The sequence below is a fragment of the Vigna unguiculata genome, chromosome 1 (assembly GCF_037176805.1).
Source record: "Vigna unguiculata cultivar grain cowpea cultivar isolate G323 ecotype 2 chromosome 1, ASM3717680v1, whole genome shotgun sequence".
Lineage (NCBI taxonomy): Eukaryota > Viridiplantae > Streptophyta > Magnoliopsida > Fabales > Fabaceae > Vigna > Vigna unguiculata.
The window spans coordinates 33683061-33755149 of NC_140792.1; the positions used below are offsets into that span (position 1 = coordinate 33683061).

The 72089-nt window shown below is 30.5% G+C and overlaps 6 protein-coding genes and 1 pseudogene across 8 annotated transcripts; 3 read left to right on the top strand and 4 right to left on the bottom strand.

The window, feature by feature from the left end:
* The first annotated feature begins 10337 nt into the window (after positions 1–10337).
* On the top strand, positions 10338–14477 carry LOC114191745 (leucine-rich repeat receptor-like tyrosine-protein kinase PXC3). The gene is made up of 3 exons (XM_028081118.2): positions 10338–10599; positions 10862–13465; positions 13714–14477. Exons 2-3 carry the CDS (start codon positions 11128–11130, stop codon positions 14037–14039), a joined length of 2664 nt encoding a protein of 887 aa, XP_027936919.2. The 5' UTR covers positions 10338–10599; positions 10862–11127; the 3' UTR covers positions 14040–14477.
* Positions 14478–17432: 2955 nt separating this feature from the next.
* LOC114176631 (uncharacterized) lies at positions 17433–19161 on the bottom strand. Of its 2 annotated transcripts, none has more exons than XM_028061739.2 (3): positions 19047–19161; positions 17843–17950; positions 17433–17760 (listed from the first exon to the last, which is right to left on the bottom strand). In XM_028061739.2, exons 2-3 carry the CDS (start codon positions 17934–17936, stop codon positions 17615–17617), a joined length of 240 nt encoding a protein of 79 aa, XP_027917540.2. In that variant the 5' UTR covers positions 17937–17950; positions 19047–19161; the 3' UTR covers positions 17433–17614. The 2 variants fall into 2 exon arrangements, with proteins under 2 accessions (XP_027917540.2, XP_027917548.2); XM_028061747.2 differs by having other exon boundaries at positions 17843–17945; positions 19047–19116.
* A 2179-nt stretch (positions 19162–21340) lies between these two features.
* On the bottom strand, positions 21341–30072 carry LOC114177223 (protein SEMI-ROLLED LEAF 2-like). 2 transcript variants are annotated; one of them, XM_028062493.2, is made up of 20 exons: positions 29791–30072; positions 29338–29719; positions 28775–28849; positions 28549–28664; positions 28114–28228; positions 27838–27966; positions 27212–27259; positions 26134–26336; positions 25848–26044; positions 25448–25740; positions 25090–25239; positions 24572–24991; positions 24217–24366; positions 23499–23571; positions 22896–23023; positions 22605–22799; positions 22420–22518; positions 22207–22335; positions 21883–22101; positions 21341–21669 (listed from the first exon to the last, which is right to left on the bottom strand). In XM_028062493.2, the coding sequence occupies exons 2-20, from the start codon at positions 29497–29499 to the stop codon at positions 21505–21507; spliced, it is 3066 nt and encodes a 1021-aa protein (XP_027918294.2). In that variant the 5' UTR covers positions 29500–29719; positions 29791–30072; the 3' UTR covers positions 21341–21504. The 2 variants fall into 2 exon arrangements, with proteins under 2 accessions (XP_027918294.2, XP_085527914.1); XM_085671788.1 differs by having other exon boundaries at positions 29338–30072.
* Positions 30073–37506: 7434 nt separating this feature from the next.
* LOC114195279 (zinc finger AN1 and C2H2 domain-containing stress-associated protein 13-like) lies at positions 37507–39596 on the bottom strand. Its single transcript, XM_085665123.1, has 2 exons — positions 39319–39596; positions 37507–38496 (listed from the first exon to the last, which is right to left on the bottom strand). Exons 1-2 carry the CDS (start codon positions 39415–39417, stop codon positions 37726–37728), a joined length of 870 nt encoding a protein of 289 aa, XP_085521249.1. The 5' UTR covers positions 39418–39596; the 3' UTR covers positions 37507–37725.
* An 8183-nt stretch (positions 39597–47779) lies between these two features.
* Positions 47780–50584, bottom strand: LOC114181713 (polygalacturonase-like). Its single transcript, XM_028068245.2, has 9 exons — positions 50211–50584; positions 49989–50114; positions 49699–49866; positions 49567–49587; positions 49244–49451; positions 48877–48958; positions 48678–48786; positions 48481–48600; positions 47780–48403 (listed from the first exon to the last, which is right to left on the bottom strand). The coding sequence occupies exons 1-9, from the start codon at positions 50478–50480 to the stop codon at positions 48113–48115; spliced, it is 1395 nt and encodes a 464-aa protein (XP_027924046.2). The 5' UTR covers positions 50481–50584; the 3' UTR covers positions 47780–48112.
* Positions 50585–58713: 8129 nt separating this feature from the next.
* On the top strand, positions 58714–59619 carry LOC114162564 (disease resistance protein RGA2-like; annotated as a pseudogene).
* On the top strand, positions 59502–61385 carry LOC146888883 (putative disease resistance protein RGA1). The gene has a single exon (XM_085666625.1). It carries the CDS (start codon positions 59502–59504, stop codon positions 61383–61385), a length of 1884 nt encoding a protein of 627 aa, XP_085522751.1.
* The last annotated feature ends 10704 nt before the right edge of the window (positions 61386–72089 follow it).

The following is a 72089-nucleotide window of genomic DNA, read 5'->3' on the forward strand; positions in this document are numbered from 1 at the left end:
TTTTAAATTATACAATTTAAAATAAAATATCTAAATTTTTTTTAACGTTAAGATTGTACAATTTAAAAAAAAAAAAATCTTATCTTTCTATCCGAAATCCTTCCAAAAACATATATGATAAAATAATATGTTTTATATTTGATGTAGAGGTGTAGAAAGAAAACATGCATTTACAGGTGCAATCGTCTTCTATGAGTGTGTATTACGGCTGGGCCAAGATTTGGAGGTTGCTTGGGCTAGGCTCTTTCTTCCTGCACCTCCAAAATTTCTTCTACACCTCCAAAAAACTTTTAAATCTCAAAAATACCCTTTGACCGTTTAATTAAAGTCACGCACATCACATTTCCAAAATTACTTCCGGATGTCGACTTCTGGTAAATAATACTTTCGGAAGTCAAAAAATATCACCGGAAGTTGACTTCCAGAAGTCAAAATATATCACCGAAAGTTGACTTTCGGAAGTCAAAATATATAACTGGAAGTTGAATTCCGGAAATCAAAATATATAATCAGAAGTCAACTTTCGGAAGTCAAAATATATTACCGGAAGTCGACTTCCGGAAGTCAAAATATATAACCGGAAGTCAACTTCCAGAAGTCAAAATATATTACCACAAGTCGACTTCCAGAAGTCAAAATAAAGTCGACTTCCGAAAGTCAAAATAAATTTAACTCTGAAAGTCAAAAAAATTTGACTTCCAAAAGTCAAAATAAATTCGACTTCCGGAAGTCAAAATTTATGTTTTTTTGTTCGTTTAAATTTTTTTTAATTTAAAGTTTTGTTTTTAAATTTTATTTTTTAGTTTAAATTTTTTAATACATTATATAAAAAAATTATATATACATATATATAATTTTATTTTTAAATTATATATATTAAAATACTTAAGAAATAAATTAAATTAAAAATACTTAAACTTTATATTAAAAAATATTAATTATGTTTTAACTATTTTTAATTTTAATTAAAGTTTATGTTTTCTAAGTTTTAAATGTTTTTTACTTTATTATTTTTTATTTTATTTATTTTTTATGTTTTCATATTTCTTAGTATAATATTTTCAAATAAATTAAATTAAAAAATATTAATTTTTTAACAAAATACTTTAAAAAATTAATAAAAATGGAGAAATATTTTTTAAAATATTCTTTAAGAAAATAAAAAATTAGAATATTAATATATTATCGGAAGTCGGTTTTCGGAAGTCAAAATATATTACTGAAAATCTAAATATATAACCGAAAGTCAAAATATGTTACCCATTCCCGAAAATCAAAATATATTACTGAAAGTCGATTTCCAGTAATGTTATTTTTGGGGTGTAGATGATCAAAGTTAAAAGGATATTTTAGTAGTTTGGTAAAATTTGGGAATGCTAAAGAAATTGTTGGAGGTGCAGGGAGAAACAGCCGTTGGGCTAAGTCCAGGTTAACCGCATAGAAGCTATTTTTGACAAAAATGAATGTGCGTTTGGATAAGATTTAAACTAACGTCACGTTATGCAGAATTTGTGAAAACATATTTTCTCCTTTCTCTACTCGGCACAGTGATGGGACAAAACGAAAACAGACACATAATTAGTTTACTTCCAGTTGTAAATTATTGATCTAACCTTATCCTATGTAAGAATAGGTGTGTGTAGGATATAGGTTGTATGAGGTAACATTTTAACTTCATTTTCTTGACCTATTCATATTATTAGATTCCAAAAATATTACTTTTAAATTATCAGTTTATTTAATCTGCTTTAAAATATAAATATTAATTAAAACAAATGAATACTTCCTTTCAAAAGCATATTAATATTTTCGTTGCAAGAGTATATTAAGGTAAACATAAAACAAATATTAAATCATTGTAATAATTAGTTTTTTGAATTTCTGCATGTAAAGTAGTCCTACATATCCTCTTACAAGGTTTAAGTACTCTTTATAATGTATCCTCTTAACTTTCGTTTCACACCAAACGAGTCATGATTTTTTATTGAATTTTCTGGAATTTTAGTCAACACTAAAAATATATTATATTGATACTTTAAAAATATTTTTAATATATTTTAAAATTAATAATTATTTGTGATATATATATATATATATATATATATATATATATATATATATATATATATATATATATATATATAATACGACACGTTAATATTGAATGCGATACGTCTTTTATATGTGAAAAGTATAAGTATTCCGTTGTCACCTTTATAGAATTCTAAGAATGAACTTCATAATCCAGAAGGTACATTTGATTTTTAAATTATGTCTTTTAATATACATTTTTAACTTTCGAACTGCACAATTAAAAAAAAACGAAATGTAAAGTGTAAATTTTAATATTTATGAAGTGTAGAAAAGAAGTATGAAAGTGAAAAAAGAAATATTTTTTAATTAAAATATTGTGGGTGGGAGTTACCGCATTTGGAGCTCTAATTCTAGGTGTAACGACAAAACTCTTCACATGTCATCTTGGTAAAAAAAAAATCGTTTAACATATTTAATAAAATTATTAGGTCAAACATATCCAAATTAACAAACTATATATAAATTTCATATTATATGTTTATGTCATATATATTAGTGCTAATTAGGAATTGTCATGGTTCGCGAATCGGTCACCCATTCATTCCATCAGAACGGTTAAGTCGAAAATTTCAACTTGTTTTGTTCCAGCTAGTTTATCTTTACCAGATAGAAGACTAAATAAAAAATAATTTAAATGATTAATTTTTTATGTTATATTATTTTAAGTATAAATTATTAACAATTATAAATTAAATATCAATGATAAGTTATAATAGAATAATTTAATATATAAATATAATAATTATTTTAATTTAATAATTAATTAATTAACTAAAAATTTAAAAAATATTTATATGATTAAATATATTTTTAATATTTATTTATATAAACAAATTTTAAAAGTAAAAATTTTAGAAAATAATAAAAGAATAACGAGTTAGTTCGACATATCAGTTCACCAACACGTCTCTTTATAAAATGAGTTACAAATTTTGATACATGTTATTACAGTGAGCTAATTTGGTCTAGTTTATTTTTAACTGACCAACATCGAGTCAAAATGAATCGGACTGTTTTATTATGTCAATTTAATGACACAACATTTGTTTTTAAATGTTTATATGAGATTTTTGAAAAATTGGATGAATGAGATAGGGAAAGGTAATAGGTGGGGGAAGTAGCTAAGAAAAATCCAAATGGGAAAGCTTAGGTGAGAGAGAGAGAGAGAAAAGAAAAAAGTGGTTTTGATGCGGTAGGGAGGTGAGACAAGAAATGATAGAAGGTTCATGATGCATGTCTACTAAAGGGAGAGCCTGGTCTCAATCACTACAATATGCTTTTTCATTGCTTTTGGATCTTAATCTCCCAATTCACTTTCTCTCACACCCATCATCCATGCACATGCAATTGCTACAATCATGTCTTTCCAAAACATTTTCTTCTTCTACTTATGATCAATGCATCATATCATACCATTTCAATGCCCCTTTTCCGATTTCTTTTATAACCCTCTCATTATTGCTGCATCACACCCGTTTTACTCATAATCATACCATTAATTTGCTTTCCGCATCACTTTTCTTCGTAAACCTACTCTTTTCAACTATTAAATAACTCTCAACTACTCAACTCTACTCAATGGAATATATACTATCATCATTTCACTAAGAAAATTATATTATAGTTCCCATTTTTTCTCTCATCTTTTATCTTTGACATGACTGACTTAGTGTGGATTATTGATTTTTTTTAAAAGAAAAGATAGTGGTACATTAATTATTAGGAATAGTCCAAGTGTGAGTCAAAGTCTCACATCGGATAGAAAAGACAAAGTTAAACACTATATAAGAATAAAGACCCATAACATCATTGTTTTAAGGTGTTGGGGGTAAAAGTGGTGTCAATAGTCTTATATATGTAAGACTAGTATCATATAACCATATGAAACCACAATCTCTCAATGACCATAACCAATGACCATGACTATAACCATACCCATATATATAAAAAAATATATAAACCTATCATTTTACTGATAAAATTATACTATGACTCTCATTTCTTAATTTTCACTTTTGATTTCTGACGTGATTTAGTGTGAGTCATTATTTAAAAAAAAAAAATAGTGGTACATTAATTAATAACTCAGTCAGAAAATAAAGAAAGAAAATCAAAAAATAAGTGTCATAATATCATTATTTATTTCACTAATGGAATTTTCATTCTAAATTTAAACCATGCTTTAGGTTTTAAATCGCAATCCTTAATTATTATAATTGGAAGTTTATTCAACATCATAGTTTTTGCTATATCGTATATTACATATGTGGTGAATGTGGTGAATGTTGTTATTGTAGTTTTATGACTAAATTATACAACCTTTATTAATGAGATTTGACTTCACTGAAGATTATTCTCAAATAGTTTAAGGTGGATGTAATGTAAGATTAATGTTAATATAATAATAAATTAAGTTAGTGACAGTGGGTGGTCTTTATACGTTAATAAATTAAGTTATTAATTATGTTACTGACTTTTATATGTTGTGTTTCATATTATTTTGTTTATTGTAGAATGTTCTTAATTGACTATATTTCATGAGAGGAAAATTTGGAATTTAAATCAAAGATGTAGAATAAGTTTCCGCTCGACCAAGATTTAGTAAGCATTTCCCATGTTTCCTTCATGCTTTCCATTTTCCATGTCTTACTTAACTTGGTCCCCAAAGGACCATGCTTTACACATTTCCTTATTTTCTTGGTGATGCCTTTCTTAAAACGAATTAAACGTGATTAAATGTGCTTAATTGAAGCTCGAATAAAAACCATATACTGGTTTTACAAATCTAAAATAAATTCAATCTATAATTACTATACAAAGAAATTGCAATAAAATAGAAGTAAATTTAGTCCACAGTTTTACAAGCAAAGAATCCGTATATAAAATACATAGTAATAATTTGATAAATATTATTCACAGGTGTCATTTTTAAATCACCTTAATTGTCAAAATTAGGGCACTTATTTATAGATAATAAATTAATTTCTCTAAAATTTAAAATAAATGTAATAATTAGTTATTCAACGAACTAACCAAAGCTATAAAAGTCAATTATAAAATTGAGGATAGTTGATCGCACAAGCAATCGCATTGATGCCAATGAACAAGACTAAAATCAATTCAAATTGTCATGACAAAATCTTCTTAATAAATATGTTGTTTTAGAATTAGATAAGTTATAATCTACTTCAACTAGTTTATAGATTGTAGTTAGTAGCTTATTCAGTTTATATCTTTTATTTTAATATATGTCCATTTTCATATTATTCTTGATTTTTTTTGTCTATTATTACGTATCTCAAATCTATTGAGATAACAATTTTTGCTAGATTTTTTTTTTTATTATTTCAAATTTAAAAAAAAATTATAAATTGAAGCAACAAATATTTCATTAGAGGAAGTTAAGTGAAAATTACACGCAACAAAAAATATAAAAAATAAATTTAATGTAGCATTAATTTAAATTAGAAGGTAAAAAATTTCAATGTATTAAATATAAATAAATTTAATTTAATTGATACTCGTTATATAATCTCATTTAAACAGAATAACTTCTCCAAATAAAACAAACACGTACAACTTTTTAAAAAATAAATAAAATAATAAAACATTTAATAAAAATTCAATTACTTTAAAAAATATAAAATTATAATAACATAATAATAGATTTTTTAGTTTGAATATAAATTCCATTTATATAATAAGATTTATATGTAGTTGTATCATTAAACGCTTATCATTTGTCAAAAACTATAGCAATTGGTCAAGGTACAACTTTTTTTATTTAAGAGTGTAAAACAAGCCGAAGCGTCACGATTTGATTATGATCCGGTCCACTTGGACTCCCTCTTCAAAAGAGTCCAAAGAAATTGAATTTGTGACATTGATTCTGATACCAATTGTTAGAATCCAGTATTCAATTGTGAGTTTAAGTCTCACATTGACTAAAAATGAGAAAGTAAAATACTAATGAAGATTCATAAATCTATTATCTTAAGATTTTGGGTTGAGAGTTATATCAATTCCTTACCTGATTGGATTTAAATTTCATTAACGTTGTATCTCTTTAATGAACCTATAAAATATATTAAAAAGATTTTGAATACATCTGATAATGCCAAATAAATAACAACACTAAAAAAATGCTAAGTAAATAACAACACTAAAAAATGTTAAGGAAATAACAACACTAAAAAACTAAAAAAGAATATGGACTCGCTAAGTTAGTACACGTTTCTAATCCAATAAATCAGGCTACCAACTTAGATTCTGAGTTAAAATCTTATTTATTATCTGAAAGCTAACTTATTATATATCAACTAACTTTCCCAAAAATAAAAGTACAAATGTGTTACATCGATGGATTTCACGAACGAGGCTTGATAATACTGTTTTTGAAAAAAAATGAGGTTGTTATAAGCAAGGTCCACAAAACTAATGAACCAGTTCGGAAACACGAGCCCGTCTATCCACTCCAAACCCCAATTTGGAGGTAATTTTATCATTCATTTGAAGAAAAAAAATCCTTTAACATCCTTAAAAGTTGCACTCATCTTGTTCAACTCTAGGTATATTTGTAACCGTAATTACATAAGATTATAAAGTTACAATAAGAACAACTTTTGAAAATTGGAAGAAATCTTGGAGGGATTTGGGGTACCTAAATAGAAAAATGACTTTACGGCCAAAAAAAGAAAAGTGATGAAATTTGTTTTAAAAAATAGTGTTATTAGGACAAGAATGATGTTGTCCTTGGCTTTTGTAAGGGAAAGTTAATGTAGAGGGAAAGTTTGTGAAGGAAGAATATAAATTTTGCAACATTGTTTTAAAGTTTCTTTTGATATGATAATGTATAGTGGTGGCCACCTTACTGTCATATGGACATGTCTTGGACCTACCTGTCTGCAAGATGCCTCTACACCCTTGCCCATTGCTTTGGCCCCACTCACCATATCACATTATTTCATTTTCTCTTCTCCTTTTACCACTTCAATTTCTCACTTCCTACTTTTCAATACTAATCAAAATTCAGCATTTAGATAGAAATTGATGGATGTTTCTAAGAGTTTTATAGAGGGTTGTTATTTTATAAGATGTTCTATTTTTTCATTCATAAAATTTAGGCTTATTTTTAGATTCCAACAAAATTCTTCTCAAATGTAAGTCTGGTTACAATAGGACAAAAACATTAATCACAAATACCCTACTTTATTTGTATCTTGTTTATTATAACAGGACATACTTTTGATATAAGAATCATATTAGATTTGATTTAGTCCGTCACCAAAACAAATATTTGACTAATATCTTTTGAAAATATTCTCTATAAAATGACATTAATAAAATATGATTCAATTCACATAAAAAATTAATAATACTTTTGATCTAAAATATTAAAATTTTAGGTTGAAAGTAATATTAAAACCTTATATAAATTAAACTCATATCTTATTATTTTATTATTATGCCTCTCTAATAAATCTTAACTTGGAAGATCCATGAAACTTTTATGAGAGCAATTATAATTCAACAACTATATAAATTTAGTATTTGTGGATTCTTTTCTTCATATTTAATTTTTTATTTATATATTTGTATTGTATTCTTAACAGATTTTATGTTGTTGTTGTTAAGTGGTATTATATTAAAGCATTAACCACATTAATATTAAAGGGATGAATTTATCGGATTAACTTATATTTTAATATAATTGCAATGTTTACTTGTTGTGATTTTTGTGATGGCTTTGTTGAAATTCAAATCTGAGCTAATAACATCTGTTGTGAATGAGATCGTTGGTCGTTATCATGCTTTGTAAGAGAAAACAGTAACACTTTCCCCTTTCTCCGCTTTCTTTGCAGACACATGGTCCACAACCATGTTCATTGATTTTGACTTTTTTTCATCACTTTTGTCTGCTAAATTATAATCTAATGCAAAATCATACATGTACATCCTAATTTTGGACGCAGGGTTCAAAAGAAAGATAAAGCTACAAAGAAAGACTGAAGAATACAGTATATAAAATCAAATGATAAAGTTAAAGAAATAAAACAAAAAGTTCGCAAAGATATGAAAAAAAAAAAACGAGAGTATAATTTTTATATTTTTTAATTAAGATATATTGTTTAATTTTTTTATAAATCGAGTGATGTAAATATTAAACATCATTTAAAAAAATGTAAGATTACGTAATTTATATAAAATAAATTTCGTCGTCTTATTATTTTTTACGAATTATTAAATTATTAAATTATTTGACTAATATAAAATAGTACTGTGATTAATATAAAACAACGAATGATTTTTATTATTTTAATGAAAAATGTATTAAGTAAACTTGTCATACTCCCTTACTACGTCCACCATCATTATTTATAAAGGATTATCTCCATAATCACTATAATTATTAGTTTAAAAGAAAAACTCAATTAAAAAATATATCAATTGTACATTACAATTAAAACTTAATTAAACCTGTATAAAATAACCTTTTATATAAAGTATACAATGCTAAGTTGTGCAGTAATTAATGATGGCAATGATGACACAGAGAGAACAATTAAAGGACAAAATATGCTTTCTAAAGCAGTGTGCTTTTTGACACTACTGAGTTTTTTAAACATGAATAGTAATTAATGGTGTACCTAGTTAATGTGATGTATTATCTGCCATTTAAAAATGACACACACAGAGAGAATTAAGGTAAAACATAGAATTTTGCCACTTGTTGGCAAGCATATGGTTTGTCTCACACTACTTTGCGCAACCATGTCATTTTATTTTCTCCATTCAAGAGATTTCGCTTTCCAATGGCAATATTGCATTGATTCCAATAACTGTTAGAGTTGTGTTCAATAATAAAGATAAGATTCTGATATCAGCACGAAGGTGAAGGTAGAAATCAAGAATCATAAGACTAACTCAACAATTTGATTGCTCAATCATGCTTGAAATAAAGTTTAGGTGAATTGTAGGTAGCAGATACATTTAAATACCTTATAATTGACATTCTATAGTATATGTAAACTTCGAAGTTTGAATGCTTTGAATTCATAGGATTAGAAGTTTCACATATAAGTGAGAGAAGTTCAAAAACACATCCAAGTACCTTATAATTGACACTGTAACTTGGTGAATGGTGATGGAATCACTGAAGCTACATGGTGCACTATAACTGAGATATAAATCGAATGTTACTAATTATCTTTCTGATTTAACATGCACGGAAACCCTTTTATCATGCACATACTTGTTCATATTTCGCTTTCATGATTGAAGAAACTGCATTCATGAATGCTAGAAATGTAGGCTAAGTTTATAGGCAAGGAGAAAATTTTGATCATTTAGGTGAAAATAAGATGCATGAATGGGAGCAGTGGATAGGGGCCCAGAAATACAGAACCTCTGTGAAAATTGTTTAGATATATTTATTCAAGAAAAATTGAAATGTATTCTGAAAGAGGGAAGTCTCATTCCCTATATAAAATAAGCCTACATTGAGGGAATCCTAGGATTAGGTAATGTGATATTTGCAGAACAACTTTACTGTCTTCTCAAATCCATGATAATTTTGGGAAGAAACAATAGGCACAGCAAATTAATTTCCCATCCGGGCCCTTATTCCCCTCCTTCTATGACCAAGAAAACATTTGCTAGGGTTCTGACATCCCTCCACCATCTCTGCTATGAATTTTCTGAATTACTTTAAATATGTAACAACAAATTAAACACTACACACATTCACAACACTGAAAACACAGAAACTGTCTATCATTTTCTGTATGTGGTCAATATCAGCATTTTCTTACCCATAACAAGTTTACAAATTTGGAGTTACAGATACTAGTTAGAAGCATTGAGGACTTTATGACTCAAACTACACTTGTATGGATTACAAAAACTATTGAAATGACAGTGAAAATCAAGCACACATCAAAGAATGTGAGTTTGATTTTCTATTGCTATTGAGCCAACTTTTGTTGGCTATTTAACATCAGAGTGAAGGGGGGCTAAACTTTATTTTATGAATGAAAAATGGTTTTTTCTATTTAGATTTTCATTTGGGTAACTTTTCTTTACGTGGTTTTGATTTTTCACCAATGGAAAGTAGAACATTAGAAAAAAAAGATTTGATTTTTGAGGATGAGAATTAATGGCGCCCAATGAATTATGGTCCGTCCCAAACAGAAAACGCTGTGGTAAAGTGTGCCCCACATGCAATGAGACAGGAGTTTTATGCAACTTTCATTCAGTGATGACTGCCCATTTCTCGTGATGCCTACATCTACATGGCAAAGAATTTCATTCTCATTTCTCTCTCTCTGAGACATAAGAAAACACCTGGTCCGTGAACCCTGCGATAAAGCATTGCACTCTTTCTCTCTTAGCTCCTTCTCCCATTTCATCACTCACTATTCACTCAAGATTGGAGACGTTTCCCTCTGCATCGTTGTAGTCACTTTCTCTGTTACCTCTGCACTTCATGTTTTCTTCTGCTACCAAGTATGGCAATGTTTCATATGCAACCCACGGTTCATAATGCTTCCTCTTTTGTCTCTTTTATTTATCCTTCTTGTTTTCCTTCCACGGAAAGTGAAAGCTTTCTCTGTTTTTTTTTTTCTCTCCAATGCTTTTCTTTCTTTGTTCTCTGGAACTGGGTACTACCAGGACTTTAATGGCATCACTGTTTTTCATTTTTCTCAAATCTCAAATGGGTTTTCTCCTAGATGTTGATATCTTTCTGGGGTTGTTTACTGCATTTCAGGGCTGGTGAAAGCTTCTAAAGGTTTTTCCCTTGAAGCGGTGCAAGCAACAACGGAGGGGATACTTGGCTCCAAGTCCTCACGTTTAATAAGAAAAGGGAAAGTTCATCGTGGACTTTTATGGTGAAAAGAACAAGAGACAAGAGTTGTTAATGCTGTGGTACAGTGTTTGGTAGAGTTTTGATAACGATTTTGGCTCTTGGAGAAAAACACTGTTGAGTGGAGTGGAAGCATTTACACTTCACTTCAGCAGAGAACGTGTACAGTGATGGAAGCTCTGTGCTTGTTACACATTCTGCTAGCTTGGTGTCTGTCATGTTTTGAGCTTGCTGGTGCTGAGCTTCAGGAGCAAGCTATATTACAGGCCATCAACCAAGAGCTTAGAGTCCCTGGATGGGGGGATGCCAACAACTCAGATTACTGCACTTGGCAAGGTGTCAACTGTGGTAACCACTCAATGGTGGAGAGCTTGGATCTGTCTCACCGGAATCTTCGAGGTAATGTAACTTTAATGTCTGAGCTCAAAGCATTGAAGCGGCTTGATCTTTCAAATAATAACTTTGATGGATTGATTCCTCCTGATTTTGGAAATTTATCTGATCTCGAAGTTTTGGATTTGTCTTCAAATAAGTTCCAAGGTTCAATCCCACCTCAGTTGGGTGGTCTCAGAAACCTCAAATCATTGAACCTTTCCAATAATGTGCTTGTGGGAGAAATACCAATGGAACTTCAGGGCTTAGAGAAATTGCAAGATTTTCAAATTTCTAGTAACCATTTGAGTGGTCTTATACCTTCCTGGGTGGGAAACTTAACTAATCTGAGGCTTTTCACTGCTTATGAGAACCGTTTAGATGGCAAGATTCCAGATGATCTAGGCTCAATTTCTGAGCTTCAAATACTTAACTTGCACTCCAACCAGCTTGAAGGTCCAATACCAGCTAGCATTTTTGTTCCAGGGAAGCTGGAAGTTCTGGTTCTCACCCAGAATAATTTTAGTGGAGAACTTCCTGAGGAAATTGGGAATTGCAAAGCCCTTTCCAGCGTTCGAATTGGAAACAACCATCTAGTAGGTACCATTCCTAAGACCATTGGAAATCTTAGTAGCCTAACCTACTTTGAAGCTGATAATAATGATCTTTCTGGTGAGGTTGTGGCAGAATTTTCTCAGTGTTCTAATCTTACTCTCTTGAATTTGGCTTCAAATGGATTTACTGGAACAATTCCACAAGACTTTGGACAACTTATGAATCTTCAGGAATTAATTCTTTCTGGAAATAGCCTATTTGGCGATATTCCAATATCAATTCTGAGTTGCAAAAATCTTAACAAGCTTGATATTAGCAACAACAGATTCAATGGGACAATACCAAATGAAATCTGCAATATCACCCGGTTGCAGTACTTGCTGTTGGATCAGAATTTCATAAGAGGAGAGATCCCCCATGAAATTGGTAACTGTGCAAAACTTCTTGAATTACAATTGGGCAGCAATATCTTGACTGGAACTATTCCTCCTGAGATTGGGCGCATTAGGAACTTACAGATAGCTTTAAATTTGAGCTTCAATCATCTTCATGGACTTCTGCCCCCTGAATTGGGAAAACTGGACAAACTTGTTTCACTGGATGTTTCAAACAATCGGCTATCAGGTAATATTCCACCTGAACTTAAGGGAATGTTGAGCTTGATAGAGGTGAACTTCTCAAATAATCTGTTAGCAGGCCTGGTACCAACATTTGTACCATTCCAGAAGAGTCCTAGTTCAAGTTTTTTGGGCAACAAAGGGCTTTGTGGAGAGCCTATAAACCCTTCATGTGGAACCCTTTATGATGATCACAAGGCTTACCATCACCGGGTTTCTTACAGAATCATACTAGCTGTAATTGGTTCTGGTTTGGCTGTTTTTATGTCGGTAACTATAGTTGTCTTGCTGTTTATGATCAGAGAGAGGCAAGAAAAAGTAGCCAAAGATGCTGGGATAGTCGATGAGAGCATCAATGACAACCCAACTATAATTGCAGGGACTGTTTTTGTTGATAATCTCAAACAAGCAGTAGACCTTGATGCTGTTGTTAAAGCAACTCTGAAAGACTCTAATAAGCTCAGCAGCGGAACTTTCAGCACAGTTTACAAGGCAATCATGCCTTCTGGGGTGGTCTTATCTGTTAGGAGATTGAAGTCTGTAGACAAGACAATAATCCACCACCAGAACAAGATGATTAGAGAACTTGAAAGACTGAGCAAAGTTTGTCATGATAATCTTGTGCGTCCCATTGGCTATGTCATTTATGAAGATGTTGCTCTTCTCTTGCATCATTATTTTCCAAACGGAACACTGGCTCAGCTTCTTCATGAATCTACCCGGAAACCTGAATATCAACCTGACTGGCCCTCTAGATTGTCCATTGCCATTGGTGTGGCAGAAGGTTTGGCTTTCCTTCATCATGTGGCAATCATCCATCTTGACATTTCTTCTGGCAATGTTCTCTTGGATGCAAATTTCAAACCCTTAGTTGGGGAGATAGAGATTTCAAAACTTCTGGATCCAACCAAAGGCACTGCAAGTATCAGTGCAGTTGCTGGTTCCTTTGGTTACATACCTCCAGGTATGCTAATTTCTGGCATGCAATTCTCCCATCTATTCGCGCTATTAACTTTTACAGTATATAGTCTTTGCATTATCATCTCTTTACACATAGTTAATTAACTTTACAATATTACATTAAAATTCATGTTAATGATGATTTATAACTGGTTGATGAGGGTAACTTTTGTATACAGTCATTACATACAAATTAAACTCTACTTTTGTTGTGTTTAGCATGCTTCATGTTACATTTCTTCTGCAATGCAGAATATGCATATACTATGCAAGTGACAGCACCAGGAAATGTTTATAGCTACGGTGTTGTTCTGTTGGAGATCCTCACAACTAGATTACCAGTTGATGAGGATTTTGGTGAAGGTGTAGATTTGGTGAAATGGGTTCACAGTGCTCCAGTGAGAGGGGAAACTCCAGAGCAGATATTGGATGCCAGGCTTAGCACAGTTTCTTTTGGTTGGAGGAAAGAAATGCTTGCTGCTTTGAAGGTTGCATTGCTGTGCACCGACAACACACCTGCCAAACGACCTAAAATGAAGAATGTAGTGGAAATGCTGCGAGAGATAAAGCAAAACTGAGAACAGCAAACAAACTACTCAAGATTTCTATTCTGTGCTGTAGTCTATGCCGTTGAAGATTTGATGTATGCAAAATCTCATGGATACAGAGGAACTGATGAGTAATACAACAACATTAAATAGTAGACTTGTATGAGGAGTTACTTCAGATGGTGAAGGTGGTGTGAAAGTAAATTCAGGCATTGCTATAACTTCACCTTTGTAGGTTGTCCAAAGGGTTAGTTGTAAAATGGCAGCTAGCTTATCTATTTGAGTTGGACACTATGATTAGGTTGGTGGAGGATAAATGCAAGAGGCTTTGAAACAAGATATATCAGTTCCTCTTGCATATAATCGAAACACAGTTTTCATATTGTATTTACTCATTTGGGAGATGTATGCACCTATCAATCAATATGTTCCCATTGAAATTGAGAATCTTTAGTTTATTTTTGTTGAGATCACAGACTATACAACTGAATTGTTCACATGCAGTAGCTTCTGCTGGATATGTTTTACCACTTTTGACATACATCACAAAACCTTTCATTATACAAAATATTACTGTAAATAATATTTTTCGACATAAGAAACTCAAAACACAAGTTTGGAAATTCATTTCTGATGTGTTTTAGTATATGATTTTCAAAGTACTTGCTGCATAATTAATGATCTAAAGATACATGTCATCTTTCTACTATGGTCGCTGTCTTCTGTGGCAAATGTACCTTTAGTGGTCTCCTTTTTTGGTTTATAGATAATGAACATGTTTTTGTTTGGTAGGACCATGATACCTTGATGTGGATATAGATCACTCATTTTGGATTGTGAAAAGAAGCTTGATTCAAAGATCAACACTATTTTACGACTATATTTATGTGGCCGTCTCTTAATTTGATTTTTAAATAAAATGTTAGGTAAATTTTAGTTTCTCTATGATTATTTTTAATAAAAAAAATTATATATATTAGGTACTTAATAAATTAAATGTTTTAATTTAAATATCTGTTATCACCTGTTTCATTCTACTATTCCTGTGTATATTATTAAGTTGAAACTTGTATACTGCGATTTTGAATAATTGAAAATTACGTTTATTAAATTTCTTTTATTACCTATAATAATAATAATAATAATAATAATAATATGAAAAAAAATGAATTACTATTATAAAAAATTAAGTTGAAAGAAAAAAAAAATAAGGAATCAATTAAAAGAGTCAATGTAATAATAAAAAATAAAACACAAATATATTTTTTTATGAACTTAAACCAAAAAATTATAGTTTATTAGGTATTTAATTTGGAAAAAGGATTCATTGGGTGTTCAAAAAGTAAACTCTTAAAGTTTATAAAAACCTAAATAAATGAACTTTAACGACATGTTTGGTTTCCATTCTTCCTATATCATACATAATGTCCACGCCACGCAGAAGCACCATGGTGATTGATACAAAGTGCCATGATTATCGCATTGCACGTTTGTTTAGTGCGTTTCCAAGCGTGAATATGTAATTCGAGTAAACTTATATGTAAAATTAATTACTTCAATACTAATTAAGAATAGTAGTTAAATTTATTTAATATTCTTGTTTCTATATAATAAAACATATATTTTTTCTTTTAAGATGTCCGAAATTATATTTTTATTAAGAATTACGTTTGATTTAAAAATAAAAGTAGTTTTAAAACAACATAAATAAGGTTTAGAGGATTGAAATTTGTCTATATCTAATTCTCGTGATTTTTTTCCTTATATTTGAGTTGTGAGATATATTACTGATTTTCAGCTACTTGTTTTTGTTTACTTCAGTTGTCAAACTGCAAGGTAAAGGAAGAGCTAAATAAATATACTGTAATAACACTTGAGTACAGAACAAATTGAAAAATAATTTTTTAAAAATTAAATTCTGATAAGTTTTATCTTAAGATCTAAGGTGATATTTTCTAAACAACCTTTCATTTCTTTATAAGAGAAAATTATCTAAATTTAATTGTCAAAAAAGAAATTTTAATAACTGATAAGACATTTATCAAAACGAGGAATCTCTTATCTGTTCCTGAAGAGAGGGACTGAGGGAAAACATGAAAAAAGAAGGGTGAAAAAAAAATTGTTTGATAGTGTTGAAAATAGAAGTGAAGAGAAATAAACAAATACAAATCCTCCAACATACAATTTCTCTATAGATCAAGAATGAAATTTAACAGTAAGCTTATTTTTACTGTCAATGATAATCAATATTCAATATTATATTATTAGGAAAAACATTTACTTTCCCAATTATAATCCATTATGAATAATTTTCCATAATTGATTATTAGTCTTTTCAAATCAAATTAACTTAAACGTCAACTTAATACATATTTTTATTTTCCCTAAAAAATTGACTCAATTTTATTTTCCGCTCCCTTTTAAAATCTGCAAGAAATTTAGAGATAACTATATTTGTCAAAACAACCAGCTTGTCCACCACTAGTCAAATTATCAATGGTTGGTTCATCAAATAATTTGTTTTCCAATTATTCACAATCGATTACCAATTTTGCATAATGAATTTGGCTACTCTAAATTCAGGAGATGCACTTTTAGAATAAAGTGCAATAACGGTCATGTCATGATTACAAAACCAACAACTTATACATTTTGTTAAAATTCAGTTAATTTTATTATCACTTTCGATCATTGAAATTCGTAATCAATATTGCATTCTCCTGGATACAAGTCCCGAATATTCTTTCAGTTATCAGTTTTTCACATCAGTCTTTATGCGAAAAATACTTGTTATACTTCTATTTTTACTCTGTCCTATTTTTCTTAAAATAAACATCTATATTTCTCTATCATTTCTTAACAATTCCAATTCGCTACTATTCTCTTCTATATTTCTATCTCATCCAAATTTTTTCCTCCCAAACACTATCACATCTCGGTAAGTCAAAGGATGAGGTGTTCTCCAGCAGCCACCCAACACTTTAAATTCTAAAGTCAGCAAAAAAGACCAGAAATTTAAGTAAATAAGCAATTTTCTTTCTACACAATCATATTAAGAATGAGTTTTGTGCGTGTTGGTTTACCGCTGAAGAGTAGTTAATAATACTCTAAAGCTAAAACTTGCTCTCAGATTTGATGAGAGATTCACAAATTACTGAGAATGGACCATGATGCAAACCAATCAATTAACATTTCCCGCACATGGCAAATTTCCATCAAGCACTATACGTTCAAAACCGCACTTGTAATTTTACAGCAAGGGAAAACAATCCAAAGTTGGTTGCTCTCACTGAATGACACTGGCTAAATGCACCCGATAGTACCGCTAGTAATAGTTTTTAGCATACCTCTGCTAAAATTTCACGCATTGATTCACATTCATACCAAGGTAGAGACTAAACAGAGAATTTGAATACAAGAATATTCATTAATAAATCCACTTTGTTTAAATAACCTTTTATTAAGCAAGTAAAACATTCACATGTTAAAACATAGAAACACTAATTGAACTGGAGGAGTTTTACCTCAAACATGACCATCATTTATGGAAACATATCCCATGATCAAGGTGAACCAATTAACTCAAAATTCATGAACAAAAATGATCACTCAGAGCGAGACTTGACAACGAAATTTTGGCGACTTATGGGATTCATGACAACTGGTGGACCAGCCGTACGAGGCCATGCCTGAAATTTTTTGTCAGTCTCTTCCTCCCACTCTTTGTTTGTAATGGTGCTAGGGGTACTACCTGAAGAAATCAGTTAGGGGGGTTACCCACTGTAAAAACAAATCCAGAAAGCAAATTGTTTCTGGTGGAAGACTCTACTCACCTCCAAATATCTTTTTGTCTGAAACATAATAATCACAAACCCATGCAATTCCAAACGATCCAAGAACAGCAGAAACGATATACTTGGTTGACATGACTGCAGACGACGCTAACAAACAAAAGAATAAATAAGTCAAAATACAAAATCGAAAGAAAACGGCTACATGAATGGCAGAGACATCATTCCTATCCAATTAAACAGATGGTACGACACAATAAAATTGCAGAAAACAATCTAGGTGGAATTTTACACTAAACTGCACTGGCACCAAAAAAATGCATGAAATCGTGTTGGTTAGAGTGGTAAAGCAACTACATTCCTAAAATCTTACAAACTCGTGAATATAGCAGTGGAAATCCCTTTGACAAAAACTACATGCTGTTTAGATGCTAAACAACCTAACAACTCGAGACTCTGATATTAGATTGCAACCCTCAATTACAAATATAAACAAATACAAAATGCTAGCTTAAGTAGATTACTATATAGATTAACAAACCAAACGAACAACTCGAGACTCGAGGATATTAGATAGCAACCCACAATAAAAAATATAAATAAACCAAAATGCTCGCTTCAGGTGATGGTTGAATGGATTAACATAACAAACTGAAGAAAACAGAAACCTTGAGGAGTCAATTCATATGCAATGATACATCAACCGAAAGTTGTCAGAACAAAACCCTTATATTGCATGTGGGAACTCTTTTAAGACCTATCATCCGAATATTAATAAGCCTACAGGTTGGGCGATTATGTAAAAGATGGTATGATTTGATGTATTTTACACGATAAAGTCCATCACAAGAAAGCAAACAAGCTTCTTCATCGAAACCACTGAGCATAGAAAAAATAGAGAAGGTAAAGCATTGTCACAGAAACCAGTTTACATAAGATTAGGCAAATTTCAAGGGGGGAAACTTGGAATTGAAATCAAATTTGCACAAAATAAATGTAAATGTGGTAAAACAATCACATCCCTAATCGTGCAATGTATTGGTTGAATCAATTAATAAAAAATTAGAAGTCAGAAAAAAAAAGTTACATCCGGTCCTAATTGGAGTCTATTGAATGTTCAGATAATCGACCCAGTGAAGAGGATAAAGAAGCGCGGAAATTAAACGAGAAAAAATAAGACATTTGAGATAAATTCATGCGAGGCATGAAATCGAAAAGGCTTACAGAAGAAGTCTAGGGTTCGTACCTGAAGCTCGAGATCTATCGAGAGAAAGAACGAAATGGAAGAAGTGAAACAAGAACGCTTCTACTTTACTTTCTGCATTCAGTACATATATGGGCTGGGCTACTTTGCCCACTCTCGGCCCATTATTTTACGGCCCAAACTATTTTCAACGTCAGTTGATATATATATATATATATATATATATATATATATATATATATATATATATATATATATACCTTCCTGATTTTTCTATAAAATATTTTTAGAAAATTAAAAACTCATAAAACTACCTTTCTGAAGCTTAAAAATTATTCTAAAACTGTTTTCTGAAAGTTAAAAAAAAAATCATTAAGAAAAGTATTCTAAAAAAAATAATATTTGATGAACTTCTTTCCGAAGTATTTAAATTTAAAAAAAATATATTCTGAAAGTAAGTTTTCAGGAAAACAAATTAGATGTGTATTATATTTTAAATTTTAAATTTTTGTGGATCTACTATGGATTATTATTTCTTAAACCTGATTTTGTGCCTTCCACATTTTTATTATCCTTGCAATCATATTTTTGCCATCTTTCTTGATAATTCTTTAAATCCTGTCTTCTAGAAAGTTTGTGAAGTAGAAAATTATAAACGTAATTATAGTAACAATAATATTCATAGTTATGAAAAAAAAGGAGAGAAAACATTACTTATCTAATACATAAACACATGTAAGATATGTAAAATACATAAAGCAATAATTAAATTAGATATTTGAATTATTTTTAGACAATTTTGTTTTAATTCAAGAAAAGTTCTTCGAAGAATAGTTGTAAACCACAAAAAAGAACACTAAAAACATGACAAAGAGAGCATAATAAACGGTCAAATGAAAACTAAAACACAGATCAATAAGATAAAAAAAAAATCCAAAAGAAAAGAGAGAATATTAATAGCCAATGACATTTATTAACAATCTAGAGTTGAGAATTATAAATCATAACAAGATGAATAAATAAATGAGTATATATAAAAGTATGTATTAATTGGACATTGACTTTCAGAAAAGGACAATTTTTAGCTCACTTTGTCATGACACATCTCTTCTTATTTTTAACAGGCCAATCTGAAAATGATTGAAATAACTTGATTTTGCCATAGTTAATATTATTCACTATTTTTTTTTTCTAGTTTTTAATCTACCAAAATTAGTAAACGCAAGGCTGAATATTTTCATAACTCTAAATTTGAAACAATTTTATGTAATTTTTGTATCGAATAGAAAATTTTAGCCTACTAACCTACTTTTAAATTATGTTTGTCATCATCAAGTTCTTTGAAATTTTTGTATATGATTTTTTTTTTCTTTCTTTTATTGTTATGCATAGTCCCCTCAAACATGAAAGAGTTTCCTGGTTAACTCCACCATTAGAGAAATACATGTCAAAGAATGTCCCATATAATAAACAAAGCTCAAGTAATTAACTTAACACTTTTATGACAAAAATCTTATCAAGTAAATATTTCATCATATACTTGTTGTGTGTTGTCATCGTGTGCATATTCCATATAAATCAAAGTAAAATTAACTATGTTTGTCAGTGATGTCTAAGGTAGGGTTTATGAGAATGAGATGATTTTTTTCCCTTTATACTCAACTCCCATTACTATTACTACAATGACAAGCACAGTTAAATAATTTCAATTTATGATTCGGTTTCCAACCAAAATTTCCTAAATAATCTTTGCAATTCTATTAACATGACTTTTTTACTTCAATTCTTTGAACATAAATCAAATTGTTACAATATCCTTCCTTTATTGCAATTCACTTTTTTCAAGCACAACATCGCGGTGGAAGATATTTATTTCAGTCATGATCCAATATAAAAATAAGAGAAAAATGAGTTGTTATATGTATTCAATTAAAGTTTTCTTTTATGAAGATTTGTTTGGAGGACACTTCTTTATGAAACATTTTTAAAATATAAAAAAAAAAGTGAAAAAAAAGAAACATCTTCCTAAACTAAAATTAATGTATTCATTAGTTAAAAATTAGATTAAAAATATCTAATAGAAAATAATTTTTTGTAAATGGTTTCGTTTATAAACTAATTTTATATTACACAAACTTCTTTTCTAATTCTACATATGCTTATGAACAAGTTTATCCCATCTAACAGTAAATATTAGATCATAGTGAAGACAAAATGCAGACTGAAATTATACTCTGCATTTTAAAACGACTGCTTAATTAGTATGAAGCCTGAGTCGACAACATACCAATTAATAAAGAAAGGTTATACAGAATAAAGTATCAAAATTGAACATATGATCAGAATAAGAATACTAATATTTCTTGATATATCTTTGCCTTGTCCACCAGTGAAATTAAAGTTCTTAATAAAAACCTTCCCTTTGTGATCCACTACTCACTTCCTTCATCATGATTTTTTAACTAGCTTGTAAAGTGTGTAATTTAGCATAACTACAAGATCAACAACCAGCAGCTTTTAGAAAGTTATCATAAGGGCTTGCTGCTGGAAGTTTGAAAGAATGAGAATGAGTTTGATATTCAGTTGCACACAACATTGGAAGAGGACCAGAAGTTGCTTTGAATAAATCCACACCAACATTATCATCAAAGGGAAGAATATTCACCTGCATTTTATATAACTTAATTAGATAGTCATTTCAAATGTATGTGTATATGTAGGGTAAGCCTATCTTCAAGGTACATTTATAGTGTCATAAAGTTCATGTACAACCATACATTTTTATGCAGATAATTTAATAAACCTTTGTTAGATAAAAACAAAAACATGCATACGTAGTTATTGAATGTAAGTGTGGAATTTTAAAGCCAGGAATTACCTTCTGAAAATCCATTTGGTTAGAGGATTCCTTGTTTTTCAATGCGTTATCTTCATCCAGCAGAAGAGAGTCCTCTAAACTATCTTCCTTTTGTTTGGTACTCATCAATCTAGACATCTTATTCTTTTCCATCAAAAGTACCTCACACTTATCAGCCATATCATTGTAAGATGCGTTTGATACAGAAATCCTCCCAGCTGGACTAGGTGTCTCCGAAGCCTACATTCAAAGTGAAATGCCAATTTTTTGTGCAATTGATAGAAGAACTTAAAACACAATCCAAAGAACACAAAAATGTACAACAATAAAGAAGGGATCACGTACAAGGTCTATAAGTTGATTAGCACTTAGAAGACTAGGGACCTCTACGGATAAAGCAGGATTTGGTTTAGTTTGACCTTCAAGTGGTTCAAAAGTGAAGTCGTCATCGACATTTGAAGCCGTTAAAGCACCCTGTATGTTGTGAAATTAACTGTCAATCGTAATTAGAAACATACATAAGTTTATTAACTCCGAAAAGAAACCCATTTAAGTCACCTTTGTAGCCATATTCACTGTTAATTGAGATCCAAGTTCACACATAGCAACCGGTGCAAAGTCTTCCAGCAGTTGTTCCTTAATTGAAGATAATTCGGCCTGCATAAATGATAAAAGGTTCATGATGTCTAGAAATACAACTATTTTTATCTATTGACAGTTCTAAACACATGTGAAAGTTTTACTTTTGCAAACGTCTCCAAGCACTTAATGATTTCAGTAGCAAAGAGATCTCGTGTTTCGTTAATAGAACCCAATAACTCTGAAAGCGTTTGTGTGGCCCTATCATCGTCTTCTTTAGATCCATAAATGATGGTTTGTGGTGGAAAGTTGACAACTTGCAACTTATAATCATCAACTAATTGAAGGTAAGGATCAATCTGAATTCAGTTGATGACAACATTAAAGGTTATATGGTGAAAACATTTACAAATAATAAGGCATAAGGTGTCGGAAAACTTTTGTATGGACAATACCTGTCTATCCAAAAGCACTCCTTTGGCACTTTGGACAAGACGGTCAATGTTGTATTCTTTCGAAGAAAACACAATCATTGAAGTAGCCAGAGTAAAGAGTGATCTTCGACGAGATGATGGTAATGACCCTACAATATAAATTAGGAATTAAGAGCTGAAAGGACTAACATTCCAACAACAAAGGTATGTTTGTTCTTCCCTGTTCTCATTTTGCACCCACTCCCAATGGAAATGTGTTTATTTTCTAATAAAATGGCTGCTTAGAATGATCATATGCTACTTTATTTCGAAGACTCCTCACCAAACTACAATTTCCAAGCCTTTTTATAGTATACAAATTATTGGCTAATGTCCATTAGAAGCACAGTACCACTTAACTCAATATTAAGCAGGAAAAAGAATTTTGAACTACAAATGATAAATTGTAAGTGTGACTATAATATATAGTTTGAGTAATAGAAAAGAAGAATGATTTTGTTTCCAATATAAATATAGGATGTCAAAGATACGTAATGTCTACTAATACTATTAAAGGACCCAAGAAAAACTCAATCATGTCACAATTGGATTCTCTATCAAATTTAACTCTAATGAATAACTCACCTTCCTTTAGAGAAATATTCCATAAAGAAAAAGCAAGTTGAAAACTTCGAACCAGTAACTCATGATATGAATTCTGCAAAAGGCAAAGTAATTTTGGAAAATAATTTTAAAGGAAAAGAAAGTCTCGTTCATTAAAAAGAAAGAATGAAAACACTATAAACAACCTTGACCATTTTCTCCATTTTAACTGTAAGATCCTAAAGCAATGCTAACATACATATTATATCTTTGGGTGAATAGTTTACAACTTTAGGTTGCACGATGGACCTTAACATTCCATAATACATTCACAAGTATAATATGAAAAATATACATCACATTACAAATGTTATGGACATATAAATAATTATAGACAATAGATGAATAAAGTAAAGTGCAAGATAAAAAATAATGATATTACATCAAAGATGTAGACCACAAGTAGGAGCTTAAATTTAACACCACCAATAACTAACCCATGGAATATTCTATTCCAAATTCTCCATCTTTATTTTTATCCATTTCCCTACTTTTTCATGTGTTTTGAGGATTGAAACATTCAAAAACTTAAATATCAATAAAAAATAATGATGTAACAATTCTGTAAAAAATACATATTTTCATGAATAAAAGGGAAAAAAAGCAGAAAACATTATAAAAAGAGGACCCCTTAAAAAAAATAAATTATTTTGAGATTATATACCAAGAAAAAAAACAATATCATGAATCTAATCATCACCTTATCTCTTGAAACAAGCAGCACCAAAGTGTATGAATGAGCAATTGCTTCATAATTTGCAGGCACGTTTTTAGGAGATACAGATTGTACCCAAATTGATGATAGTAATCGATTTATCTGAACCCTACTCAGCTTAAGAGCAGCAACCACCTATATACAAGTGAAAAATTGATCAACACTGTTAACCCTGATAACATCAACCTCAAGATAATTTAAGAAAAGCACATAGTGGTTAGAAGGGGAGTTTGTATGCACGCACCCATATACGAATATTGGAAAAGTGAGAATTAGTCATCTAACTACTATGTTTCCAATAATGAAATCATTAGTGGAAACTAATCAACATGAGACTCACCGAGTTTTTATCATCATTTTTTGCAGCAATTTCATCAACTTCGAATTGTAGAGGAGGATTATTTATGCTATTCACCCGATTATGCATTGACTTTAACTTGTTTACGATCCCACCATTGCTATTAGAAGAGTCAATCTCTCCAGAAGTATTTTGTCTATACTTAATTGATTTTTCACTTAAACCTTTCTCCAGTCTTAACTTCTCAAATAAGACGGCTGAAGAAGAGAAAACAGAGACTGCTCGAGAGAGAGTTCGTGGAACAGTTGATGGCTTACGGTCACAAATAGTCATGCTTCGACCAGAAAATATAGAGGCTGGCACAAGAATAACAGAAAAGATACGGTGAGCTACTTCTCGTGTTTCATGATCAGGATGGACCATAGCCAGGACCAATTGATGAAGCAAGGTCTCAGGGAATGCCTGGGATGTAAATTAAGGTTTTATAAGATAATTTATCCATAAAATCAAAGCAATGACTCATAGAAGAAAGAACAGCACCAAGAATATCCACTACTTGCCTTATTCTGATATGACTTATTTGGTAAGGAGGCTACAATTTGAGCAGTTCTATTTACAGCATGGATTGTGGTTCTAGAGTTTGATGTGGTAGCTGAGATGTTCTCTAACATCACAGCCATAACATCAAGAATTGGCTCTGCTTCTCCAACCTATTCATGAGTAGAAGAAGGTTAGATCTCTTCCTTTACTTTTTATGATAAATGTAATATTGTGTGACAACTACATATATTATAACTTCAACCACATTTTAGTGACAACAAAAATCATACATATTAGTCATTCAAAACATTTCTGGTTCAGCTGTCATGTGAAGTTTAAGGATAAACTTGAATGAAAACTGTGTAAAAATTCCTGTACCTTATTTGACAACTTTACAAGGCACTTATCCACAATTTTTCTAAAATTCTTATTCCAGTTTATTTCATCAGGGGACATCTTTGACTCTTCTAAGGAACAATGTATGCACTTCCGCAAATGTCTCATCATATCACTCACTGCACCAATTATTGATACAGAAGGTTGGACCTTTGCATATTGGGAAAGTGAAGTGGTGACCTCGACAATGTCAAGTTGCATATGAGGTTCTTTAAGGACAGTTTTATGATCCAGGTGCTTAATTAACATTGATAGCAACACATGTGTGTTTTTCTCTGCAACAAGATGCAGAAAAAATGAAAGAGAAAACATAAAAAGTAGTAACAATCAACAAAACATCATATGATACAAGAGAAGTGTAACATGAAATAAGTAAGTCTACCCGAATCATCCATCAAAAATAATATATCCTTCAAAACAGAAATGGCCAGGCCATGGTCTATAGACCATAAGTTTCCATTATCGAAGTACCGGAATATAGATTCCATCACACGACGTATAGTAGTTCCCTCCTTGGCTAAGTTGGCCATATTATGCAGACAAACCCCAGACCAAAAAGCTGGATTATTGTCATCTTCCCTGTGTGAATTTATGAATGTTAAGTCAATGAGATAAGTGCAAGATAACATAAATTTATTGCAAATATTTACTATTATAAAAATAATTACATGGCTACAATCATTTCGCCTTTATCGTTAACAACTTTCGTCCACGAAGGGTTCCTCGTTCTGACATCATGCAAAGGACAGTTTTGATCCTCGTTGGCCATCGCATCTTCGACCCACGTATTCTCGACTCCTTTTTCCTCATCATCAATATTTGCTAAATTGTCCTTGGGAATTTCATAATTTTCCAAGACAACAGAAACGATCTACAATTAAATAGATAGAAATTTTTAATATATTAATACCCATATAGATAACATATAAGAATACAATCATCAATGTTCCAACACGTATCGAACACCGACACTCGTACGACACGTATCAGTAAAATGTCCAATTTAAAAGATATTTTTTTTGTTTTTAACATGATTTTGACATGACTCCAACACAATATTAATAACCACAAATTCAATAATTTTCTAAAAAATCCATAAACTTGTAAATTTATCACATAAGTTTCTATTATGATTATAAAATAAGGAAAAAGTATTATATGATTACTACTTTTCATTTTTTTGATATTCAATAAATAAATTATATTCATTTCTATATTAGTTGACAATGTGTTAGTTGAAAGTTTGAAAATAATATGTATATACATGCCATGTTTTGTGTCCTATGTTTTTCAATTTAGCCGTATGTCCGTATCTATGTTGTATCCGTGTCCGTATCCAGGCTTCATAGATCATTAGTAATGAACATATAGAATGGGGGATCACGACTGAGAAGCCCAACAATTTCTAACCGAATAAATAATGCAAATTATTGTAATAAATTGTTACTCTTTTTATTACCAACATTTGTCTGCAAATTAATCTTATAAAAATTTAGAGAGTGTGTGCATACAAAATGTAATTTTGCATAAGATGGCTGCAAACACATGCATGATGGAGACTACACAAGGCGCGTTAAATGAGATTGTTTACAAAATTATCTGCATATACCCAAAAAATAATTGTCCTTTTCAATTCTAGGACAGAAGTATAGTTACTAAAGTATGCTTATATATCCACAAAAGACATCCCTAGCAAATATTACAAAACTAAGTACTCATAAGATTGAAAAGTAAAAATTTACTTACGTTATCAAATTCAACCGACATGTGAGAATTTACACCCATAAATCGAACCTATAAAGCAAAATAGTCATTTAATTCAAAAGGATGTGTGTTAAAACTATGCTAAAATTGAAGAAAGGAGACAAATTACTGAAAAAAGGGAAATACAACAGAAATAAATAATCAATTCCATTCCAACATCTTCGCAGAGTCTAAGAAGTATGTAACCTCAAAAAAGTGAATCAAAAAAGAAACAAATACTTATCACAGTAAATTTAAGTCACAATATGAAACCCAAATTATATAAGAGCTTTTAATGATCACAAAAAATAAAATAAAAAATGTGAACTACGCTGGTAAGCAAACATGTCCATTGAGCATAAAATTAGTTTTAAAAATGAAAAAAGTAAAAAACACTTTTTAGATTTACAGTAGGAATTAACTTAGAACTAAGGTAAAGTTAAAGCAACTATTGGATCATCGAAGTTAAAATACAAAGATAACATGAACTTATTTGGAATGCGGAATAGTTATAAAGCAAAATTGCAACTATCCCATTATAGAAAGGTGGATGGAAAATACTAGAATTAAATTATTCAATAAAAGAGTTAATAGCAATTGTAGTGGCAGAATTATTATTAAATAACTACCATTGCTGAAAGTGCTTTCAAACCAGTTGAACGACTGATTCTTGCCCTTTCATCATCTCCTGTTTCTTGGGCTAATAGACAAAGTTTCGGGATAACAGCTTCTAAGTTGAATAGGTAGCTTCCATCATTCTACAAATTTCATAAAAGTATATATAGGCTTACATATACGTTTTTCTAGTCAAAACTCTGAAGGTTACAAGAAATGAAAACTGAATTATAATTGTCAAATTATTGAACTTAAGACTTGTAATTGTAGAAGAAACAATAAAAACCAACCTGATTATTTACAAAATCAAACAAAACTTGACATCCTATAATTCTCATTTCATCTTGACGTGATTGATCTAGTAGCGTGTGAATAATACTTAGCAAGCTATTCGCAAACAATGGTCTGTGTCAACAAAGAAAAATAAGTTCACAACTTGTTTTCAAATCTCTTAACTTTACAAGGTTAAGCAAAGATTACCAAAAAATATATCAGTAAGAACAAAACAAAACTCTCTTAGAAATTCGTGAAAAATTTCTCAATAGACACATTGAAATTCTAAGAACAATTTGTTAAAGTAAAGTGTTATCATCAATTCAAAAGATTACTATGAATTGATTCTAACACATATACATGATAAACTACAAAAACTTCTTATATATTCTAACAGACATGTATAAATCCATCTATATACAAGCGTAAAGATAATAGAAATGTGAACTCACATTTGCTCTTTACAAGAAAACAAAAATTTCCTGTAAACGCACATGACTATTTTGGCTGCATGGAAATTCTCGACTCGTAACTCCTTGTAGCATCTTTGCTCAAGGGCCTGCATAATCTGATAAATTATATAACTTCAGTGAACATATACAAGAATCAATGTATGCAAGATATATAATAAAATACATTTAAACTTTTATGAACATTTTGTTTAAAGTTTGCATATACCTTTGGGATGCGTAAAGGATTTCTGGCAGCATAATCACATAGTTTTCCTATTTGCCTATCATTTGGTCCTTCCTCCTGTCATCTCATAAACAAAAGTAAAATCAATGTTGTAAGTACCTTGTGAGACAAAAATGAACACAAAAGGAATGAATAAGTCGATTAAACTAAGGCCACTAATTGACATGTAAGCATGCATCTTTTAGTAAATATAGACATCAAGTTTGCATTATTTTACATATTTAATTATGCTTGAATTTGATTGTTTACTTACCTTGAACCTCACTAGCCTACTTAACTACCTCAATTGAAGATTAAACTAAGTTTGTATTTATTTGCTTGTTCAATATGTGCTCTAGTAGGATTTTCACACCAACAATGAGGAAAAGTGTATGAGCAACTATTTGTTGTTTTTGTGGAGACAAGTATCCAAAACTTGAACTACAAAACATAAATGGGTTGGACAAGGAAATAGTCTTGAAATGACAATATGTAATGAACAGAGAGACATGGAACTAAACAGAAAATGGTGAATTAAGTAGAAAAAAAAAATAGAGACAACAAACCTGATTACGAGGAAAAATATCAGCAATGAGCTTCTTATACCTCTTAACAGGTTGTCTTGACCTTGCCCTCAGAGCAGGGCAGAAGACACAAAGATTGCCACAAACAGGCAAAACTTGGCGGGAAATAACACCAGAGACCTTATTACCCACTTTTTTTCTCATTGTTACCAAAACCAAAAACCAATTAAATGATGGAAAAAAGTTGCAAAATTTAACAAGTTTGGTTCAGAATTTTGCCTTCTTTCCCTCCCTCAAGAAAGTCCGATTCTGAACATGATAAGGGAAAGAAAGGCCAAAATATCAAAAGGGTATCCCTTCAATTCAACCACAAGCCTACATATGTATTAAATTTTGTTGGTAATCGATCAATCTAGACCTGAAACTGCAAAAACTAATGTAACATCAGAATTTGATGAGAAAAATGTCAGAAAAACATTGGGGAGGGAAAGGCACCAGTGTGTGAAATAGGAGGGTGGGGAATCCCTTGAAACATGGAAATGAGAAATGAAATGGTGGTGTGAATCTTTTACATAATGTGATGTTGAAAATTCATGTGTATGGGGGTGTCGGAGGAAACATTGATTGGAATGAAAGAAAGGTGGAAACGAGGAGGAAAGGAAAATTGCAGATTGATGAAACGGTTTGTGAGGGATCATTTCCCTCCTCTTCCTCTTCCAATACTTTCTTCTATTTATCCCATTTATTGATTGATTAATTAGCACGATTTAGGTATCAGAATTTGCACATTCCCTCCCTTCAGAAATAGTGGCCTATCCTTCAATTTAAACAAAGAAAAACCTAATCATTCTCAATTCTCTTTTTTTTTTTTAATTTATTTTCAAGACATGGAATGTCACTATTTTTATTTATAATTATTAAATTGTGAGTTCAAATTCTGAGGATTATTAAATTTACATTATTAACATTTAAAAGTTGTCATTAGTAAAAAAAATTGTTTTTATTTCAAAAGTTCATACACTTTTTTCATTTATAATAGTTGAAGGTGACCAAAATGGGACGAACTTGAGTATCCGTTTTTTTTTAATATATATTTTAAACATATTTAATTGTTTGAGTATTTTATAAAGCTTGATTATTTAATTAATATTCATAATTGGATAAATTATAATTTTTTAAATAACATCACACAAAAATTATAACCTTTTAAATTATAGTCTTTTATTTTAATACTCTAATTTTCATAATTATATATAACAATATTAAAAAAATACAGAAGTTTGAAAAAGCGACAACGAGACTCAACAAATCCAACTCTTTTTGCATCTAGATAATATAACAAAATTATAAATTATTTATTTCTAAATTAATTACCATTTAAACACTTTGTAATTAATAATTTTTATTTCTTGTAAAAAATTCTAATTGATTGTATTTTTAATTTATGCAAATCTTACTTTTTCACATAATTTTTTAATCTAAATCTCGTATATTTATCCTTTCTAGTTTAAAAAAAATGTGTTTAAAAAATCTCAAATATTTATTTTTTTATTTTTTTATTTAAGAGGGACTTAAATATTTTAATTTATTATCCCTTGAGGAATATGATACACGTTATTTGTATTCTTTTCATTTTAATTATTTTTAATAATTAAAGACATTGTCTTATTTTTTAATTTTTTTTAGTTTTACTTAAATTTTAAATATTTATGTAATGTATGAAATATTTGTTAACTGTTTTGTAAAGTTAATTAAGTTTGGTGAGAAGCTTAATGAAGTTTGGCTAAAGTAATAGACCCGTAAAGATTGAACAAAAAGTAATATCCTATATTATAAAATTGATGTTTTGATAAAAAAAAAAAAATTATGAGGAATGGGGTCTTTGCTTCTTTTATATATGTTTTGGTTGATGAATTCTTTATGAGTGAATTATTACTTAAAAAAAAGATATTGATATACTATAAAGATGAACATGAATTAGTAATTTGTACCTTGTTCGGCTTTCGAAGGTTTTAAATATGTATGTTATTTTTATTTATAATTTTTAAATTAATTAATAAAAGTACGAGTTTGTTGTGTGTATAAATATTGGAGAGGTGAATATGGCAGTGCAACTTCTCTTATTCACAAAGCTATTATATATCTTATATTTTTATTTTTAATTTAGGGTTAAATATTTTTTTTTCTTCAAGTTTTAGTGAAATTTGGAATTAGTCAATCTTCAAAATTTTTGACCAATTTAGTCATTCATCTTTAAAAATGCGTGAATTTAGTCCTTTTAATTAATTTTGATCAAGTTTATCTAACATTTCAAACACATTTCATTATAGTATTTGAATTATTTACATCGTTTCACATATTTTCGCTTCAATGTTAACTCAAATATTATCATAAAATACGTTTAAAATGTCAAGTAAACTTAACAAAATTTGGTAAGAATGACTAAATTCACGTATTTCTAAAGATGAAAGACTAAATTGGTATAAAGTTTCGAAAATGGACTAATTCTAAAATTTACTTAAACTTGAGAGACAAAAAACATATTTAACCTTTTTATTTATATTGATATAGATATCATATATTTGATTCTCTCTTATTATTATTAAATATTTTGTTTTATTAGGTTTTACTTTTATATTTATATGATGAGACATTTGTACTTTATATATTAAACAAGAGTTCTAATAAACCAGTAAGCAAGCTCTCTTTGTTTTCACCCAACACCTTTTATACGCATTTTTCTTTCTCACAAAAAGTACCTCCCACTCATTTTTTATTTTCAATTTTATACTTTTTTTCCAATTCTATATTAATACTATGATGTGGGTTCATACTAGGTTGTATAGAATTGGAAAAAAAAAGTAAGTGGGAGGTTATACATATTAACATAGTATCAAATTTAAATTGTTTTCTGTATTTTCTCTTTTCTTATTGATTTCTTACCATGGCGCAAAATTTATCTTTGATTTTTTGCCAGGAACGTGAATTCAATGCTACTTTTTATTCTACTTCTCAAGACTTTATTGTCAATTTTTCCTTTCACGAGGGACATAGTAAACATTTTCACGGTAGTTTATCTGGAAATCATGGACGGGGACACTTTCCTCAGTCTGGTGGTCGCAATCCCAAATATTGTGACCATTGTCCCCAAACCAATCACACCTATGGTAACAGTTGGATTAAGCATGGTCTACCTCAAGGTAACTGTTGGATTAAGCATGGTCTACCTCAAGACTATCACCAAAACACCAAAGTCTATCCTCTTCCTTCCAAGACCTATGTTAGTATGGTTGATATCGCCTTATCTCCTGTCGATCTTTATGCATGCTGAGAAGGATGACAAAACTGAAGCTCAATTTAGTTTCTGTAGAGAGCAGTTTGAAGCTCTTCTCACCTTGATCCAACCGTCTCAAAATGATTCTTCTCTCACAATTGTTGTTCATCAACGTACAACCAAATCCACAGGTTTTGTTTTTTCCTTTTTCTTCTTAGATTTTTAGATTTTATATAGTGGTGCTACTGACCATATTTGTCCATTTAAATCTTTATTTCAAAATCTCAAACCTATTTCTATACAATTACACAACCAAAACTCTGTCATTGCAAAATTCTCAGGTACCATTATCTTGGACAATCTTATCCTTCATAACAAATTTGAGGCCTAATTTCAATCTCTTTCATTGATGGATACAAGTATTTTTTTTTAACTACAGTTGATGACTATAACAGATTTTCTTGGATTATTTTTCTTAAAAATAAAACTGAAGTCAGACCCTTCTTTAAGATTTTATTACTTTGACAAAAAATCAATTTTCTTGCAAGTTTGAGAAAATAAGTTCCGATAATGGCAAAAAGTTTCTTCTTAATAATTTATATAATAGTAAATATATTTTTCATGAAACTTCTTGTATTGCAACTCCTCAGCAAAATGGGATTGTTATGAGGAAACATCAACATCTTCTTAATGTGTGTCGTGCTCTTCCTTTTCAAGCAAAAATATCAAACATTTTCTGGTCATATTCTCTTAAACTGGTTGTTCATCTCATTAATAGGTTACCCACTCTTTTTCTCAATAATCAATCAAAAGGATATGTTTTGTATGATTTTCACTCCAAGTCTATTTTTGTGACTAGGAATGTTATCTTTCAGGAAAATATTTTTCCTTGCTTTACTCGTTTTGCCATCTGATAACTTTATTGTTTCAATTGATGATTTTCATTCCTGTTATATTAGCATGTATGATTTTCCAACTTTACTTGTTTCATTTGCCACTAACCTTACTACGGACCCTGCTTCTAGCCTTGTTTCTGATAATGTTGAAGTTACCGATCCTGATCTTAGAATTTCTTATAGTGTAAAAAATCATCGATACTTAGATCAACATTATTGTGGTGTTGCTTCCAATTCATGCTTTACTTTTTTCACACCTTATCCAATGCATCTATTTGTTTCTTATGATAATTGTTCTCTTGACCATAATGCCTTTTGTCATGATATTTTTGCCTAAGCTGAACCTTTCCCCTTCAAAGAAGCTACTCAACATTATTGCTGAAAACAGTCTATGGATGTTGAGTTACATGCTCTTGACAAAAACTAGACTTGGACTTTAGTTCCTCCTACTTCTGGCCTCAAGCCAATTGGTTGTCGTTGGGTTTACAAACTCAAACATAAACCAGATGGTACAATTGATAAGTTTAAAACACGGTTGGTGGCTAAGGGTTTTACTCAAACTGAGGGGTTTGATTATTTCAAAACTTTCCCCTATGTTGTCAAACTTACTACTGTACGTATCCTTTTAGCCTTGGTCACTGCTAGTGATTGGTTTATTCATCAGTTAGATGTTCACAATGTTTTTCTCCATGGAGATTTACATGGAGAGATCTATACGAAGCCTCCACCTGATCTTTCTCTTCCCCAGTCAAATATTGTTTGTAAACTTAACAAGTCTCTATATGGTTTTAAACAAGTCAATCGTAATTGGAATAAAAAATTAACTTCAGAGCTACTTCTTCTTGACTACACACAAAGCTTTGCAGACCACTCTCTCTTTGTGAAGAAATTTGTCTATATTATTACTGTTTTATTGGTTTATATTGATTACGTGGTTCTCACAAGTAATAGCATTGCTAAAATTAATGTTGTAAAAGTTCATCTTCATTCTAGATTTCATATTAAAAATTTTGGCCCTCTCAAATAATTTTTGGGCTTTGAAGTTACTCGTTCTCTTGATAGATTAGTTTTGAACCAAAGGAAATATTGTTTAGACCTTACTTCAAAGGCATGGATGCTTGGATGTAAACCTGCACCAACACCATCTGATCCTTTTATCAAACTTCATGCCGACGATGGCAGTTTTCTACCAGATCCTTCTTTCTTTTAGTGTCTGATTAGACGATTACTTTACTTGACTAACAACAGGCCTGATATTAGTTTTGTTGTCCATTAACTCAGTCATTTTGTTTCTTTTCCGCGTGAACCACATATGCAGTAGGCTTTACGGATCATTCGATACCTGAAACATGCTCTTGGCTATAATCTTTTGAATAAATCCAACACCTCTCTTAAAATTAAGGTGTTTTTTGATTCTGAATGGGCAACATGTGTCACTACTTGACGCTTTGTCTTTGGATATTGTGTTTTCTTAGGCACCTCTTTGATTGCTTAGAAGTCTAAGAAACAAATCATTGTTTCACGATCTTCTTCTGAGACTGAGTATCGCGCCTTGGCTTCCCTGGCAGGTGAATTACAATGGATTCAATACCTTCTTGAGGATTGACATTTTTTTGTTCCCACTCCCTACATTGTCTTTTGTGACAACAATTCCGCTATTCACATTCTCAAGAACCCCACTTTTCATGAGAGAACCAAGCATATAGAACTTGATTGTCACATTATTCGACAAAAGCTTGTTGATGGTTTTATCCACCTTCTCCATGTTCCTTATACAAGTTAACTTGTTGATATGTTTACTAAGTCATTACATCCTTCTGCTTTTCCAGGTTGCTACTTTCAAATTAGGACTTTACAATCTTTATGTCCACTTTGAGAACGGGTGATGAAAATATTATATATCTTTTATTTTTATTTGTATCGATAGAGATATGATATATTTTATTCTGTTTTATTATTATCAAATATATTATTTTATTAGGTTTTAGTTTTCTTTTTACATAATGAGACCTTGTACTTTATATATTAAACAATGTTCTAATAAATCAATAAACAAATAAACAAAACTCCCTTTTAATTATTTTCACCAAATACTTTTTGTACATATTCTTTCTTCTCATAACTTATACGTAAAGATAGAAGAAAAGTAATATCTTATATTATAAAATAGATGTATCGATAAAAATGCGAGTTTGTGTGTATAAATATAAGAGAGGTGAACATGATAGTACAACTTCTCTTATTGTCCACAATGTGCATAATTGATTTTTTGTGAAATAATTTCTTGATTTAATCTATCTGTGGGAAGTTTTTATTTAAATTTTTTAATTGAAAAAGGTTATTAAATCTTGAAAAGCTACCACCATACTTGTAGATAACTTATTGTGATTTTCCCATACAACAACTACACGAAGTCTCACCAAGAATGTTTTTTCTCTGCAGCATCGTGCAACTGCTAAAGTAAATTCTAAATGGTACATCCACGTCAAAACAATAAGTTAAAAAAGGAAGTTTCGTTTATTTATTTTATATATATATATATATATATATATATATTTTTTTTTTTGTTGGAATTTTTTTTCATATGAGACTTATAATCATTGAGAGATTATGGTTATAAAACCACTTTGTGAAACGTTGGTTTTATACATACTAGCGTACACATAGGCGCGATACTGCTTATCTTGTGCATGTTTGTACGCATTTTTTAAATATGCGTGATATTATATTATTAGATGATGATAATGTAATGTTATTAAGTTAAAATATAAAATAAAATTATATTTTTAAAAATAAACTAAAAAAATATCAGAAAAGATGAGAGAATAACTGAAAACACAAAAAATAATTATATTTTAAAGGATAAAAATGATATTTTGAAATGTGAACACAAAAAAGGAAATCCTCTTTATATATTGTTATAGATAAAATCACTTTTAACCCAAAACTTTAAAATAATAAATTTATGTGTCTTTCATTTTCTATATAATGTTTAAATTTATTTTTTCTACCCAACGTAGAAATTTAACTCTTAATTTATTCCTTATATATATATACATATATATATATATATATATATATATATATATATATATATGATTTACTATTTTTTTATTCACATTTTATGAATAAAAAAGGAAAATTAAAAAACAAACATGTGACACCTTCCAATTTTGATATGAGTATATTCTAAATAATTTTACTCACAATATCTTCTAATTTTTAACATATTACGAAAAAAATGCTATTTTTAAAAAAATACCATATTGATTATATATAATAAATATTGAACTTAATTAAAAGAAAAAATATACATAAAAGTAAATTAAAGATGTAAATATTGAAAACAAATTAATTAAGTCAATAATTTATGTTCTGCAAAAATAATAAAATACTAATTTTAATTTAATTATTTTATTATTAACATAGTAATTTAATCTCTTCAATTTTAAAATCGGATCAATGTTGTTTTTCTCGTACAATCAAGAGAGAAGGCATAGAGACCATTTGTTAAGACATCTCCATTATAAATCTAAGCTAAGAAAACGGTAACAGCAATACTTTTAGAAGTTAAGAAAAATAAAAAAATAAAAACTTTTGATAATAAATAATCCAAATGAGCTTAATCAATTAAATAGAGGAATCAAATTAATAATTTAATATATTATCTAATAACACTGAAATGAACTCTCATTTGTATTAGGTCATTAATGACCAATGTAAAGTTTATTGAAATACCAAACATGGAATCATCTTCATTGAAAAAATGTAAAGAGAATACGATGACAACAAATATTTTATAATTTGATCTTTAATAAATTCGATAAGAAAAATACTTTTGTTATTGTAATTAAAATATTTTTAATTATTTAGAAACATAGGATAAGAGAGCAAACATTGAAAAAATGAGGACTTTCCGGATACGGAAATTAGAAAACGAGATTTCATATTCTCTTATGAAAAATCTGCTAAATTTCAGTCACTGATATATCAAAATTTTATGTCTTTAAAAATATTTTGATTCTAGCAGAACACGTGATCAGGAAACAGGCCCAAGTGAAGCCATGGGATTGATTCTAAACATGAAGGTATAATGTTTGAAGAAATGACACAGTGATCTAGCCATTAAATAATGACATAACTACAAGAGCATTGGGAACAAACCTAGCCTCATCTTCACATTCTTCTGCTATAAAACAGAACAAAATGATGATTGAATAATATGTATAAAAAGAAAATTCATTAAAAAACTTGAATTTTCTATGCTGCAGAACCACCATGATCCTTCTCAATATGTTCCACTAGGGATACCGGGTCAACAAACCCTCTACTACACTTGGGGCACGCATCAATCTTCTTAACCCCTAATGGTTTCCCATTGCTTTCATGAACTTTTTGCACATGATCCACCAAAGAAATCGCAGAGGAAAACTTTACACCACATTGAGGGCAAGTTTCCTCTTGAAGATCATTTTTATTTCCACTGCCACTGTTCGGTCCCGCACCATCCCTTGCTGCCAGCCAAACTTGGTTAATTTCATTGCTCAATTTTGACATGCTCGCTTCAGCCGAGGCACGAATGTTAGAAGCCACACTGAGAAAGCTTGAAGTCCACTTAGATGATGCTGTGGAAGTTAATTTGGGTTTTGGCTCCTCTTTTTTAGTCGTAGTAAATAAACCCATGAATGAATAACTTGTCTCTAACTTTTTGGGACCAGAACATTTGTGATCAGAGCCAAAGCGGTGCTTCAAACAATGGTCTTCCAAGCAATCCCTGCACTTGATTGTGTTGGAGAATACCAATACCTCTCTGCATCCAGGGGCAGGGCATTTTCTCTTCTTTGTCACTTTCTGGTAATTTGATGGATCACAATCAATGTTAACATGATGGTCCCAAGCTATGTTGGGATCTTGATCTGGAATGAGGCGAACTCCTTTTGCGCAGAGGGGACATATGACAACTTTGACATCGTCTTTGTTGGGCTTTGTGCACTTGTGCTCAATATAACCTCGGTGCTCCAAACAATATATCTGCAAGAAATTGTGCGTGAATGGTTTGCTCAATCAAAGAGTTCATAAGTTGATACAAGTTTTATTGCATTCTTGTCAATTTTGCAAATGCCGTGTCCCATTCTTTTTCCAGCAAATTTTACTCTACCACTCATTCAATTGGATAATTTTGTTAATTTAACATATGGACGTGATATTTTACTTTATTATTGTCCTGTAATGTCTGCATATTCATGATAATATATAACTTTACTGGTCTTTTACTCCACCACATCAACATTCTTGGTAAACAATATTAGAGGTTTAGGTTACCAGATAGATCAAAATTACAATTAGTTGAAAAAAATTTAATGAAAATCAAGTAACACTCTTTCATGTTTTCCAATGTATCTCTGACAATAAAATTTTTATATTTGTAAATCTCCAATCTATGTCAGCAAGACGCTTAAAGCGATAGGTTCAAACACACAAAGGAAAAAAAAAAAAAAACAAATAAGTTCCAAAATTTTGAGGAAATTAACGGAGGAAGTGAAAGTGTAATTGTAAACCAGAAGAATAGAAATCCACAATTCTTCCAGTTTCTTTATTTCAAGTCACAATACAAAACAAAACCAACTTTATTAATGATATGATAGATTTCTATAGAGAATCCAGCATTAGAAACAACATTGCTAGGTCTTGTAATTATGTTTCTTTTATTCATGTGAAAAATTGAAACTGAAATATAAATTATTGAAAGCAATCATATAATGATGAAATAGACAGAGTATAAGCATATAAATTAATAAAAAAGAAAAAGAAAAGAAAAGAAAAGAAAAGAAAAGAGAAAGAGTATTGAAAAACCTGATTACAGCGATCGCATGTGAAGGGCAAAAAATCAAGTTGCCCGCAATCGGAAACAGAACAATGTTTGCCGAGATTTGGAAATTCCGGAGTCCCCATCGGAATTAAGCTTTACCCAACGCAGAGGAGAGAAAACGAATTTTCTCCCTCTCTGCCCCTCTCTCCTTCCCTTCAGAAATTAAAAATCGAATGTGAATTTTGAGAGAGAAATTTTTTGGTTGAATTGAGAGGATATAGCGTGGAAAGAAAGAGATGACAGAGCTAACCAGAAATCCAGGAAAAGGAGGGAATCGTCTCCTTTAAAACTCATCTAATCTCACCCAATCTATTAATAAAATATAATTAGCAAAAGTGTAAACTATTTTAATTTTTTTATTAATTCCGATAATAATATAACACACTAATTGGTTCTTGTTCTGCCGTTTCCACTCCGTCGCTTCAGTGTGTCCAAACATGAACATCAACATGTTACGAAATTGAACAGAACAACCATTCTGATTGAAATATTAAAGCATTAGTACATCAGGTAACTCTTAAAAGGATAAAAATGATAATATCGGTTATTACTGAATATTCAATTTAGCATAGTTGTCAACAAATCACTCAAATTCTTTTAAAATAGTGGACATACTATACATCTTTTTTCATGACTACGTATGTTATCGCACGTTTTTACTTTTATTCAATGATAATAAAAAATAATAATAAAATCATTATTATTATAACAAAAATAAATATTAATAATTGTTATAATTTATTATACATGGTTTTTATTTATTGTGTACATAATTTATTATATATAATTTAGTTTAAGAAAAGATTAAATTTAAAGAGCAAACCGAAAAAATATTAAATTAAAAAAAAATCATTTAAAGAGCAAAATTGGTAAATAAATACTTTAATTCAAAATATCATTAATTAAAGAATAAGATTAAAAACAAAATGTGCTAGTTGGTCCTAGTCGAGAGTTGTAGCGGGTCGAACAGGAACAAAGCTTAAGTCGATTTGGTTTGAGTCAAGATTCGAGATGGGTCAATTCAGGTTAAAGGTCAGATGAGTTTGTCAAGATCGATGGTCGGGACGAATCGATATGGACCAAAGGTCAAGTTAAGTCAACTCAAATCAAGATTGAGATGAGTTTGTTGGATCAAATGTCAAGACAAGTCAATCCAATCAAAGATTGAAACAAGTTGTTCAAGGATAAATGGTAAAACTGAGTTATTAAAAAAGAATTAAAATATAATATTTCCTTAGTAGAAAAATCAAAATGCTCTATTCGAAAAAAAAAGATATTTTAATTACTCCATTCAAACAAAATATTTAAAGAATGAAGAAAATTGAATTGTAAGTAATTTAAATGCCATGTATTTTAATTTCTTATAATTGCTAAAATTCTTTATCCAAACACAATGTAGATGAATTGCACCCATAATGTGTAAAACATTATTCAAGAACAATTAGTTTTGGTGATAGAACAAATATTACACTTTAGATGAATTGTACCCATAATTTGTAACAATTTGTCACATTTCCTTTCATTTACATGTGATTTATCATTGGCAGCATTTGAATTTACAAACAAATGTTTAAGCCTTGGAATGATCAAAAAATACCACACAACATTCATATAGGGTTATCCTTTGTCATGGCATGTTCGTTTTTCAGTTTATACCGTGATAACTCGCATTTTTAAACATTCTCAACCATTCAAAATTGTTTCCTATATAATATGTAATTATTAGAACATGCGTTTTTTTTATACTTTATACTCATAAACAAAATATATTCTTCTCATGAATACAATTAGATAATGTATTTCTTATAACAAAAATAAATTATTAAATCGGTTCATTTATTGGTTGTCTTAAAATTCATCAACTTTAACATTGACAATTATGTAAACTGTGAACTTAGTTGATGGAAGATACAAGGAACTTTCTACGTTCCTGAACATAGTTTCATATACAGCTTGAACAAAGGATTTTGCTCCAAAAACACAAATCAAATATTTCAATCAAATTTCCTCCACAGGATCATCCACCGTGGAATGAAATAATTTACCATGTCATGTTCAAATTGTATAATTTCACACATAACCTTCACACAAAAAGATCCTTAATTTTTGTAGCATCAACTTTACTCCCTCTTAGACAATTATCATAAGGACACCTAAACTTTACTCCACCAGCACTACTATAATTATCACATTATACAAATTGTATAATTTTTTTTTTCTCACTGTACTCATCATTTATGTTTGCTAAATTAATCTAATTTCAATCCATATGTACATAATCGTCATTAGCATTATGTGTAGTTTAAATTAATGTAACTCCAACTTTTAAAATAAAAAATGTAACCCCTGTTAAAAAAGGTTAACTTTTCATAGCTAATTTGTACATAACTTTTAATACATATTTCTTATACTTCACAAAATTTTGATAGTATTTTTCAGTAATCTTCACGTGCACAAAATAAAAATGATAATCAACCATAATTAAATATATATTTGAATATCAACATAAAATATAATGAACCAAATTTCATTAAACATGTGAAATATAAATTGAAATATATGTACTAATGAGCTATTAAAAAATGGTTAATATTTCTAAAGTGTCATCAAATATGCATAAGGAGATTAACATATAAAATAAAATGAATCAAATTTTATGAAATATAAATTAAAATATATGTACTAGTAAACTGCTAAAAAAACTATTAATTTTCTTAAACTATCCAATCAGATAATTTAAGATTCCATACAACAATTATCAATACCTTTTCCTCTTATCTTTATATGAATAAATGTTTAAATACTATTTTAATCCCTATTTTTATCCAATTTGTTCAATGTGATCCTCTTTATTTTTTTTTCATGTTCAATAAAGTTTCAATTTTAGTCAATTTAGTCCTATTTTGTAACGATGCTTAAATGGTTAATGAAATGTAAATAATGTATGTTATGTGTCAGTTCGTGATTTTTTTTTTTAAATTTTTTTATTTTTTTTTCTAAATTTTGAAAAAAAGATTGTCCACATGTCAAGTCAACATCATGTCATATTGTAGTGTCAGTGTCATGTATCAATATCATATGTGAATGTCTTATATTCAATTTAGTCTTAATTTTCGTTAATTTGTCCACCCTCGATTTTTTTTTTCAAAATGAAACAATTTTATTTCTTTCTAGATTGATAGTAGATTTAATTTTTATATAAATGTTTTACTATTTTTTATTAAAATTCAAGTTTTCACTAAATATTTTTTTCATTATTTTTAAACCAACTCTAACTATATTATTATAATATAAAAAATATGGTAAAAGTTGATTTAAAAACAGGGTTAGACTTGGTTAGAAAAAAAAGGACTAGAGTTAAATTAAAACTAAATTAAAACTAGAAGAAAAATTCTTGATATTTTTAAATCAACTATAACTCTATCTTTTACATGTAAAAAAAAATCATACAAAAATCTAATAATTATATTTTAGTAATATAGTTAAAGTTGATTTAAAAGTAATTAAAGAAATATTTAATAAAAATGTGAATTTTAATAAAAAAATAAGTATAACATTTATATAAAAGTTAAATTTGGTTTCAACTTAGAGAACAACAAAAAAAATTTATTTTGAAAAAAAGAAAGGAGTGAATTGAACAAATTAACAAAAACTAGGACTTAATTAGATATAAGACATTGATACTTGATATTGATAGTTCACACAGCTACTACCTTACATGATGCTAACTTGACACGAGAACAAGTTTTTTTAAATAACAAAAAATTTAAAAATAAAAAAAAATGAATTAATAAGGTCACATCGGTTAATAACTTAAAAATGGTTACAATAAAAGATTAAATTGAAAAAAAAAATACATGATTTAAACCATAATATTGTTTCATACTATGGATAGAGATAGTTGATAACTTTTTTTTAATTGAATCTCAAATGAAAAATTGAGAATCAACTCAATATAAAACAAATACGAGGAACATAAAAACATCTTATCTCACCGGTCATTACAATAATGTAATTTTAAAGTTAAATGAAATAAACTAATTTTACCCATTTAACGAATCAATCTTCAAGTAACTATAGTACATACAACTTTTATTTCAACTAGATAAAATTCTACAATTTTATCAAATTAAAAAAAAAAAACTATTTCTAGATTCACAATTTTAAATTTATGCATTTTTTTTTTAATTTTGATGACAAAACTTAAAATATTAATTTCTATAAAATAAGCAATTTAATTTATCAAAGTCTTCCTCTTATTTAATACCAATGCGTTAAAAAAAAATAATGCAACAATTAAAATATGATTCAAAATGGAATATACAATTAAAAAAAATCACTCAATAAACAACCATATTTAAAAAAAAAAAAATCAAAACAAGAAAAAGACCTACTTAAGATTTGAATTAGAATGGAACGGTGGTATGGTAGCACGACAATGTGAACATGATAGTTCAGTTAGAAGCAGCTTGCGACGATAGCGGTGAGATACGAATGAGCGACGGCAGCGACAACGTTGAGAGCGAATGAAAACGACCGATGAAAACGTTGGAGAGAGAGAAGCGAAATAAAGGAACAACGCTGCGGAGAAAACACGAGCACGAAGAAAGATAAAATGAAGCACAAAGAAAAACACGCCTAAACCTTCACATGATGTGAAGATGGTTGGTTTGAATTTGCAGATCGCTCGATAGTTCATAATTCAAGTGAGATTCTTTAGGTGACAACTATGAAATGTACTAAATCATAATTCAAGTGTAAGATTCTTTATGCGACAACTATGAAAAAGATTATTGCAGATAATATTAATTATTTTATGTCATGGTTAAATGAATCGAGTTATAATTAAATTGTGGTATTTGAACCTCTATTACTCAACTTAAATAAAAAATTTGTATTCTGATTCATAATTATAATTTTTGACTTAGTAATAAGCCTTATACTAATCTAAATGATTTCATAGGAATCGTCTTCACATGAGTCATAATTGTTAATTTGCACTACTGAATCAACATGCAAGTAATAATGCCTGAAACAGTGACACGTAAACTATACACCCACAAGTGTCATCTACCATACCCCTTAGAGAAACATAACCAAATTTACCCAAAAATGCAGAAAATAAATATGGGAATTACAGAAAGAAAAATATACTGTTTTGAAGAAAAAAATTGTGGTTTTTCCTTATCTTGACACTAGAACAAACATATCTGAGTCAAGCAAATTACGATGGTCCATGGTCTGTCTGAAGAGTCACATTGAAGGATGTCCCTTCTCTTGAATGCTCAGGTGATCGTACACATTAAAGTTTCTACTACTTGACAAACCACCAATTTGAGTCGCAGAGGGGAATGCAGAGCTCATAACTCTCAAAATGCTAAAGACATATAAGAGACAAGGAAAAGCCCAGGGAAAATTTCGAGAGGAAAAACAAACAAAATCACCATGTTCTTTGGGGGGTCACAGTCTCACAGACTAAAAGATTGAACATTAACATGTGACATCACAAAGGACAAACTAGGGAAGAGAAATCAAATAATTTGAGGGTGAGGTTGCAAATTGCAATGCAGTCCATTGAATCCCTCTGACAAGCTATAAGTCCCATTTCAAACCATATATTATTAATGAGTTAATGTGGAGTCAGAAGCTTTTGGCCTTCATCTATGTTTCGCACCTCAAAAGTCACACCTTCTTTTATTTTACAAGGAAACCAGTCAAATAAAGCAGACCAACAAAAAAGAAATGCAACATAATAACATAAAAAGACCAAAGACAAAAAAAATGACATGTATTCATAACCACTGGAATCCTATTTTATAGCTACAACAACACATTTTCTCACTTATTTATCAGTAGTAGTTAATGATACCCCACTCACTTTGACACTATCACTGTGTACTCTATGCTTGACATTCAGAAACCAGAATCCAACTTTGTGCTGTCTCATTTCCCCATTTTTCTCTTATTGCTTAACTTGCAATAAATATATGCCATTATAGGCTCACCATTTTCAACTGGGCCAATAAAGATTTCATCTTTATATTCAGGGTTGTGTTGGGGTTGAGCAGAATCATTTTGTTGAAGATGGGGAGTGAAATGCAGCCCTTTGTTGAGACACCACCCAAAGTGGTGGAACCAAACCGGTATTCACATAGGTCAATTGAGACACTGGTGGTGGTCATAGCAGTGATCACAATAGTGGGTGTGATTGCAGGAATGATTGCTAGACTTTGTGGTGGAAGACACTTTGGGGGCAATGGGGAGAACGACATAGAAGGTTGGGTTGAAAAGAAGTGTAGAAGTTGCATTGATGGAGGACTTCCACCTCCACCTCCACCAGAAGAACCAAAGCCAGCACCATCACCAGCACCAACACCAGCACCAGCAGAGGATGCAAGTAAATGAATCAGAAAGGCTCTTATCAGATGCATTCTATTCTAACACAAACATTGTAAGTCAGTATAGAAGTTGATAAATGCTTGCTTTGGCTAGCCAAGTGATGATACAAATGTTGGGGAAAAGTTACATAGCTGATGTATAGAGTAGCATTGTGTCAGTTGCAGAACCTATATTCATGTTAGATTCACCTAGTTGTGCTATTGAACTTTCTGTTTTGGTTTTATTTTGTTGCTCATTCATTTCTTCTTCTTCAAACACCATTGTCCCAGTAAAAGAGCTTATTTCAGTTTCTTCAAACAAAACATCTTCCAACATTTGCAGAGATGTATATCATGCTAGTAGTGCTACTTGGAGATTCACAGAATATTAATCAACCAAATTAAATCTGAAATTTTGTCTTTGTGCATTAAAGCCATTTTTTATCTGTCTGTAGCTTATCTTAGTTGAAAGTTGGTTGAAGTGAAGTGATTGTTTTAGGAAAAGGACACTACAGTTTTTCAGCATTATTACAAGAGATTTATTTTTGAAATATGACACTGTTGTTTATGAGCAAGTTAGTGGAGTAAGTTATGATGAGAAGGTTTAATTTGTGTCCCAGAAATCTTCAGGAGATTGCTACTTTGGCCCCTTAGATTTTACTTTTTTTCATAGAATCTGAAATGTGTGTTTAAAGATGCCACAAGCATGATTGCAAGAAGTTGCTATTCAATAGTACAAAGCAAAAGTTGTCCATGCCGTTGCACGATGCTATTAAAAAGCCAAACAGAGTTTCCAAGCTTTCTTTCATTCCCCTGTTGGAAACTTACCGTTGCTACAACAACTAGTTAAAGGGAGAGTTTTGCAATTTATTCTGAGAACTAAACTTTTCTACAGGTCAAAAGAATTAACACTTTCTCAACTTCTTAACTTAACCTAGCTCAAATGTTCACAACAACCATCAATCGATGATTAAAAGTTAAAGTTTCCAAAATATTATTTCTAGAAGCTTTATGAAGTAATTTCCACTTTTCCAGCAATGAATACCTTGATTGGAATATACTTTTAATGCACTCAACTTCTTCCACCCTTCACACCTCACATAAACCTCTCGTAATTGTTAAATTAGTAAAATTATTGAGTTACAAATCAAGCCATCGTAATTTATCAATATTATTATATCACTATAAGAATATAGATTCAATGTTAAATTATTAGTATATAACTCTTCTTTGTAATGAATAAAGTGGGGAAGAAAAGCAAGTCAAGCACTTTGATCCTTATACTGAAAGAAAAAAAAAAAGTAGTGTGGTTTCTAAACTTTACGACGCGTGTTTTCTATTTCTTTTTTTTTTTAAACCCAAACAAAAATTGTGGCACTCAAGCATTTTGATTTGTTTTTTTATCAAATCTTGGTAGAAAAAAATCACTATCCTTTTCGGTTTAAAATTTGGATTTAAAACTAATCATGATTTTTATACAGAATTTTGGTCGTAGGATGACGAAAAAAATAGTCGAAGCTTTCATCTTCCACTCATTTGATTTAAAAAATGTTTTTTACACTTTTTAATTAGAAAAAACGTAACTTCCATTTTATTTTCAAATATTTGGGCAGAAATATAATTTATTTACTATTTTTTATACAAACTATGAACACTGAGAAACATAATTGAAAGAGTTATATATATATATATATATATATATATATATATATATATATATATATATATATATTACATGTATTATTCACCAGAGGCAACCATATTCAATTTATCTAAAATTAGTGTTAGTGATACAATATTCTTTCTAAATACTTAATGTATATTAAAAAATTCAATTTCAAATTACTGATTAAATTAATATAATTGCATTATTTTTTTCTTCATAAATCTATCCAAAATCATAAATAACTATTATCATTTAAGCCTTTTCAAACTTCTCTCAAAAGTTCACATGAATAAATTTAATGTTATCTAAAATTTTCTCGATAAAGGTTAACAAATAAATAAAAATATTCTTTAATGAATCCATACAAAATAAAGAATAAAATAAAATGAGAAAACAATTGTTTCTCTGAAATTTGATATTTACAGTAGCGCAAGACAATTTTGTAGTTATTAGAGATGAAGCCATAAATAATTTGGGTTTGATTTTGTCAAACTGAATTGTAAAATGGGCCTAAGACAGATTCTTTCTACACCTCTGTAAACTTTTCTTTGTACCTATGTAAAACAAATTTCTATTTTTTTTTTCTTTTCGAATTATATAATTCAAAAGTCATTTTTATTCATAAAAGTGAATTTTCAGATTGTATAATTGAGAGGTTAAAAATAACTTCCAACTGTACAATCCAAAAATTAAATACTTTTATTTATTTATTTATCTATGTACTTGTTGTATGATTCATATAAACCATGAGAAGTATTTCCCTATGGAAGTAAAAATAGAAGAGGTCTTTTTCTTTTGTGAAGTGCAACGAGGCTTAACGTGTCCAATGTAAGATAACTTAACATTGTTACACCGAGCCTCAGCATCATCTCCTCCTTCACATGCAAGGTCTATGTTCTGCAACGTTACCTTCTTGCACAAAAATTTCTCACTGCAGTCAAAATCCACAGCTACTTCAGAAGCACTTGTACCACTTATGTTCTCGTACACCACATTCTTGATTTCTATAGCGGATTTCTCCGAACCCTATGTAGAATCATTCGTGAATAATAATGATATATGTCAATTTGTTTCCATAGTACCAAAAGTGTTTTTATGCTTACCGCTTTTTGGCAAGGTCTTTTTTTCTTGTCACAGTAATTCTGATCTATTATTATGGGGTTGGTCACATTGGTCATCTCTATGTTCTGAAACTTTATGTCACTAGCACTTCCTGAACCTCCCTGCATATACAAGGGTAGACCCAAAAGATTGTGACTTTCTCAATGTTCTCAAAATTAATGATCTAATTGTTTTTTACCTGCCATGTCTTGATTCTAACTCCATTTTTAGTTCCAAAAATCTTGGCTCCGTTCACTTTTATGCCTGAAACAATGTCCTTGGATTTTCCTGCTCCTAAGCTTCCAATACTGAAACAACCCACCATTGCAAATAACATACAGAATAACATATGGAAAATTTGTAACAGTAATCCTTGTTACTGATGTGATGCTAATTACCTGATACCATGGCCCGGTCCACATGTAATGTTTGTAGCTTCTACATTTTTAGATCCATGTACAATAGATATACAATCATCACCTGAAACATCGATAATGATGCTTAATAGTTGTAATATAAAAAAAGATAGATACAAAATGTTACAGTCAACATTAATGGTCTATTCTGGTTTGACATTTGAGATTTTAATGTTTTACAACCATTTGGTTTGACAATAATAAGCGTCGTTTATTTTCTTTTTAATTATAAATATGTTATTTTATTTCTTACTTATATGTTTTTTGAGAAAAATTATAAAGCATCAAATAACACTTTTTTATATGAAAATAAAAATGAAAACATTTTCAAATGAAATAGTAGTATTACCAGTTCCTATGACAGAATCTGAGATTTGGATGTTTTGTGTTTTCGTAACATGAATCCCGTCGGTGTTGGGGCTATCCTCTGGTGCAATCACGCTAAGGCCAGAAACCTTAACGTTCTCGGAGTCTTGGAATGAAACGTGGATTTGTTGAGCATTTTTTATGTTCAAGTTCTCAACTGTCAAGTTCTCACAACTAGCGAAAGTCAGAGCCTACAAAAACAAAAAATAATTAAATCATTGTTAATTTAGCTAACATAGTATATATTTATATGCTTTATATTAATTTCAACAAAATTTCCTTGATCTTTGACAAAGCTACACATACTGTTGGAGCATCCTTGCAAGACTGCAAAAGAAAGCAGAAAAACATATGACTCAGTCATCCTTTGAATATATATATTAACACACATATATAATAACTGAATAAAATAATATTGGACTTATCTTAATATCTTACTCGCTTTTTGTTCTTTATGCATGAGTTTTTCCACCATATTTTGCCGTTTCCATCGAGGGTTCCACCACCATAAACAAACAGGTTATCAATTTTGTCAAACACAAGCCAGTGTTTGCTGTCTTCCTCGTAATCTGATGGATCATCTGATGCTTCAAGGATTCCAGAAATCTGAAAATTTACATCAGTATTCATGGGTTTTAACAGAAGTCACTGATCAATTTTTTGCATTAAAGATGAAGCATAAAAAAGGAGTAATTAATCACTGGCGTAATTTTCAGTGAAAGTATAACCTGAACTTCAATGTTAGGTTCGCAAGGACCAGAGAATCTTATTGGTTTGAGCAGATAATTGTCCTCAGGCACCACAAGAATTGCTTCCCCAGAAGTACATACCTCATCCCAAGCCTTCTTGAAAGCCTGAAATATATGAAAAACCAAACCAATAGAAACAGTGCAAGCAAAAAAGAAGAAAGAAGAAAAACTTTGTTTTGGACTACGGGAGTATTGAAATACCTCTGAGTCATCACTATCACCATTCGCCTTAGCTCCATAATCATTGACATTAACCTTTTTAAGGGAGCTACGCTTCTCAAACGTGTTGAAGCTCAAAACATTTGTGCTTTGCTTGTTGAAGTTCTTCAATAATGTCTCACCATCATCAATGGAAGGTGAATGATGAACATATATATTGGTGAGTGGGTCCTCTTGCAAGCTGCCATAACAAAAAACAAAAGAAATGATGAAAATGGGGAAGGAGAAGAGAAGGTGTTTGAGGAGGGCCATTATTGTTTATTATATCAGAAAAAGAAAATAGATATATTGCTCTTTGAAAGGTTTGAGACTGTTGTTTTTGATGAGAATGGTTTTGGTGGCTTGGTGTGTGGAACTACAAGTTAAGGAAACTTGTGTATTTATAGACAAAGGAATTTAAGAAAACATATTAAGGAAAAAAGGATGTTGATGTTTTGCATATGGCTATAACTCTCTGGAAGGATATATACCAGATTCATACGAAAGGATCAGTCCCTAACATTTCACTTTTTCTCCATACTTGTATCCAAATGTTCACGTACGAGTTTCTCATTAATATACTATACACATGCGTTTATATCCTAAAAATGTAAATATTTCGTAAATATACCGTATTCATATTTAAGGATCATCCATAACCTTTGACTTTTACTCATACTCATAAAAAATGTTCACCTACGAGTTTTTCATAAATATATAATATATATTATGCACATGTCATGTATATTATACGGTTTTTTTTTTCCATTGTCCATCATATTTTAATTTTATGTTAATCTAAGAATTGTTTATAACGTGCAATGAATAAAATAGGAATTTAAAGAGTAACACATCTTCCTTCTATATATATATATATATATAATGTATATAATGTTTTTTTAATTTATTATGCTAAGAATTTGATTTTAAATCTAATTAACTCCTCAAAACAATCCAATTTTTTTTTTTCTAATTTAATGATTCTAAAAAAAAATTTCGTGAGTTATATCTATCATTTTTTTTCTCAGATAATATTAGAATGTTTTCATAAGGAGATGTTTGTATCTACGTATGTAGAAATTGTTTTATTTATTATTAATGTGGAACTTTCAAGAATAGATTCTGCTCGTTAAGATAACCAAAGTCCAAAATAATTCATTTTTTTAAATAAAAAAACAAAAGGAAGATAAATTTTTTTTTCAGCATAAATTAAAGAAGAGCATTTACGTGATGTTTGAACTCTTTTACAAAAAGATCGATAACCTGTATAAAAGGATGCAAAAGCTTGACATCGAAATCTTACAAAACATGAGAGTCAATAACTAGAAATCCATCAAAGATTAAAAAGATCCTAAAGAAGATGCACATGTGACTAAAACAGTAGTCATAAATTTGTTCTACAGCTCCAAAATACACAACAAAAAATAGAGACAGAAAGACCCTACACATAAATAAATATAGACACAGCATATAAAATGATGCACTCGAAGATCACCGATACCATAACAATCAAAAGGAATATAAATACTAGAAAATAACCAAAACCTAGTCTTCAAGTACAGGTTTGGGTTATTTTAAATAACTAAAGCCTATTGTTGACCACTTTTTAAGTATGTACATTTTGCACTATATATAGTAATGTGTTCTGATAATTTTTATATATTTAAAAAATTTAGAAAAAAAAACTAAAATGTGACCTTCAAAAAGTCTACAAACATATGTATATGAAGTAAATAATTTAACAAAATAGGATCGAAAGAAGTAAATAAATTGAAAGAATTAAAAAAAAAACGTTTCAAATTAATAATGCCACACTTCATATAATATATGTAGATGTTTATTAGATTAGATAGTTACAGCATGGTGATCATACGTGATGTTTGTTAAATTGTTAGCTTATTAGTTATAACAAGATGGTAACTTCTCTTTATATAAGACTTTGAATTTGATTTTTTTTTTCTATTGATAAAAAGGTTCTAAAATAGTTTAAGCTAATCAAAGTTAAGCAATTGTATATATTTCGTTTGTGCTTGGGCATTTAATTTTGAAAAATTATACTTTCACACCGCATAAAACAAAATACATTCACTTTATAACCTATTCTAATAATAAAATGATTTATATTAAAATCTAAAAAGATATAATTAAAATATTAATATACGAAGTAGTCATTGTCAAGTGATTACATTATTTTTGAGTGTTAACATATTATCTCTCTTTAATTAGAACATATTTCAAGACAACACAAATTCAAAGTTTTTTTTCCCTCTCTCTAATTCCTGTCATCCTTCCTTTAGCTTCATCAATATCTTTAACGAAATTCTATATATTTTGGAAAATTCCTAAAGAATTACGAAAAACCTAGTAATTCATCATTCATGAGAGGATTAACCTATGTTGATAAATAAATGCATGAAAATATCCCACACCCCACACATTGCGTATTAAAAGAAAACATAATGAGTGCTGGCATTGAAATACTTAAATATTCCAGAGTATTTTCTCCTAGTAATCATTTTCGGTTTTAAACTATTAACATGGTTGCGTGAGCTTGAATCTTTTATGCATGATTAATTATTCTTTTAATTCTGAAGTAGATAACATTTTACACCCATTGGCATTGGCATTGGATCGTGACATTACAGTTAATACTCGATTCATTGTATTTCCTGGAAATTTTCTTTGTTCGATGATCACATGCAAGTAGCATATATGGTGATGATTGTGAAGTATGCAACCCAACACACAAACACTTGTCACAACGAGGAATGTGGATTTTTGAGACACGCATGTACCTCAAACGTGTAATCTAGGGTTTCCTTCTTGCAATGGTATATTTGTTAGCATTGTTATCACAAGACAGCTTTAGTTGTCGTAAAATGCTTAAGATTGTTTTGGAGTAGAAGACATTTCATTTTGAAACTTGGCATTAACTTATTGTGGCTAAAAGTTTCCTTAGCTTTTGTCACCATATTCATGTGTCATGATGAAATGCTAGACCTCCCTGAAACTCCATCTCTCTGGTATTCAACGGATAAAATATAAGCAAAAATGGTTAATTTTCATTATGGTAAAACCGTCTTAATTAACAATTATATGCATGTGCATGATAGGGTTTGTAATTAGTAAGAATTATTCAACAAGTAAGCTTCTATCGGACGGGATTAAGCATGTTAACTAAATCTTGACATGTAAATATATTTCTATGATTTTTATTCAACTTCAACATTTTCTAATCTTAAATTTACTTTCATTTTAGAAGGGAGTTGGGTTCAATTTGAGGATGACTTTTTTTTTTATCTCTATTCTTCAATTTACCTCGCACTATTTATATATACGATTTTATATCATTATTAGAAATATATATTAATCAATTAATTATTATAAAAACTAAATAATTATAATTATAATAATACTTAAATAATAAATTTGAAGTTCTTAGGTATACAAAATTATTATCTTATAATTTTTTATACGCAAACAATTATCTACTAAATTATTATAATCTTTTGTTTGTTTTTTTAATCAACTATACAGTCTCATAAGAATAAATAATAAAGTCAAGTAAATTTAATATAATTTTTGTTGGAAGTTCCACGTCAGACTACATATATGATAAATTCATATTATCATTTTACGAGCCAATTTGGTTAGGTTAAATTAGACATAAAGTTCATTTCTTAATATGGTGTCAAATGTTTAAATATATATCCTAACAAAATTTATTTTTTATTAGGTCTATTATTCTATCTGCTATAAGAAAAAAGACTTGCGGTTTGATAAAAAAAAAATTGCTTTTAATATTATCTATCCACAAACTATAAGTAATAATGCCTAGATATATTTATTATTTACAATCAGATTTATATAAAAGCCTAAATTAAAGAGTGTTACCTCTACCAAAGAGATAATGATTTATTTGGACAATAGGGCTTCATAATGTAGATGGGGCAATTTCGTTGGTTGCATGAAATGGTAATCATGATTTTTGTTTTTTGATAGAAAACCTCTAAGTATGGAGCACACGATAAGATGTGATCGTAACGTACACAACCACCTTATTTACCATATCTTTGGCAGCATAACTAAGTAAGAACTTGAAGTTGATCGTTCACAAAGTTCGGTTAGATATCTTTTCAATTACATACTTTCTAATTATTGTATCGTGTTCTTTTGGTAAATTAATTCTAAATTGTTCATTACAAATGGTGTGTTTATCCTAAGTTTGCAAACTAAAAGGTGGAATTTAAAGACGTCTTTTTCTTCACAAGAAGATAGTCATGGAATCAAGTTATTGATGAAATTCAAAGTGCATTTTTAGAAGTCAGAAATGTTTTGGAAAGTGCTTTAGTAGAATGAGGTATTAGATAAAGTCAAGAAGAAAGAGTTGAATTTTTAAAGTGGACAACAAGAGTATGTTAGTGTATATATTGGAACTACTTGTTTTATATGGCAAAAATAAAGGTTGAGATTTTGTCAAGAGGAAGTCCGAATAAGAAATTTAGTGTGAAGCGAACTTTTGCGATACTTAAGAATATATCTCACATCAATTTAGTTATGACATCTATAGTTCTTATTTTTGTTACATAACTTTGGAAGCTTTTCTTGGTTTCTTTTATTCTTTGAAGTTAGTGTATATGAACTGGTAATTTATTTTTTGAATCCTTAAGATTGTAAAGTCATTTTCACTTCATCCATTAATAGTGAACTTCTACCGAAATTTTGTGCCTAGAAATTTGTCATAAACTTTTGGCAAATAACTTTGATCCTTGTCATCTACTATAACATCAATAATTTTTAAAGTGATAACATTTCGATTGGAATTATTAATATGTTTACAAATGGACTTGCCTTCATGCATTTGTGTGGTATATTATTATTTCTTCAAGATGAAAATATTGTGCAAAGACTTTGTCATTTATACATTACAAGAAAATAAATAATTATTGACACACAAAATTTGTTGGTAATAACAAAAATGTGTCACTAATTTAAGTTTACCTATAGATTATCGATGATCGAAAATTCTTCAATATAATGTTTGTTGATAAATTTAATTGACGGATCGAAAAATTTATCAGAAATTATTGAAGGTCAAAAAATAGTAAGTAAATATTTGACGATAAATATTTGTCAATAATTATAGACAAATTTTAATATTAATATATAGTTAATTTAGAAAAAAAATTACCTTTTAAATTTTATTTATAAATTTAAAATTCTCTATAACCTTTTAAAAATTAATTATATATTAATATTATTTTTTTATTAAACACACATATATTAAGTTCTTTTTACTGTATTAAAAATAAAACATAATTAATATATATACTATTGGTTGTTTATCAATTTTATATATTTCTTTTGTACATATATTAGAAACATCATCATAAAAAAATAAAAATGTAAACCCCAAAATTTTATTATGTATTTTGAAGGGTTTGCATTCCAGAGAGTGAGTTGAATGAGCATGATAAAGGAAGAGAAAAGAGAAGACTTGATGGAGAAGATGAATATGGGGAAAATAAATCATGGAATAACTCTATTGATTGAAAATAAAAGAAGGAAGAAGATGATGACTAAGTGAAGGTGGGGAGGGGAAGGATGGAGATGGTGGAGAGAGAAAGGAAAATGAAGATGAAGGTTAAAAAGGAGAAGAAGATGGCTGAAGAAGTGGAAAAAGAAAAAATAATAACAAAAATAAAATAGTAAAAGAAAAATAAACTTACACGTGTAATTTTAAAGAGAACACATGTCAAAAATTGAATGGTGAAATATACACCGTTGACCTTGTCACAAAAATCGTTAACACCATCCAATTGAAGACCATAGTTTAGAGAACAAAAATATAGTTAATCCTACAGTATTTGAGTTTTTGTTTTTTCAATTTTTTTTTTAATTTGTTAGTTTTTCTCCATTCAAAATAGTATTATCTGAATATAAGAATCACAAAAAAAAAAAATTTCATTAACACGTTTACACCAATTTACAATAATAGATATTCGTAGTACTTGATATAATTTGTCAATTTTTTCTTCATCCATTGTATTATTTGCATGTAACAATCACACAGACAAAATAATTTTATTGACTTATTTTATTATTATATATATATATATATATATATATATATATATATATATATATAATTCTACAGCTTAAGAATTTATATATACACTATAAACAAAGACTAAACATTGTACATTTCTACATCTTATTTGAAACACTTAAATAACGGTGTCACTATTATCGTTATCATCACTTTCATCATTACCGGTGAAAAAGAAGAAAGAAAGAACGATTAAAAGAAAGGAGAAGAGAGAAAATGAGAACAAACAAAAACTCATTCCGAAACGCATTTTATATCTTCATAAAAATTCTTTTCAAAATATATTTCATGCAAGGATATTTTAGAAAAGTTGTTTCAGAGGACGATATCATTTTGAACAAGTTTATTTTGGAAATTTTATTCTAAATTTGAAAATTTTATTTTAGAAATTATGTTCTGAAAACCTTATTTCGAAAAATCTGTCTTTGAAATTTAAAAAAAATGTATAATCTAGAATCACTTAAACAATAAGTAAAACAGTCATTTTGAAAATTTGGAAGTGTGCTAATAAATTGTGAGGTTGCAGGAAATAAAAGCCGATATATGTTGATACATTAGGCCTCGTGTTCGTGGAGGAACTTTAGCGACTTTTCTTTCTTTTTGTTGCTCCAAAATTTCTTTTACATTTTCAATTTTTTTTTTAATTTCTAAAAAACCTTTTGATCATTTAAGTAAATTATGGATATTACACTTTTAAATTTATTTTTGAACGTCGGCTTTCAAAAATTAAAATATATTATTAGATATACTTTTAGAAATCAAAATATATTTCTATCAATATTTTATAAAAAATATTTTTCATTGACATCACAAATGTTCTGTAAAGATATTTTTGTAATTAAAATATTATATCCAAATAAAATATAAAAATTTAATAAATTTGGATTGTTTTATTTGGATAAACCATTTAAAAAAATAAAAATAAAAAATTTCAATATTTCAATTTCTTGAAAATTTTAAAAAACTTTTAAAAAAATTCGTATCCAAATAAAATATTTAAAAAATAATAAAATAAAATATTTAAACGCCCTGAAAATACAAAACACAAATTACCTAGAGTTTAACACAACCATCCTAGCATTTTTGTGGGCAATATAAGAAGGTAAGTGGTTAAAGTTAAGTTGATGGTACACGTTCACAAAGTTTGATTAGATGTACCTTTTCAATTACCATGCTTCTTCATCATTGTTGCGTATTGTTTTAGCGCATTTAATTTTAGATTACTGCATATATTATTATTGTCTAGGCAAAGAAAATAAATACCATTGACCAAACTGTGCACCCAAATCATAGTATAATACTCTTCAATTTTTAAAAAACTGTCGTATCAACCTCTAATATTTTTAAAACTTTAAGAAAATAGTATAATACCCCATGAGTGAGAAGTAGAGAAATTAATTTAATAAATCTAAAATAAATTTTTATAACTTTAATATATTCATATTCTAATAATCATCACATTAGAATCTATACATTAAAATTATTTTTTAAATTACATTAATCAAATATTAAATTAATATAATTTAACAGAATCACGTCTAAATTTCTAGCCAATGTTCTCAAATAATTGCTTAATGCAGTTTCACAAGTGCTAATATATTAAGTTTAACTGATAAACACTAATATGACAACTAGTCCCACAAAATATTTGGTTCATTGTGTGACTTTCTCCATTCTTCAAAATATTGTTTAATAGCAAGTGGGATATCAATATATGAATTTTAGAAATTAATTTTGTTTGAAGCTACAATTATTCCTTCTCTAAGTGTCATTAGATTTGAATTGGTTTGGAAGTTACTTTCAGACTGACCAAAGAAACTTACTCTTTTTAGTGAAACATAAATTTCTTCGCATCCTTTTCTCATTTCCAAAATTTACTCATTAGAAATAAACCAACACTGTAAAACGGTTTTTTTTTTTTTTTACTTTCCATTTAATTTTGTCTTTCACTAACTTTATTTAATTAAGATTTGGTATAATAATTTATAAGATTCCGCTAAATACATTTTGACGAAAAAATATTTGGCAGAAGTTTCTAATATAAGTTTTTTTAATTAAGGTATCATTTTTTATTTTGTTTAAATTACAGTTTTGTTAGACAATAAGATTAAGATCAGGTAATTTCTCAATGGCTTTGGGCAAGTTTCTCAATTCGTATATAATCAAAAAATATTTTACAATTTATGAAAATATTTTTTTTGTTTAACCAATAATATTTTCTGCAAATTATTACATTATAAAAATCTATGGACTTTTGGCCATAGCAAAGACGGACTAATATAATATATGAAGTAGTTTATCACTTGCCCCCTTGTTTGTTTTTAGCCGTTGGTGAGAATAATGTAGCTCATCGGTCTTTTTTTATGGTCTTCTTCCTCTTTCAATATTATATATAAAATGATGTTACCAAAGCAAGTGGCATTATAGTTATTGAGTAATAATCACTAATCTTAGAAACGCTGTTTCCCCTTCCCATCTCATCTCTGCTGTTTGCATTTGGAACAACAATGGCAGAATCATTTCTCTTCAGCATCGCAGAGTCGCTCGTGGCAAAGCTTGCTTCTCGTGCTTTTGAAGAAGCTTCTCGAGTGGTGGGTTTATACGAAGATCTTCAAGACCTTACAAAGACTCTCTCTTTAGTCAAGGCTGTGTTGTTAGATGCTCAGCAAAAGCAGGACCACAACCATCAGCTCCGCGAATGGCTGTCTCAGCTCAAAACTATCTTCTCCGATGCCGAAGATGTTTTGGATGAATTTGAATGCCAAACACTGCGAAAGAGAGTGGTCAAAGCTCATGGTAGCACCAAAGACAAGGTAAGTCACTTCTTCTCGACCTCTAATCCACTTGTTTTTCGTTACAAGATGGCTCAACAAATCAAAGATATCAGTAACAGACTAGACAAGGTTGCAACTGATAGGCATAAGTTTAGTCTTCAAACAATTGATGTTGACACACGTGTTGTTCATAGGAGAGATATGACACACTCCCGTGTGAGTGATTCAGATGTGATAGGAAGGAAGCATGATAAAGAAAAGATCATAGAGCTTTTGACGCAGCAAAACTCTAATGATGCTGATACAAGTCTCTCTGTTATACCCATTGTGGGGATTGGAGGCTTGGGAAAGACTACACTTGCAAAGTTTGTGTTCAATGACAATAGGATCCAGGAGTGCTTCCCATTGAAGATGTGGGTGTGTATTTCTGATGACTTTGATATTAAACAACTCATTATCAAAATCATCAATTCCGCCGGTGGTGCAGCATCTGGTGATGATCTGGAACAACTGCAAAATCAACTGAAAAACAAACTTTCTGGTGAAAAATTCTTACTCGTATTGGACGATGTATGGAACGAAGACCGTGTTAAATGGGTTGAGTTGCGGAATTTAATCCAAGTAAGTGCAGCAGGAAGTAAAATCCTTGTGACTACACGAAGTCATTCAATTGCTTCTATGATGGGCACAGTTCCCTCTCATATTTTAGAATGTCTTTCTGAGGAGGATTCATTGTCTCTGTTTGTCAAGTGGGCATTTAAAGAAGGAGAAGAGGAAAAACATCCTCACTTAGTAAACATTGGAAGACAAATTGTGAAAAAATGCAGAGGGGTTCCATTGGCGGTGAGAACCGTAGGGAGTTTACTATTCTCCAAATTTGAGGTCAGTGAATGGGAATATGTTAGTAACAATGAAATATGGAATTTGCCTCAGAAAAAAGATGACATTTTACCCGCCCTCAAATTAAGTTATGATATGATGCCGTCCTATTTGAGGCAATGTTTTGCATTGTTTTCTCTTTACCCAAAGGATTATGAAATCGATAGTTATGAAATAACTTCCCTTTGGGTGGCACTTGGACTCATTGCACAACCAAAATCGAATAGGACACGTGAAGATGTGGCCAATCAATATTTGCATGAACTTCTGTCAAGATCCTTTCTTCAAGATTTTATGAACTTTGGCACTTTTTGTAGTTTTACAATACATGATTTGGTGCATGATCTCGCCCTATTTGTTGCGACAGATGAGTGTCTGCATGTGAGTTCCAACATTATTCAAAATATTCCAGATCATATCCAGCATCTGTCTTTTGCTGAGAGCAGTTTGTTCGCTAATTTAGTCACCAAAAAATTAGCAACCGTAAGAACCGTACTGTTTCCAAATGATGCAACAGCTGTCAGTGGTGATGTTGTATCAAAGTTGAAATGCTTGCGAGTTCTGGACTTACGTGGTTCAACATTCGAGACTTTGCCCTCTACCATTGCTAAGTTGAAACATCTGAGATATTTGAACATTAGCAGAAATCGCAACATTAAGAGACTCCCCCACTCTATTTGCAAGCTCCAATGTCTGCAAGTGTTGAAGCTTAGAGGATGCACTGAGCTGGAAGCATTGCCTGAAGGATTAAGAAAATTGACCATTCTTTGGGATTTTGCGTTTAGTACAAAGCAAACTGTTTTGCCTGTGAATGAGATCGCCAACTTGGGGTCGCTTGAAATGTTGACAGTTTCGTCATGCCATAATGTGGAGTCCATCTTTGGAGGGGTGAAATTCCCTTATCTCAAAACATTGTTCGTTGAGAACTGTGAGAGTCTAAAGTCTTTGTCATTGGATGGTCAAAATTTTCCTGAATTAGAAACATTGATTGTTAGAGACTGCCATAATTTGGACTTGGAACTGTTGAAAGGTGACCATGAAGAAAAAGGTCCCAAGTTGAAATTAAAAGTTGTTGCATTTGTAAAATTAACACAACTGGTCGTCTTGCCTAAGTGGCTTCAGGAAGCTGCTAACTCCTTACAGTGCTTGATTCTTTTCAATTGCCTCAATATTGAAACGTTTCCAGATTGGTTTACAACTCTCACGAATCTGAGAACACTTTATTTAATGTATTGCCCAAAATTGGTAGCTCTCCCAGATAACATTCATCTCCTCACTGCACTTGAACTTTTGCGTATTGAAGTTTGTGTTGGCTTACGTAAAAAATATAAACCTCATGGTGGAGAGTTTTGGCCCAAAATAGCACACATAAAAAACATTTACATTGATGAACCAGAAGATTCTGAGAAGAATTAGAAGAAGAGCAAGGGGTAGAGGAATGCAATAAGGAAGCAAACAGATAAGTCCGAATCCTTTTATTTTTCTTTATGGATTCTTTTATCAAGGTGTTTTCCATAATGTTAATCTTCTTTTATGGTTTTCCACTTTTTCATTCGTGAAAATTACTTTTTTAACTTTGTCTTAATATTGTTGTACACAACTTCAGTATTTCATTTACACTTATGGAATCATGAAATATGTGAGTATGCTTAAGCCAGTAAGATACATTTACAATAAAAATTTTCTTCACTTGTGAAACAAAGTAATGGAAGACAAATAAAATAGTCTGAATGTGCAAGCTTAACCAGCATACAATTATTTCTGCACCAGCTTTTTGTATACCTTTTCGGTCTTTACCTTATAGTTTGCCTTATTTCAATTTTGAATAAAGTTTTAATAAAAGTTTTGTTATCTACATATTTTATCTTTTATACTTTATTTCCATTAGTTTATATAATCTCGAATACTTAGACATTTTAAGAATTTCAAATTGATTTAATCTTATATTCAGACATTCTCAAACTTCAATGTCCATTTTTTCTCTTTATTTTTGTCAAAACATAATTTTACTTTTTTTTTTTTATCTCTAGTGAACTATATCTCTAGTGAGCTAGCACAGAATGATCACGAAGGACAAAAATCAAAATCCATTGACGAAAGTGCTCAAGATCAACTGTATGAATTATGGAAACAGTTGAAATATATTATTTACAAAAGGATAATGGACTTTGAATGCCAAATATGAAAGACCATGTTAAAAATAGTGAATGGTATCTATGTAATTCTTCGAAGACTTGTATAAATTATAAAAGTTAATTTTATTATTCAAAATGTTTTTGATTAAAAGAAAATTTATTATAATAGATATTAATTAAAGTCCATTTTTTTCTTGAGTTTACTTCAAAATTAATTTTGAAAAAATTAAGTTAGAAATCGCCACCATCATTACATATCTCCAACAAATTGGTAAAAGAGTAACAAATTACAACAAAAAATAAAAGTAAAGTGAGGAAAAATACTCGTAAGCAACGAGGGATGTTATACTTGTGAGTAGGGATGACAACATATTAAGTCTACGCGCAATAAAATATTTACTTGCTACGCTCATTTACTCGCCGGTTACCTATTTAAAAAATATTTAATACAAACATGAAAACATGAGTTTGGATATGAATAGGACTTTATCCATTCTTCAATAAAGAAAGGATAATAAGGAGAATGAATATTTATTTTAAATACAAGGATATTAAACTCACAACTAGGGATGATAAAAACATTTGTGTCTATAGATATCCATGTCTACATGTATGTATATGTGGATAAATTTCGCGAGAGATAGTTGATATTCGTGAGGAGCAGGTATTTTAATACTCAGATAGGGTGCGAGTATCATACTTTTTGTATTAGGGACTATCCGTTACTTGAAAAAAATAAAATATAATATAATTTATGTTATATTAAATTAAATTAAAATTAAAATTAAAATTTAATTTATATGTTTTTGTAATCTTATTTTTTTTTAAATTATAAAATATTTTTTTAAATATGCACATGTATCTACACTACCTACGGGTTATAAAATACTCCTATTTATTGTTTTATAATATTGGTTAAATATTTCTTTTACAAAAAATGAAAATTGCAGCAAACAAAATATCATATTATCAAGTGTTTAATGTAAAAAGATACGCATCTTTTATCCGATGTCAAATATAAAAAGAAAAAATATAATTGTACAAATATTAAATAAGAGTATCAAATAACTTCAAATATAAAAATAAAAATATAATTATATGAATATTAAATAAGAATATCAAATAAGTGGATAAAGATCTGATAGTTATAAAAAAAGTGTAGAAACAATCAAATGTGTAGTATAAAAGTAAGTTAAGAAACTAAGAACCATAGCAAGTCCATATAAATTGTTGAGATTAACCTAATATATTAGAGGTGGTTTAGTAATTTAAAATGAAAATAAATATTGTTATCCGTCAAGTAAATAATTATTGGGGTCAATCACTTCTCATTTAAAATAATTTAACTATTTTAAAATATATGCTTTGTCGATATTGTTTTTGAAAGACACATTAAAAATTGAAAAGATGAATTAATATTTAAATAGTTTGACTCAGATATAAAAATAAATATCAGACATATGAATCAAACATAACTAATTTATAAAATTAAATATTATTCATAATTATATTGGATCAAAAATTCCTACACGAGTTTGAATAATACTCACAAAAATATATTCATTTGTCATATAAAGAAAAGTATCGGATTTTATGCAAGACAACTTGTAATAATATTTTATTACTTTGAGAAAATAAATTTTGGATTGTAAAAAAGATTGTTTACCTCCTCTAATTCCTCTTCGTGCACACATGTGCCACCCTGAAAAAATAAATATAAACTTCTCATGAATGTTGGAGTACTTTATATTATTCAAAGAAAACTCTGATCTACATTGGATGTGAAGCGAATTGATGTATATTGTCCCTTCTTGTGAGTTTTCCAACATCGATACTATCGTTGAACTCCCTATAACTAAGTTTTGTTCCCTTTTACCCTCCTTACTTTCATAATGTGCTTGGACAATGTTTTGCAAGCTCTCTTATACAACGTCACTAATGTTCGACGATTGTTCCCACTTTATTATTGATGTTGCTCCTTTCATTGACTGCTTTTTGCAAGTTGTGTCCAACCCCATCATCCACATTACTTTTCGTTGGTGTACCACATCTAGTAGCACCGATACTATGAACAGTTTGACATGTATAATCTTAAAAATATAAAACAAAGAAATAAAGATTTATATATTAAATTATCATATATTTATATCTTTAAAATCATCTATAAATAAGATTAGTTAAATATAATAATTAAATATATTATCACCTAACACAGAAGTAAATATAATCTATTTACTTAATATCATAAAAGTGAAAAAATAGTAATTATATAAAATTTGTTTATTATTTCTATAATAATAATAGAAATTTAAGTAATAAGTTTAGATTTTATGAATTGTTTAGAAAATAATTGAATTTAAAATTTTGTTTGAAGCTACAATTATTCATTCTCTAAGTGTCATTAAATTTGAGTTGGTTCGGAAAATACTTTCAGACTGATCAAAGAAACTTACTCTTTTTAGTGAAACATAAATTTCTTCGCATCCTTTTATCATTTTCAAAATTAACTCATTAGAAATAGACCAATATTGTAAAACGGTTTTTTTTTTTTACTTTTCATTTACAGTCTTTCAATTTTGTCTTTCGCTGACTTTATTTAATTAAGATTTGGAATAATAATTTATAAGATTCTGCTAAATACATTTTGACGAAAAAATATTTGACAGAAGTTTCTAATATAAGTTTTTTTAATTACGGTATCATTTTTTATTTTGTTTAAATTACAGTTTTGTTCGATAAGATTAAGACCAGGTAATTTCTCAATGGCTTCGAGCAAGTTTCTCAATTCGTATATAATCTAAAAATATTTTACAATTTATGAAATATTTCTTTTGTTTAACCAATAATATTTTCTGCAAATTATTATATTATAAAAATCTATGGACACTGTCCACAGCAAACACGGACTAATTTATTTATAATACAATTGAAAGGATCACAAAAAATAAGTTTCTACAAGTGGCATATTTTCTCAGCAATCTTCCATTTCAAAATTCAAATTTTTTTTACCTCTTTAAGTATTTCTTAAATGTTTCTTTTTCTCAGCTTGCCACGTATGCAACTTCACTTTTCATCTCTATGTCGTATCAAACCCTTCCATCTCTTTCTCACTTTCCACCTCTCTCACTTTTTTCTAAAAGTCTCTTCACTTTCCATCTCTCAAACCCTACCCTCTCTTTCTCACTCTCCAACTCTCTGCCGCCTCAAACCCTACCATTCACTTTCCATCTCTCAAACCCTACCATCTCTTTCTCACTCTCCATCTCTCTGCCGCCTCAAACCCTACCATTCACTTTCCATCTCTCAAACCCTACCATTTCTTTCTCACTTTCCACCTCTCTGCCGCCTCAAACCTTACCATTTCTTTATCATTTCTTCTTCTCTCACCATTGGCTTATTTGACCACTACTTGGTAAGGTTATGGTTTTCTTTTGTATAGATGATTATTTTTATGTAATTTCCAACTTCGTTTTTGTTTATTTTTGAGTTCTTCGACCACTACTTCGTAAGGTTTTGATTTCTTTTGTGTAGATGATTATTTTTATGTATTTTCCAACTTCGTTTTTGTTTATTTTTTGGTTATTCTAACACTACTTGGTCAGGTTTTGGTTTTTTTGTTTCTGTATTTTTTTGTAGATTGTTTTTTTTTTTTGGGTTATGCCTTCACTAACAAAGAAGATTGAAGAAGTCTTCAAGTCCAAAGATCAGGTTTTGGTTATGCCTTCACCATTTACTACTTTTATGTTTTTTTGTTCTTGATTTACGTTGTTCATTTTTTGTGCCTGTATGCCTTCACCGAACATCACGCTATCAACCAGAGTGACGAAGAGCTATCAAAGAGCTTTGATGTCCAAAATCAAGACTGAAAAAGATAAATATCTTTAAAAGGTTTTATTTTTAAAAAGTTTAATGTTTAAAACAAAAAGATGAAGATCACTTCTATTTTTTTTTCAAAAGGTTTAATTTTTATTATTCTCTGTCTTCTCCTTCCTCTCTTATCTCTTTCATTTTCTTTTCCTTTTTTTATTGGATAATATGTCTTTGTTTTTTTTTTGAATATTTTCATTTTCATTTAATCCATTGTGATTTGTTCCGGATATATGAGACTCTTTTATCAAGACATCTTAGGATACATGTGGTTTTTAATTTTGGAACATCTTAACTTTACTTTTGTTTTTTAGATTCAGAAAATTTGCAGGAAGGAGAAAATCAAAGAGCTCTTGAAGTCCAAAATCAACACTGAAAAAGGGAAATATCTTTAAAAGATATGATTTTTAAAAAGTTTAACGTTTAGAACAGAAAGATGAAGATCACTTCTCTATTTTTTCAAAAGGTTTAATTTTTATTATTCTCATGTGTTTTTTTTTTGTACGTGAGTGTTTCTTCTATCTTCTTATTATAATGAAATGAAAAAAGATAAGAAGAAAGTAGGTTGTGGGAAGAAAAGGCATTCTCCACTTTAGATTTTGTTTGGTTGTTGATGAAAGGTTAATGGAATGAGGTAAAACCAAATTATTATTACAATAATTCTCTTTTTTTTATTTCTTTTGTTAGTTTTACTTGAATTCAATGATTTTAATGTATTGTTGGCTTTGTGTAGTGCAGATATAGAAAAACAAATCTGAATTGAATTGAGGTGCAAGAAATATTTGAAAGAAAGTAGGAGAAGTATGAAGAGGCCAAAGGTCTCTGTTAATCAAAAGCATTTTAAAAGATTTTATTTTTATCATTGATTACTTTCTTCTGTAAAGCTTTTACCACTTTATTACCTTCAATAGTTTCAGAATGCATCCTACCATTCCAAATGTTCACGGTTACACCTTTTAAGCCAAGTCAACCTTTTATCAAAAATCTTTTTTTTAATCTCTTCATGCATTTGCAAAGTTTGCATTTAGTAGCATTTGTTGCAATTCTTTGTTGGTCTCATTTCTAACACTGGTATTCTGATTTCTTTTTTTCTCTTCCTTTTTTGTTGTCTCAATTGGTTTTGCTGAGGAAATCTCTCAGTATCACCTTGATTTGTAACCTAAGGTCTTTATTTTCCCTTTTTAAGTTTTATTTTGGTTTTTCATTTCTGATTTGTAATCTTTAGAATCTTATTTTCATATGGTTGTTTTTTGGTTTTTGGCATGCATTTGTCGTATAATTTGACTACATTGTTTTCTATTCTTTATGGTAGGTTGATTTTGTTATGCCTATGTTTGGCTTTCCATTTTATGTGATTTTGTTGTCTTTTCATTTTATCCGCATAACATTCATACCTATGTTGCCAACCACACCAATGCCATTAAAATTACAAATATTTTGCATATTTAATGTGGTTTTAGTTTTAATGTCATTAAGTTTTACAAATATGAATGATATTGATCCATGAAATATAATAATAAAAGGGAACATGTAACAACAATATTTCATTTTTTATGTTACTTATCATTTATTTGGTGATGTTGGTTTATTTAATGTTTTTGTGGTGGAAGTTGTTAAGTTCAATCAACTTCATATAAGTTTACTATTAGCAAAGAGGAGAAATCAACTTTCTTAAGAAAGCCTATGAGTTATTTATTCTTTGCAATGTTGAGGTTTAAAAAGAAATAAATAAAATCTCTATTATTTTTTGTTGAAATGTTAATATCAACTTTCCTACTTTGCATTGATGTATTAATCCAAAATATTTTTTAGCTTTGAGGACGAGTGATGTACATTATTGATGTACTAATACAAATAAAACAACAGATGTAGCTGTTATTTTATTAACAACATACCTATTCTAAAATTGCAAAAATGTTAGGTACAAAAATTGTAATTAATCCATTCAATTTGAAATTTACATCGTACAAAGATAAGTAATATATGGAATTTTAATATTTTTCGAAATAAGATTCGCATTGCCAATAACATGAAAAAAGTTGAAATTGAAAATATATGGTAACAAAATTTTAATTTGAAATCGCAAAATACTATAAAAATGTATTGAAATGTGGTAATTTAAATTTGAAATTCAAGATGATAATATATGTTCCTGCAGAGAACAAATAAGAAGTCAGACACAAGAGTCACCTTACCAGGTAGTCCGCTATCTCCTCAGTTGGCTTCTTCCCATTCGATAGATGTCGGCTTGAACCCAGGAGGGGTTACCTGCAGAAGAATCTCCGAAGCTCAAGTAAGTCAAAGCTCTCAGGGAGTCAAATCAGCAATTAATGAATGCGTGTGTTTAAATGATGGGGTCCACGTGTATTTATAGAACATTAATGACGTTTGACTATCGTATGGGCTGGGTTTTGTCTTGGGCTCCAGCTTGGGCTCCAGCTTGGGCCATGAGTGGGCCTGGTCCTGAAACAGGTCTTAGAGGTCTATTGAAGATAAGGTATTGATGTTGGTTAACTTTCTAGGCAAGTAGTCGGTTTCGGCCGGCTACCTGCCTAGATGACTTGTGCTGGTGGTGTCCGGGTACTAGATGGTAGGTGGTTTTGACGTGTGTACTATTTACTTGATTGAGTTCGGTTAGGTACGGTACACCAGTCCCCCAGCCTTGTCCGATATGGGTTATCGGTCAAGGATGACATGTGTTGGTGAACTAGCAAAACCGGCTAGGTGTGATACACCAGTCCCCCAGCCTTTAAGTGTGGTGAACAGTGTTAAGGCTTGGAAGTGTCAGAAGGTAGGTGAAAGGGCGTCAGGTGGTCACATCGTTAAACTTTTGGCGCCGTCGTTTTTTGTGTGTCATATCCTTCATAATGATGGTGTCGATTGGTCTGGGGTTTCATTTTGGCGGGAAGAGTTTTAGTCGTTTTGGGATCGTGGACTATAAATATGGGTTTGAAAGCAGCTGAGGGTTCACTTGGTTCATTTGCGAGTTTCGAAATCAGAGATCTTGTGCGCATCATATTGTCCGACTAGTTCCCAAATTCCGCCGACATCTTTCTGTAAAAACTCAAACAGGTATGTCTAGTAGCGATAGCTCGTCGTTATCTACGTCTAGTAGTAGTCAAAGTACTGAGTCGGATAGGAGTAGAGATGAACGGTTTCGTGGAGAGGGTGTGAGTGCTGGAGTTGGCACAAGCGGGATGCCAATGGAGGTGGTGAGGGAGGTCCGAGAAGATCCTCCTGAAGAGCTGGAGGAGAGTAACTAGCCGGCCAGGGGCGGTTATGCGTGGGTTGCATCTGATGTTCGTGACCAGTCATCGCTGTTTAGGTGGTCTCGCCTGCTGAATTCTTGGCTAAACTGTACACCCGTCATATCTAGAGGGGTCAGCGGAGATATTGTTTCGTTGGAAAGAGTGAGCGCAATCGACCGGGTATGCCACGGTCAAGAAGGGGCTACCAAGAAGTTCTTTTATATGTACATGTGCCATTTTTCTCAGCTTCATATACGACTACCTTTTGACGACTTTACTATGGGCGTGTTGCGGGCTTTGAATGTGGCGCCTACTCAGCTACATCCTAATAGTTGGGCTTACTTACAGGCCTTCCGCATCCTGTGCGAGTCGTTGTACTTGGAGCCTTCACCTTATGCGTTTTTGTATTTCTATGATACCAGACCCCGGAGGCCGGCTACCTGGCTATCATTAATAAGTCGTCCTAGCATCAGCAGGTTGGATGCATTCTCCCAATCTTTCAAGCACTTCAAAGACGGATACTTCAAGGTTGTGGTGAAGGAGGGAGGTGAGCCGTATTTCCTGAATGCGGATGGAAGTACAAAGTTCCCTTTCAGTTGGACCAATAATCCTTCGCGTTACAAGGATATGGGAGTGGAGGAGTTGTCGTCTGGAGACAAGGAGGTGGTGGTGATGTTGTTAAGATTTGTGGATAAGTTGCCCACTAAGGGCTTAGTTAGGGTTTATAATTCGGTGCATCCGATTATAGATATTGAAGGTATCTATTTATTACTTAAACTGTGTTAATGATGCTAAGTTGTTTTGATCCGAGTTGTGATATGTTATTGCAGGGCATATGGCACAATCTGGTAAGAAGAACTTGGCGCTCTTTCAAGCGCTGAGGAAGGAGATGGCCGCCAAGGCCAAGGAGGCTGGGAAAACTGGTGTTCCCAATCTGCAGGAATCCGTGGTGGAAGTACACGTTCATGGCGGCACGAAGAGGAGGGCTGAGCTTCCGCCTCGACTTGGGAAGGGTAAGGATGTGAAGAAAATAAGGGCAGCTATTCTCGGGTCAGGTGATGGGACGGGGTCGGCCAGTGGCGAGAAGTTGCCGGAAGCCGGGCTAATTGAGTTGCCGGAGATATGCGTGAGGAAGGACATCTCAATCAACTTGCCAGATACTGTTGTGAACTCCATCGACAATATGGAGGTTGATCATATTGTGAGAACCATGGTTGAATTTGGGAGTAAGGCATTGGTGTTGGGTAGACGTGTGGGGTCCCTTTACAGAAGGGAAGTGAAAGAGGTGGGGGAGTTGCAGGGTAAGGTGGACAAGTTGGCGGAGGAGAAGGCAGCGTTGGAGAAGGAGAAGGAAGGGTGGGAGGCTGAGAGGAAGAGGTTGGTGTCGTGGAAGATCCGTTGTTTAGATTCTGAGGAGAAATTGAATAAGCGTATAGGGGAGCTGGAGGAAGACTATGAGGATCTAAAAGACAAGTATGACGGGGCTGTCGGTGAGCTGGATGACTTGAAGAACAGTGTTATTCAGGAGCATATAAATGGCTTTGAGAAGGGGTTGCGGCAGGCGGCCTTCTTCTATAAGGATTTGGATGCCCTGGATTCAAGGTTCGATGTAGATAAAGATGTGGTTGATGGAAAGCTGGTAGGGGAGGATGAAGAGGGTGGGGAAGAGGGTGGGAATGAGGCGGCTGAGGCGGAGAAAGATGTGGATGCGACCGTGGAGGGTGACAAAGCAGCTTAGGATGTAGTTTTTATGATGTCTTATTTCGCAATGAATCCTAAGTCTGTAATAACTCGTACAATATTTTTTCTTGCTTTTAACGTGATGCATATTGTGGATATATATGTTTTTGGTTTTTGACGATAACATATGTGATAGGAACGTGTTTGTTGGATAATGATGTTATGCATGTGAGATGTTATGTTGTATGTGTATTTTCCTAAAGGAGTATTGTTGGCGTTTGTATGTTAACCACGAGTAAATGGTGTTCGACCAAGGCCGCTTACTTTTGGTAAGGGTGGGGAACTTAAACGAATCAACCACGAGTAAAGGGTGTTCGACCCAGGCCGCTTACTTGTGGTAAGGGTGGGGAACTTAAACGAATCAACCACGAGTAAAGGGTGTTCGACCCAGGCCGCTTACTTGTGGTAAGGGTGGGGAACTTAAACGAATCAACCACGAGTAAAGGGTGTTCAACCCAGGCCGCTTACTTGTGGTAAGGGTGGGGAACTTAAACGAATCAACCACGAGTAAAGTAGTATAGAGTCATAAAGTAGGGAACCACTCACTTTATTTATTCAAATGGGGGTGCCTCGTTAAAACCTCCTTGGCCAAAACCCTCCTTAGGGAAAAAAGACCAAGTGAGGAAAAAGAGTACACCCGTGGTTACAAGTATGGATTTGCTTATGGTGTATGTTCAACTGAAATAAAACTTGAGGTGGGATACATTCCATGTGTTGGGGATTTCTTCCCCAGATAGTTGTTCTAGGCGATAAGCCCCACCTCCTGTGTCTTCTCGTATGCGGTATGGGCTGTCCCAATTGGCGGAGAACTTGCCATCCTTCTTTCTAGCACTGCTGGCCATTCTCCATACTAGGTCTCCTATGACAAACGATCGCGGGTGCAGGTTTGCGTTATATTTCCTGGCGGCTCGTTGTTTGGCGGCGAGATTGCATATTTGGGCTTTTTCTCTGAGTTCGGGGAGGAGGTTGAGATGCAAGGCCATGTTTTGGTGGTTGTGAGCTGGGTCGTATAGTTCTTGGTGCAGGGATGGTTCGCCAATTTCTACTGGTATCATGGCGTCTGCGCCGTAGACCAGGCTGAAGGGGGATTCGTTAGTTGACGATTGCGGGGTGCATCTGTAGGCCCATAG

Bases quoted from the DNA above. Each gene is read 5' to 3' on its own strand.
- LOC114191745 (XM_028081118.2), top strand. From the start codon at position 11,128: ATGGAAGCTCTGTGCTTGTTACACATTCTGCTAGCTTGGTGTCTGTCA. The intron at 13,466-13,713 runs GTATGCTAATTT...TCTGCAATGCAG, and splicing joins CTTTGGTTACATACCTCCAG to AATATGCATATACTATGCAA.
- LOC114176631 (XM_028061739.2), bottom strand. From the start codon at position 17,936: ATGTCAACCAAGTATATCGTTTCTGCTGTTCTTGGATCGTTTGGAATT. The intron at 17,761-17,842 runs GTGAGTAGAGTC...TGATTTCTTCAG, and splicing joins AGACAAAAAGATATTTGGAG to GTAGTACCCCTAGCACCATT.
- LOC114177223 (XM_028062493.2), bottom strand. From the start codon at position 29,499: ATGAGAAAAAAAGTGGGTAATAAGGTCTCTGGTGTTATTTCCCGCCAA. The intron at 28,850-29,337 runs GTTTGTTGTCTC...ATGAGATGACAG, and splicing joins ATATTTTTCCTCGTAATCAG to GAGGAAGGACCAAATGATAG. The intron at 22,800-22,895 runs GTATTGTCCATA...AACTGAATTCAG, and splicing joins GAGTGCTTTTGGATAGACAG to ATTGATCCTTACCTTCAATT.
- LOC114195279 (XM_085665123.1), bottom strand. From the start codon at position 39,417: ATGGGGACTCCGGAATTTCCAAATCTCGGCAAACATTGTTCTGTTTCC. The intron at 38,497-39,318 runs GTTTTTCAATAC...AATTTCTTGCAG, and splicing joins CATGCGATCGCTGTAATCAG to ATATATTGTTTGGAGCACCG.
- LOC114181713 (XM_028068245.2), bottom strand. From the start codon at position 50,480: ATGGCCCTCCTCAAACACCTTCTCTTCTCCTTCCCCATTTTCATCATT. The intron at 48,601-48,677 runs GTAAAAAACAAT...TTGTATATGCAG, and splicing joins TTAGAATCAAGACATGGCAG to GGAGGTTCAGGAAGTGCTAG. The intron at 48,404-48,480 runs GTAAGCATAAAA...GATTCTACATAG, and splicing joins AAAGACCTTGCCAAAAAGCG to GGTTCGGAGAAATCCGCTAT.
- LOC146888883 (XM_085666625.1), top strand. From the start codon at position 59,502: ATGTGGGTGTGTATTTCTGATGACTTTGATATTAAACAACTCATTATC.